The 71,662-nt window shown below is 46.8% G+C and overlaps 4 protein-coding genes and 2 non-coding genes across 6 annotated transcripts in view; 4 read left to right on the forward strand and 2 right to left on the reverse strand.

Moving 5' to 3' along the window:
• The first annotated feature begins 8,677 nt into the window (after positions 1-8,677).
• On the forward strand, positions 8,678-11,018 carry LOC123058790 (CASP-like protein 5B2). Its single transcript, XM_044481473.1, has 3 exons — positions 8,678-9,054; positions 9,747-9,879; positions 10,593-11,018. Exons 1-3 carry the CDS (start codon positions 8,924-8,926, stop codon positions 10,791-10,793), a joined length of 465 nt encoding a protein of 154 aa, XP_044337408.1. The 5' UTR covers positions 8,678-8,923; the 3' UTR covers positions 10,794-11,018.
• A 1,221-nt stretch (positions 11,019-12,239) lies between these two features.
• LOC123152313 (uncharacterized) lies at positions 12,240-13,634 on the reverse strand. The gene has a single exon (XM_044571920.1). The coding sequence runs from the start codon at positions 13,042-13,044 to the stop codon at positions 12,646-12,648; it is 399 nt and encodes a 132-aa protein (XP_044427855.1). The 5' UTR covers positions 13,045-13,634; the 3' UTR covers positions 12,240-12,645.
• A 798-nt stretch (positions 13,635-14,432) lies between these two features.
• On the forward strand, positions 14,433-14,593 carry LOC123072086 (U1 spliceosomal RNA). The gene has a single exon (XR_006434830.1). It is a non-coding gene; the product is annotated as a U1 spliceosomal RNA (small nuclear RNA).
• A 1,585-nt stretch (positions 14,594-16,178) lies between these two features.
• On the forward strand, positions 16,179-16,338 carry LOC123072072 (U1 spliceosomal RNA). The gene has a single exon (XR_006434828.1). It is a non-coding gene; the product is annotated as a U1 spliceosomal RNA (small nuclear RNA).
• A 997-nt stretch (positions 16,339-17,335) lies between these two features.
• Positions 17,336-21,583, reverse strand: LOC123058802 (uncharacterized). The gene is made up of 12 exons (XM_044481481.1): positions 21,278-21,583; positions 21,063-21,177; positions 20,365-20,435; positions 19,838-19,884; positions 19,614-19,761; positions 19,465-19,524; positions 19,190-19,388; positions 18,917-18,978; positions 18,719-18,819; positions 18,419-18,473; positions 18,293-18,340; positions 17,336-17,670 (listed from the first exon to the last, which is right to left on the reverse strand). The coding sequence occupies exons 1-12, from the start codon at positions 21,438-21,440 to the stop codon at positions 17,495-17,497; spliced, it is 1,245 nt and encodes a 414-aa protein (XP_044337416.1). The 5' UTR covers positions 21,441-21,583; the 3' UTR covers positions 17,336-17,494.
• Positions 21,584-70,813: 49,230 nt separating this feature from the next.
• The window catches only part of LOC123058813 (glycerol-3-phosphate acyltransferase 5), a 3,047-nt gene continuing 2,198 nt past the window's right edge, over positions 70,814-71,662 (forward strand). Inside the window, exon 1 of the mRNA XM_044481490.1 lies at positions 70,814-71,662. This exon is cut by the window's right edge and continues 66 nt beyond it. Within this exon, the coding sequence (XP_044337425.1) occupies positions 71,036-71,662 (627 nt within the window). The 5' untranslated portion in view covers positions 70,814-71,035.

The following is a 71,662-nucleotide window of genomic DNA, read 5'->3' on the forward strand; positions in this document are numbered from 1 at the left end:
AAGTCAGTCGAGTGAGTCCCTCGTAGGTCGACTGGAAGGTGATCTCTTCTAAGGGTGTCCTCGGGCAGGGTACTTAGATCAGGTCTGTGACCCTACCCTAGGTACGTGACTCCATCACCAGGTGCCCCCCTCCAGTAGTTATTTTCTCCAAAAATTATTAAATATTCCAAAATAATTCTCCGTGAAATTTTAGCTTATTTGGAGATGTGGAGAATAGGTATCTCTTATGTAGCTTTTTCTGGTCCAGAATTCTAGCTGCCGGTATTCTCCCTCTTGGTGTAAACCTTGCACATTATGAGAGAAAAGGCATTAGAATTACTCCATAAAGCATTATTATGCATAAAACACTATAAATAACAGTAGAAAAACATGATGTAAAATGGACGTATCAATCGTCGAGGCCAAGGATATGTGATTCCTCCAAATGAGACAAGAAAGTTGCAATATTATGTTCCTCCACACCCCGATCAACAAAAACAAGCACAGACAAGCATATCATTTGAATCTCATGGCCACAAATCATTACCAATATTTTGGCCAAAAAAGTGAAGCAATTTTTTATCTCTCGGGCATATCACAGAAACACTTGGTGGCGATAGTCCTCAACCGTGGCTGCAGCTGCCGAACATGACGGGGGAGGGAAATGGGTGGCTCGAGAAGTGCTACGAGCCACCAATAACGGGGGAGGCGTCGACATGGGAACCTAATTTGTGGCCATGAGATTCAAATGACCAGAGCAAGCGGTCGTCATCGCAGGCGCCTCGGTGATGGCCTTCCCTCTCTCTGTTGACTTCCTCGCCCTGTTGCCGCTGACCAGAGCAAGCGGTCGTCATCGCAGGCGCTCTGGCCTTACCCCGACCTTTGTTGACAGTGTAGCAGGGCACAACATGTTTTTAGTGCCGATCCGCTTCCTTCGTGCGGGTGGAGGCGCGTGGGTCGATTCTGGCGGAATCGGGACCTCCGGTGGCGGTGGCAGGAAGAAGCGGCGGCCATGGGCGGGAGTGGAAATGACAAAAAATTTAGTAAGAAGTGAGACCGTGCTCTTAGCTACTTTTTTGGCTTAACTCCTCAAGACCGAAAATTTGAGGAGTTTAACCGATTATAAGGGATCGGTTAGAGATACTCTTAACGAGGGAGTGGCCTTCCTGAACAACCTCAGTGCCCTTCCAGAAGAAAGCCCGTCTAATTTTATCAATTTCCTTAATAACCCAACTTGGAGGCTCAGGGGCCATGATGTGGTAAAGGAGAACGATGAGAGGACTAACATAACCAAAACTAACCAACAGATTCAGTATGACACGTACCCCTTAGGGTTTCTTTCTCCTAGGCGACAGCCGAGGAGACTACGGGAACACGACGAGACTAGATCGGATCCCGATCGGGCTTCTAGTCCGGCAGGGCTCTCTCGATCCAGAAGGGCAAAGCAAGAAGGGACAACAACCCTAGGTGGGAAGATCATGGCGCCTGCGGACTCATCCACATCTAGGGTTAATGGGCGGAAGTCGGTGGAGCGGGAGGGAGAGAAGAGGAGGGCGAAGGGAGATCTGGGATCGGGAGGCTCGATGGATGGAGCCAGGGTGTCTCAGGAAGATTCGTTGAATGAGAAGCTTAAGTACATGAATCTTAGAAAGGAGGAGGAGGAATACGTGGTATTAGAGGAAGACCTGGAAGAGCTAGAGAAGGATGCTGAATTCATGGCGTTGGCTAGGGTCCATACTAATAAAAAGTTCAGTCATGGTGCCTTCTATGGCAATATACGATCGGCTTGGAACCTGGAGCAAGAAGTGGAGTTTAGGGCTATTAAGGAGAATCTATTTTCGATACAGATGAGTTGCTTGGGAGACTGGGAGAGGGTGATGAACGAAGGGCCGTGGATTTTTAGAAACTGCCCAATATTGTTGGCCTCCTATGATGGGTGGTCGGAGGTGAATGAGATTGAACTCAATACCTATCAGGTTTGGATGAGGGTGATGGGGCTTAAGGAGAAGATGAGAACTGCGAGTATTGCTAGGCAATTAGCGAGAAGGGCAGTGGAAGTGGTGCGTGTGGATGAGCGGTCAGTCAAGGACCAAGGGGGAGGGATCCGAGTGAGAGTCACTTTGGACGTACGAAAACCATTGATGAGATGTGCAAGCCTTACTCTAAGGCAGAAGAAGGTGCATTTTGAGTTTGAATATGAGAACATGCCAGTTTTTTGTGGTGTTTGTGTCCTGGTTAGTCATGTCGCCAAGGAGCATGGTAACAGTGTCCATGATGAAAGTGCTATAATTTACCCTGTTTCCTTGATTGCTCCGGAGTTTAGAAGAGATGAACACTGGGCACAGACAGGCCAGGAGGAGAGAGGATCATGGAATACTCAGGGAGGAAGAGGAGGACGAGGCAGGGAAGCTTGGAGGAACCAAACTTCAGGATCATTTAAAAGAAGACTGGAGTTCAAAGAGAAGGATCAGGGGACAGGCACGCAACTTCTGTTAACTGATGGCAAAGGGGGAGAGCAGCTGGAATCGAAGGAAGCAAGCAAGAAAGGAGGAGAGGAGGGGGAGGATGACACAAGCTCGCAGGGAAGCAAGAGGCATAAGGTTGATGATACAATTTCTATGGACTTGGCAACATTGGCGGCCCCTGGTTCGGGGGACTGCCAGGCCCAATGATACTCTTAGGGTGGAACTTCGCGGGATGCGTTAGTCCCGGGCAGTTTGAGCACTTCGGGAGGTCCAGAGGTGCTATAAACCAAATGTGCCTTTTCTTTCAGAGGCACACCTATCTGACGCGGAGGCGGAGAAGTTGATGACAAAGTTAGGGTTCCAGGAGAGGCTGGTCGACCCGAGTGATGGTAGGGCGGGGGGTCTTGTGATGTTTTGGAGAAGCAAGATGAAAATCACAAAACCTGATGTTACGAGTAATTTCATTGATGTCATTATTGATGATGGGAAGGAGTGGAGATGTATAGGATTCTACGGAGAACCGGCAAGAGAGAATAAGCATAAATCATGGGACTATCTTAGATCGCTGCACCAAGTCATGGACGTTCCCTGGATGGTGTTTGGTGATTTTAATGAGATTCTTTTTGCTCATGAGAAGGAGGGGGAGCAGCGACATATGCAAGGGTTTAGAGATGCTCGGGCCAATTGTGATCTAGATGATATGGGAGCCTCAGGAGATAGCTTTACTTGGAGCAGAGGTCGGATCAAGGAGAGACTGGATAGAGCGGCTTGTAATTCAATGTGGAATAATATTTTCCCGCATGTAGGAGTGCTGAATGGGGAGATGACGAAGTCTGATCATCGACCTTTAGTGGTGAATACAGAATATTATGCGGAACATAGTAGACCGAGGGGAACTAAAAGAAGGTTTGAAGCAAGATGGCTCAAGGAGGAAACGGTGGAGGAGGTGGTACGTACGGCATGGCAACGGGCGGCGATGCTAGGCATTGGGCCCTTCAAGCCTAAAGTCGATGCCGTACACACTGAGTTGCACAAGTGGGACAAGGAAGTGTTGAAGAGACCGCAAAAGAGGATGGCGGCCCTTAAGGTGGAGTTGGAGGACTTGAGAAGGGGTCCGGCTACAGATGCAGCCATAGATAGGCAAAAGGAGATACTTCTTGTCATTGAGAACTTGCTGGAACAAGAGGGAATCGAGTGGGTGCAGAGAGGCCGAGCGAATTGGTTGAAACATGGTGATAGAAACACAAACTTTTTCCACATGTATGCCTTAGCTAGGAGGAAGAAGAATACTATCAAGAGTTTACAAGATGAGAATGGAGTGGTGCAGGAAGGGCAAGCAGAGATGGAGAAGATCGTACAAAATTATTTCACTAACTTGTTCACCTCGCAGGTGAATAATCCAAATGAGGATGTAATTCAAAAAGTGGTGCCTAAGGTATCGGTGCAAATGAACGAAGCGCTGATAGCTCTGTTCAATGAAGAAGATGTCCAACGAGCACTGTTTAGTATATGAGGTTTCAAGGCCCCTGGACTGGATGGATTACATGCTGCTTTTTACAAACGGTTTTGGAATATGATTAAGGAGGACCTGGTGAAAGAAGTGTAGGAAGCAATAAACACATGTACGATCCCAGAAGGATGGAACAGTACCACCATAGTGTTGATTCCGAAAGTGGCAGCTCCGACTAATATCACGCAGTTCAGACCGATTAGTCTCTGTAATGTGGCCTACAAGATCATCTCGAAGATGCTAGCTAATCGGTTGAAAGGAATCTTACCGGAGATCATCAGCCCGACGCAGAGTGCTTTTGTCCCCGGAAGATTGATCACGGACAACATACTTATTGCGTATGAATGCATGAATACTATAAAGAGAAAGCAAGGCAAGTCAGGGATATGTGTGGTGAAATTAGATATGCATAAGGCATATGATAGGGTGGAATGGTGCTTCCTGAAGAGAATGATGGAGCGGTTGGGTTTTGATAACAGATGGATCTCGTTGATTATGGCTTGTGTGTCATCAGTTTCATATAATGTTTGCTTCAATGGGACAAATACGGACGTGTTTTACCCATTGAGAGGGCTAAGGCAGGGAGACCCCTTGTCTCCTTACTTATTTCTATTGTGTGCTGAGGCCTTGTCAAGTTTGCTGCAAAGGGAAGAGAATAAGAGGAATCTAGTAGGCGTGAGAGTCTGTAGAGATGCACCATAAATTTCACATTTACTCTTCGCGGACGACTCACTAATTCTGATGAGAGCAGATGGGGCCAATGCTGACTGTCTACGGGATATTTTGGATGCTTATTGTGAGAGCTCGGGGCAGTTGGTAAGTGATGCAAAGTCCAACATCTACTTTAGCCCGAATTTGGCAGTGGAAGAAAAAGTAATAATATGTCAAAAATTGCGTATATTCACAGAAGCGATGAATGTTAGATACTTGGGTCTACTGGCAATGGTGGGGGCGGACAGGAGTGAAAGCTTTTGAGTACCTCATTGACCGGATCAATCAGTTGTTGAGCGGATGGAAGGAGAAGATGCTATCTACAGGAGGGAAAGATGTGCTCATTAAGGCTGTTTCTCAAGCCATGCCAGTTTTCGCGATGTTGGTGTTTAATATCCCGAAAAAAGTTTGCAAAGGGATGACGGATGCCATATCAAGATACTGGTGGGGTGACAACGATAACCATAAGAGTACACATTGGGCGGCATGGTGGAAACTTTGTATTCCGAAGAACAAAGGGGGAATGAGATTTAAGGATCTACATAGCTTCAATCTCGCTTTGTTTGCCAAGCAAGTATGGAGACTGTTGGAGAATCCAGATTCCTTGTGTGAGCAGGTCCTAAGATCAAAATATTACCCAGACGGGAAACTTCTGGAAGCAAAGATGAAGAGTGGATGTTCCTTCACATGGAAGAGTATATGTGATGGTATTCATACTTTCAAAAGAGGGGCTATTTGGAGGATTGGAGATGGTTCACAAGTTAATATTTGGTCTGACCCATGGATAGCAGCGAGTGCGGATGGACGTGTAGTCACCCCGAGAGGAGAAAACCTGTTGTCGAAGGTTTCTGACCTGATCGACCCGGCGACAGGAGTGCGGGATCACGAGCTGATCATGAATACATTCTAGCAGGTGGATGCGGAGAGAATTCTTGCTATTCCGCTGGCGCCGTCAGGAATGATGGATGATTTTGTGGCATGGAGGTTCAAAAAGAATAACATATTCACGGTTAGATCGGCATATCACGCTGAGTGGGATCATCAGTTCGGACGCTGGTTCGAGCGAACGGAAGGCCAACCGTCATAGCAATATCTAGTTTGGGGGAAATTATGGGAATCTTCACTGCCGAGTAAAGTCAAGATACATGCATGGAAGGTGTTGCATGGGTTTTTGCCATGCTTTGGAGTCCTCGCGAATCGTCATATAGTTATGCCCACGAACTGTCCAATGTGTGCAGGAGGATGCGAGGATATAAAGCATGTCCTGTTTACTTGTCCAAGAGCGGCCGAGATTTGGAGATGTTTAAAGTTGGATGGGTTTGTGGAGGAGGCATGCGAGGTGGATAGAGCTGGTTCATCGGTGTTGGACTACATTTTATGTGCACCGCGGAGAGGAAGTTTACTTCCGGATGTCAGTGCGCAGACCCTAGTCCTTGTGGGAGTGTGGTACGTGTGGTGGGAAAGAAGGCAAAAGGTCCATGAAGAGGAAGTTCAAACGCCAGCCCGATCGGCGCTGCCAATTTTTGCTCTACCTGCTAACTACACGAACGCCAGGAAGAAGGAGATGGGAGTACAGAAGGGCTGATGGACCAAGCCAAGGGAGGGATTCGTGAAGCTCAACGTTGATGCATCATTTTATGCACAGAATTTGAATGGAGCAGTCGGGGCAGTGCTTAGGGATGACAAAGGGGGTTTTTAGCAGCCTCCAACGACAAGCTGGAGCATGTCTCCCATGCAGCATCAACAGAAGCATATGCATTGAGGCATGGCCTCCTACTAGCGCAACAAATGGGAGTAAGCAAGCTGGTTGTGGAGGCGGATTGTGCGGAGGTGATCGATACAATGAACTCGGGTGGCTTCACTGCAACAGGAGCGGCGGCAATTTATGCAGATTGCAATGTCTTATCAGTAGGTTATACTTCGGTGTCTTTCATTCCCTGCCCTAGAAAGGCAAACCATGTCTCCCATGAACTAGCTAGGCTGGCGGCTTTTAATCCACCCGGTTTGTGGGTTGAGGAACCACCGGCATCTATCGTAAGGTGGCTGGTGTAACGGTTATTTGATCTAATAAAGAGGCCGAAGTTTCAAAAAAAAACATAACCAAAACTAACCAACAACCAATGAGTGAGCATGTGAGCCTTCCAACTGACGAGGATTGAATGAATTTTACGATCAGGATATAGAAGTCTTCTTTCCTAGGGTGTGTTGGCCTCCATCCCCTCTAGCTGTTAGTGAATTCCATCTTCCAGGACTGGTGGGTTGTTGCGGTTTCAACATTGTTGAGCAACAAAAGGAAGGGCCCGACTCTCTGGTCGTTGTGGTCGCATGGTTCCTTTAAAACAAATGCAACAATAGGTCTTTAAAAAATGTTCATCATTAAAACCGAGCAGTAATGGAGCCAGCAGAAACACACGTCCCAGGCCACCTTCGGTATGAACAGTAGCTACAAAGTAGCTACAGTATAAACGGTTAACAAAGGAATTGGTAGACACGCCCCAGGCCAAGGCCCAGTGGCGGAGCTAGCAAATTGTCGAAGCCTGGGCATGACGCAAGATAAAATTTACTTTGGTCTATCATCACTAGAAGTATCATGTATTTAGGTAAACATCATGTGTAATACACACACACTAATATTTCATGCATCATATAAATAAGTTAAAACATGAGATACAATTTACCAAATAAAATTCCAATCTCCGATGTTCATCCTTGTGACTAGATGAGAATCTACAAGATACAACACATTATCAAATAATTGAATTTCCATTGAATTGAAGTGCAAAAAAAGGAGAGAATCTAGAAGATACAACACATTACCAGATTATACAAATTTCATTGAATTGAAGTGCCAACGGTGACGAATACGAGCACCATCCGCCGGAGCCGAAGTGGAATTTACACAAGGGGCTGCCGCTTTGACTTTCGCGCTTCCGCTTCCGATCCCGGTTGTCGCTTGCTGGAGTCGTAGCCTGCTTAGGCCCAGGTGTGCATCATCTCTTGCGGTCTGGCCGACCGCCGGTGCTCCGTCAGTCCACCTCGCCGGTCGCCGCCTCCAACCGCAAGAGTTGCTAGGGCACGTCGTGCGGCGCGGCGCACAGACGAATAGGCGGGCAAGGGATGCAGCCACCGGCCTCCTGATCGATGGCACGATCTGATTAGCCCATGTAAGGAAATTAATGGATGGGCCTTTGACGTGAGTAAGCCCAAAAGGCAAAAATGACGCCCAAAGTAGCCCAATTTGTGAACCAGATGTATTTTGAGCGTATATTGTACGTATTTACAGATTGTGACTCCGGCGCTTGGAAAATTGGCAGCGCTTGAGCCCAGGCACGTGCCCGGGGTGACCGGACGGTAGAATCGCCCCTGCCAAAGCCCCTGTTGTAGGCCTGGGGCGTGTCTCCGCCACCGAAACTGAGTGTCTCTCATGGACGGGAAATGGCACATCCGCCATCTTTTCTCTCTCCTCCCTCGCTTGTTGCCGCTCTTGTACTTGCCTCTTTGTACCGTGATGTCTATCCTCTCTTAATTTATGACAAATGCAGCCCTCCTTTATGATTGAAAAAAATGAAAATCTTGATTTCCCAAACTTTACAGGTTTATTTACGCTTGAAACAACATCAGCTGCTCAACACAAATGTGCCATTTTCTTTGCCGAATAGTAACATTTTTTGCCGTGGCTGCACGCACGATTCCGCACACTGATTGCAGACACGGGACAGAAGTGGACATCACACCACGCGTGATTCCCAGCTCCACGCTATTACCACCGCACCAGTACAAAATTTACCCCAAACTGGTACGGACGCGACGTTAAAGCGCTGCACGGAAAGTGGATGAAGGAGGATCGCTCCCCCTCACCCCCGCCTCCGTCGGCTCACCCCGGCCATCCGATGAGATCAGATCGGATCCAGATCAGAAACCACCAACGCAAGCAACCCCGCGGCCCCGGGCGCTCTCCGCCCTTTTCTCCGCGCCGGGGCCCGCCGCCCGCCCGCCCGCCCGCGCGCGTCACCCCCGCACCAACTCCCCACCGCGCCGGCGCCCCACTCCCACCACCCCCCTTTCCCAATCCCCTTTTCCTCGTCGACAACAAGTCTCGCCCAAAGCCGCCGGCAGCAGCTGAGCCGCGATTCCTCTCCGCCCCCCGCACCATACACCGGCCGGCCCGGGACCTGATTCGGCAGCAGCAGTACAACTCCATCCGCACGCGCGCGCATGGCCGACCGGGGCGGGAGGTGATAGGTGGGGGGTCGCGGAGATGAGGGAGCTGGTGGGGAGGCCCGGGACGTGGGGCGGGCTCTGGCTGCGGCTCGGCCAGGCCGCGCTCGCCGCCGCCTCCATCGCCGTCATGGCCTCCGCCTACGGCTTCGCCGGCTACACCGCCTTCTGGTAAACGTCCCGCCCTGCTCGTCCCGTCTTGCTCTGGGAAGTTTGGTGCCGGGTGGGGCACCATCTACTAGGATCCAGCCCTAATCGCTTAACATGAATCAACTCATGGAATGTTGTGCATCGAGTGATGGACGATTCATTTACCAGTGGCCTTTCTTCTGGGGAAGGTGGGGTGGTAGATTGATGCTCCCAGTTTATTTATCACCAAGGCCTTTGTTAATTTTTGCATAGTCAACTAGAGATAGAATTGGATAGTTGGCTAGAGAATCTAACAAGATAGTATGAGGTTAACCATCACTGTCCTGTGATACATGTGCTTATGAAAATAGTACAGTAGTATGTAAGTTTACACTTGTAACGAATGTCCATTTTAGTGCAAGTTGGCTCTTGCACGGGTGAATTCTGTCCACATACAAGTAGCTGAGCTTCTCAAGGCCTGCTGTTGTGGCAACGACGCCCAACAGTCCCGCATAAATCATCCACATAAAAACGCTTAGAGCATGGCCCACCTTCCATTCTCACTTAGTACCTTAATAGTATAGCCAACTATTAACCATGCTCTTAATAGTATAGCCAACGGTTGGCTATAAGAGAGTGCCATATCATCTATAGCCAACCTTATAGACTTTCTACTGCAGGACGCATCTGAGTTTTGTAATGAGCTCCTTGTCCTTGTCTCTTTCAAATTTCAGCTATTTGATTGCGTCGATGGGATTGCAAGCGTTGTGGAGCTTGGGACTTGCATGTCTTGATGGATACGCCCTTAAAGTCAAAAGAGATCTCAACAATGCTGTTTTAGTGAGCTTATTTGTCGTTGGAGACTGGGTAATGATAACATTCCTTTTGGAACTCTTTTCATGCAGTGTGCTTCTTTGATTTATTGCTTTCTCCTGTTTTTTTTTCCTTTTTTGAAATGTGCTCTACTTCATTGTTTGTCATGGACTAACGTTCGATATATGATAAGCGTGCTCTTTGAGAAGCTCTGAAACGTACCATATGAGAAAAACAAAATCAAATGATCATTCAAGGCTTATTTTGTGTGCTGAAATGCTACAGAAATGTAGAGTTTTGTACTTATAGTTTTACTAGGTTAATCATCCTGTCTAGTGCAATTGTTCCCTCCCTCTGTCTCGCTCAAGATACATGCACGGCTGCAAGCACACATATTACATGGATGGCATTTAAGCTACAGCAGATGACACCCTTGTTGGTTAGTGCTCGTTTAGGGGATTTTATTGTTATGTTACACACTAAAAATTTAGGGTGTTGTACTTTTTGTTGAATTTTGGTTTCTGTACCTATTATTGAAGTTATTCATAGTCTCTCTGTTCTTTTTTTTCCATATAATAGTGCATCTACGTTAGCTGAATGATCATACTAATTTGACATTAAAGAAAATCTGATCTGTGCATGTCCTAGTCTTAGTCTATTGAGCTATCTACCAAATTGTATGATTATGCCCTTCATTTGGACAGCATTGTGTTACCCCTTGTTCAGTGTTTCCAGCAACACTAATGAAACCCAACTATACAATGCAGGTTACTGCGATTCTCTCGTTTGCTGCATCGTGCTCAGCTGCTGGTGTAACAGTTCTTTTTGAGAGGGACATTTCTTTCTGCAGAAGATATTACGAACTGCCTTGTGGGAGATTTCAACTCGCGACGGCATTCGCTTTTCTGTCCTGGGCACTAAGTGCTACATCAGCGGTCATCATGTTTTGGCTCCTGGCATCCTTCTGATTTTGTGTATAGTCCTCCTGTGTGTAAGTTCTGTTTATAGTGAGGTTTCCGCTCATCATAGGATTTATATAGGACGATTTTTCAGATATGTAAGCAACAGAAACCACACTGCCAAAACAGATGGAAATGTTGGGACACCTGTAAACTCTCGCAGTGTGGCATTTCCTAGGTATTATTACTCACTGGAAGCTTTCCTCCAGATAATGATGCTAAATCGGTTTCTCATTATAGTGTCTCCAGATACACTTCATATTCATTCTCTAAGGTGATAGTACCACAGTCTTAGCGTTGCAGCTGTACCAGTTATCCTTGTAGTTTTGGGATGATGCGATGCAATATTGGTGACCAATTAGAAAGTTTTAGCCGAGTCGGGGATGTGTGTCGCTTCTCTTTAGGCTTTGTTCGGTTACACCTCCTCATAGGGGGATTGGGGTGGATTGAAGGAGGTTTTGACTTGTAGAGGGTGTAATCCCTGCCAATCCCTCCCAAACCCCTCCATTTTCCCTGTCAACCGAACAGGCCCTTAGCGGTGTCGTGATTGAACACAAAGAATCTGTGGAGTTTCAGGCACGCCGAAAACCTATCAGCTCCGTTGTAAAGAATCAAAGTGTAAGGGTGTTGGTCTGGACAGAGGTGTCATTTCAATAGTCCGACTGCTCTGATTTTCTTGTATAACTCTACCTGAAACACCGTTAAAGAAGTCAGGCAATTTCAGATTAAACTGTGTACGAATTTAATCAACGCCATGTTGACTATACTCTGCACCTCTAAGATCATCTGAATGGAATGTCAGCATGACAAGTTCCGATTCTGGTACATTCATCCTACAAAAGGCTTTAATTGCCTGACACAAAAGAGAGGTCATGGATGAGAGGTTTTCTTGTGTGGGCTTGGCTCTCGATATCAAACCAATTTTTTTCCGGTTTTGCGGGGATATCGAACTGAATTTAACAAAGATGAAATTTGTTTGGTACTCCAAGCTTATTTCAAATGGATCTGTCCGGGCACAGGTGCCTAGAATTTTCTTAAATTCCAATTTACGTGCTCCTACCCCTGTTTTTCCCTTCGGCGTCCACCCGGCGCCCAAGTGTTAAGGCTTCGGCCATGTGGACGATGTCCGCGAGTCCGCATTGATCCGTGCGTACGAAAAACAAACTAATCCTAGTTGCTGTAATATTCGTGTGCGCTTTAATTATGGTTCTCGTGCGTACTCCTTTCCTGATGGGAGACCAGAGTAGCACAGAACCTTCCATGTGTTCTTGTGATTCCGCATACATCTTTTCAACCAAAGTTATTCTTGTTCTTGTGAGTTTCAAGAGAACAATGGTAGTTCTTGCTCTGGGTGTGAAACCAGAAGGTTGTTTTTATCCTTATTTCGAACTGAAAATTCTTCTTCTTCCTTGAAAAGGACGATTGAACTGAAGAACGCGGATGCAACTAGCAATCTTGATGCTTGACAGTCACTTCTTTTGCAGTCTTGCAGCAAGCAGTCATGTGTGCGTGTACACAACCTTTTTGTACATGGTGAAGCTTTTATTGCCATATTACACTCCATGTATTTGTATGGACTCTGACACTATACATCTTCTTCACAGTCCTCCTTCGGAGGTCCTGCGCTTGTGCATCCCATATTTACAGTTGACACTCACCGACTCGTTACAGGCTGAACTGAAATACAAATATATGCATGTATAGCACACATAAACTGCAGGTCTGAAGCTCGTGTTAGCTTAGCTAGGCTCAGCAATCGACATCGTATCTGCATGTACTCGACGACGTACCTAGGCAAGTCTTCACCTGCTTCGCTCTGTTTCCTTTATTATTGGCCTTTCTGCGCTTCAACCACAATCGGTCACCACGATCCGTGCTCCATGGTGCGCCGACGGTGCGCCGGAGACCGCCGTGCTGCACCGGAGTCGGCCGAGACGCGCTGGTGCCGGCCGGAGTCCCCGGGGAGGCGGAAGTAGGCCGAGGCCGCCGTGGGCGACGAGGACGGCTGCTCGTCGAAGAGGAGGTCGGCGAGGGAGACCTGCCCCTCCTTCCTGTACTGCGCCACGGCCCTGTAGATGAACGGGATGAGGCCCTCCATGAGACCTTTTCCTTCCGCTCGAGAGAGCTGAAGAAGACGGTGGAGAGAAGAGGTAGTGGGTATTGGGACAACACTTGAGGGAGAGGTTTGACACGCTTTGTTGGGATGAATGATGGCGAGGGAGGAGGACATGGGCTTAAAAAGGGAGGCAAAATAGACCATTCCTCTGAGCGGATAGAGATCAGAGACCAAATGGGCTACTCGCCTAGGAAGGAAGGATAATTGCTCGTTCCCTGACAGCTTCACCTTAGCTCCGAAACCAACCAATCAAAGTGTGTCGTGCCAGACACTCACCATGAGAATTTCCCAGGGTAACTAGCTAGGGCAGAATTCCAGGTTATTAATCATTGGGGCTATGGAATCCCAGCAGGGGAGGGGCCGAGGGGAGGAGGCTTGAACGCAAGGGATGGTCAGTCTTACAAGGCGAGTTTTCCAAGTGGAGTACGTAGTGCACAGCGACGTGGTTTCTCAGTCGCTGTAATTTCTCGGCTGAAAAACAAAAGCCTTTGATTGAAGCCTACAGCTTACCTGCCGCAAAAGATAAGCAAACACAAACCTCCGCCGGACCATGATTGGCCGGGTTCTTTTTATCCGACAGTGGCGTAATCCGTCGGAAACCGCTGCCATGGCGGGAAAGTTCAGCGTGACCTCGCCTCACCCCGGCCGACTATGCTGCCTGCCAGGGCGGGACAACCGGACAAGAAGATCGATCCGTCTGGCTGCTGACTTCTTCCCCGATACACCAGTCGAGCAGTTGCGTGGCGATCGTGGCTAAACAATGGGGTAGATGGCGGCCCGTGCGGCTGACGTGGAGGCATGATTGCTAGGGTTGACCTCGCCGGCGTAAACTGGTGCGGTGCTGGGGTTTGTTTATGGCGCTGGAGATGCTGATCGGGCAACAGTTCATACCAGATCGTTGTTTTTTTTCAAGAAGAGGAAGAGAATGAGCGGAGGTTCGTACCGGATTGTATCATCTGCTGCTATGAGCCGGCGGTCGGATTTATTTGTAGTACTTTGCTTCGATAGCTGGATCTCTAATTGGCTAAGGCTATTGTATTGGGTGCTGATGGGTCTGTCCCAACTAACCATGGGTACGGCTGGGTCAAGAAGAGCAGAGGTGCGCGGAAACCGCACAAGCTTGCGCTTCCTTCTTCACCTCAATATCCGATTGATTTTCTACAGCGGTCAAATGCGTCTCAGTTTTTTTTTTGTTTTTGTTTCCAAAAAGTCTATAACATATTTGAACGGAAAATATTTTTAAAATTTTATTTTCAAATCATATTTTTTCTAGCGTTTATTTTTTAACTCATATGATTCTGATTTTCTGCGTTTGCTTGGACTGGACGCTATCCTATCCCCTTAATTAAGCCCAAAAGCCCAAGTGCCGGACGGCCTTCAGCCCGTGGGCCTGCAGCTATGAAGGATATACTACTGTACGTGGCAACGCGTCTAATCGATCTCGCTGGACGTTTTAGTCCCATACTGCTCGTCAACAGAGCAAGACATACAAGGGGAGGCTATATATGAAGCACCTGGTGCTACCGAGAAAAGCACTTACCTGTACGGGGTCAATGGATGATCAAGAAGACCCATGGCCTGGATTAGTGGCCTCCATTGCACTTGGGAGGAGCATTGGTCCATCATCTCCTCTGATAGAAGAATGGACGTCATAATTTGTGATAGAGAGGGTACGCGTCCGCGTGGCCCCTGCCAATCTCAATTTAAAACCTTTCAAACATACTATTTCTGTTTCTATCTTTCTAAGGACTAGAGATTTCAACAAGTGACTACATATGAAGCAAAATGAGTGAATCTACACATTTTTTTAAATGGTGAATCTACATTTTAAAATATGTCTATATACATATGTATGCACCCATCTTGATATTTTCCGCCCAAACCTGCACCTCAGGTTTATATGTCAGCATGTTTAAAGTTGACTAAACACTTGTCAGGACATTCAAATAATCCATTCATACATCATACACATTCGTCAATAGACCAGTCATCAACACATTCGTGCATCATAGGAATTAAAAAAAAGTGTCAAGTGCGGAGCATCACCAAATTGTATGCTTGTCATGCTCCGCCCTTGTTATTGACAGAGCACATAGGGTTCCTCGTAGGAGTAGCCGGACGTTGCATCGGGCAGCTGCGACCACGACCATATCCCACTTTGTAGTCGCCACGACCCCTGGCATTTTCCCTTTTAAAGGTGGTTGGAGGTGCAAGGATGGAGACGATAACAAATCTACTTGACAAGTTGTACTTAGCGCCCGGTAACTTATGTCTTTTTTTAATCTAGTCAATGACACATAAGACCTACTTGACGTTTTTTTGCAAATAAAACACTTCCATTACTTAAGCAGGAACATTACAATCCTGCTCACACAGCAGGTTAAGCTCATCAGGTACGCATCTTAATCAAACAGCAGTTCTAGAAACAGAAGAACCCTTACGTGCGAGTAGTAGTATACGGGTTTGCGGGTATGTGGGTATGGGTATTTCCTTTCCGTACCCATACCCACCTTACCCGATGGGTATAATTTTTTTCTCATTTAGAAATCCATGGGTATTTTTATTTTTCATACCCTTACTCTAATAGGGCAACAGTTCATACTAGATAGTTGTTTTTTCCTTTTTTTTCAAGAAGAAGAGAATGAGCGGCGGTTCGTACCAAATTGTATCATCTGCTGATAGTACTCCTTCCGTCCATAAATACTTGTCATCAAAATAGATTAAAATGGATGTATCTAGAACTAAAATATATCTAGATACATCCCCTTTTATTTATCTCCTTTTATTTATTTTGATGACAAGTATTTCCGGACGGAGGGAATATTTTCTTTGAGCCGGCGGTCGGATTTATTTATGCTTTGCTTGGATAGCTGGATCTCTAGTTGGCTAGGGCTATTGTATTGGCACTGATGAGGCTGTCCAAACTAACCGCAAGTAGGCTGGGTCTCTCAAATTTTCTTTGGTTTCTATCTTAAAAAGTTTTTTTAAACACAAATTTTTTATAGCATTTTCCAATGAAATACTTTTTATTTTATTTTATCTTCAACCCATATGATTACAAATTTCAGCGGCTACTAGAATCTTGACGCATCGCATCCCCTCTGGCCCAAGAAGCCCAAGGCCCAGACGGTTTTGAGCCCGTAGGATGGCAGCCTGGAAAAGACGTTGGGCGACACCTCTGATCGATCTCGCTAGACTTTTAGTCCCATACTGCTCATCAACAGAGTGAGACATGTCAGGGGAGGCTATATATGAAGCGCCTGGTGCTACCGAGAAAAGCACTTACCTGGACAGGGTCAATGGGTGATCAAGAAGACCCATGGCCTGGATTAGTGGCCTCCATTGCACTTGGGAGGAGCATTGGTCCATCATCTCCTTTGATAGGAGAATGGACGTCATAATTTGTGATAGAGGGGTACGCGTCCGCGCGGCCCCTGCCAATCTAAATCTAAAATATTTCAAGCATACATTTGAATTTTGTTCATGTTTGAGAGTGTTTGATCATAATTTATGATAGAGGGGGTATGCGTCCGCGCGGCCCTTGCCAATCTAAATCTAAAATATTTCAAGCATAAGTTTGAATTTTGAGAGTGTTTGATCATGTTATTGGTGAAGAATCTGTTCAGGCTAAGCTGTGTGTGTCCTCTAAGAGTTTTCTTCTCAGAGGCTGCAGACGATATTTGTTAACCAGAACGTTCCGGGCGGATCGAATTGAACGGCCTGGAAAGTCGTGACAGGACTCATCAAAAGTCAGGGGCGGAAATGATCGGGAGCTCTGTTTTTGGGTGCATTCTGGGAGTTACCAGCTGACGCCTGACGGCTTTCAGCGCCTATAAAGGACGCTGACGCTCGGCGTACCCGCTGCTAACGGCAGCTGCTTGCAAGAGAGCATTTCGCCCTCGTTCGCAATCTTCCGCCTTGAGTAGCATGGCGCCGTCATACTCGCCGGAGCCGGAGGCGCCGTTCCGGCCGAGGGAGAAGGTGGTGGAGAAGCAGAGGTACTTCCAGAGCGTGCACAGGCCGACGTACCTCAAGGGGCGCTACGACGTGGTCACCTCCGTCGCCATCCCTCTCGCGCTGGCCGCCTCCAGCATCTTCCTCGTCGTAAGTTGAAGAGACCTTGACTGATGCTGCACTTTTCTTGTGTTTTTCGTTGGGCATTGGGCTGATGTTTGGTGTGTTGTGCGTGGATGCGCAGGGGCGCGGGATCTACAACATGTCCCACGGCATCGGGAGGAAGGAGTGACCATTTGGGGTACCGATTGAATTGAAGCCATCTCTTCTGTGTCGTCTCAACACCTAAGAGCCCTTGTACAGTTTGTGTGTACGTACCTTTGTGAAGTGAAAGCAATGTACTAGAAGTGTTGGATTCAGATGGGAGTTGTCGCCTATTTTGAACGAGCAAGCCAGCAATCGAGTGGTTTTCCAGGCAAGATGACAAAGATCATGTATTGGATTTGCAAGGGTACCTCTCCACCAAAGCTCAGAAACACATGCAAAGCGTAGGCAATCCATGGGGAACCTATATTACATTAGTGTAGCGTTCCCTGATTATTGCATAGTAAGTACCTTTGTCCTCAGACTGTCATGGAAGCTATATCACCCTGCCGATACGGGTATCAACCACTGTAGGCTTTGATACTTCTGAAAACTCCAACGCTTGGGCTAATGTTAACCTACGATTCTTCCAGGCATCCTCTGCCCACTCCTTCATTCGCTCACCTTCTGCCTTCCTATTCGACTGGATAAGCAACAGTTCAGCATACTCGCCTGCAAATTGGACAGGCAGCAACAAATTCAATATTAACCAAACGCAAGAACATGAGCACGGGGCACTGTAAGAGCCTCAATAATGCTGGCTACATTCACTGTTTGCGGTTACTAGGATTTGTCAGGACTCCAGGCTTACACTAACACTAGCCAACGGTTACTGGCACTCTGCAATTCCAGGAAAGTTTTCATGGGAAAGATTAGAAAATATGTTTTCCCATGCTCCAGTTACTGAAACAAGGGTTTACGATGCGTTGCAATCCTACTAACTACTGTACTAACACAGACAGGTAGGCAGGTTTGGATTCACATTGTTAGGTTATATTTACAAGATCCACAAAGAGGGGGGGGGGGGTTACATTACAAGATTTAGCACAAGGCACCCCATATCGTCTCATTCAAACAGGAGGCAAGGAAACAAGCAAAAAAAAAATTAAAACTGTAAACCAGAAGCTAGAATGACCCAATAGAGGAAAAACTTAAACTGATTATGATATCAATTGGCAATCAATTGACATATATGATGTTGCATGAAGTAACTTGCTTTTCTAATGATACACTAGAAGTGCCTTTTGGTATAATGTTCCAGAGAAGATTAGGTAATAAAGATTCAAAGTATAACCTCTAGCAAGGGAAATGATATCTCTCCAATCAACCTGCCTTCTTGTGTCTGCAAAATATTAATACGAAACTTAATACCGCCCAAGGGATTAACAAGAAACAACACCATAGGAGATCATTGTTTTACCCTCAGAGTTGATGGCAGGTGCTTTCAATACTTCTAGAGCCTTCCTGTATAGCCCCTGCAATCAGCCAGCTGGTTAATAAACATCAAGTACGGGTCATTTGCAAGGAGAAAAGATTACTCAAACTCCACCAAGCAGTAATAAATATATAAATCAAATAAATATTATGAGAGCTGACTTGAGAAGAATAAAAATTGCCTCATCCTTAACTCATCATCAAAATTTAAGACCAAGGGAACATGAAGATCAAAATTTCTAAATTATGACACATAAAGCTGAAATAAGAATTATGATTTACTGACCTCCTGAACCATTATTGAACTAGAACCTTCAGATTTTGCTTTCAGTTTATACATTCTTGCTACACAAGTCAATACCATACCAACCTTTGGGTGATTTGAACCTGCATGGATAACAAGGTTACATAATAGTTAACTCGGAGGTCAAATGCTTCGATGCATTATTTTCTCATATTCATTAACAAGCTTTGCGTGACAAACCGAATTGTTCTTCAGCCTTCTGCAGTGCTCTTGTGAGATAGTCCTCTGCCTCATCAAACTTCCTGTAAAAGCACCGAGTGAATGCCGTCAATAGGATCCCTAACAGGGACAAGTTGCCGTCCTAAAGATAATTGCTTTGTAGTTCATCGAACAATATTGATGTTGGTTTCAAAATGGATATTTTCATAATAAGACCAACAAAGAACATGTCTTAGAAATCGAAGAAAAGAAGACCAGCCACAGAATGACTGTAGAGAAGAATCTGAATATTACCCAGATTGAGATAAAAGCTGGCCGTATGAGCAAGTGGCACCCAGAGAAACCTCCTCAGGAGCCATATTTCCAGCTGCTAACAGATTTCCAAATATATCTTCTCTGCTTGCTGCCTCAAGAACCTTTTCATACATTTGTGTTGCCAAAGGAAAATCCCCAGTACAGTGCAGATATTCACCATATGTAAAGACAGCATTTTCTGTAATGAACATCAATAAGGTCCATGTCTGCACTAGCCATACGGAAAGGAGCAAATGCTTTATATACAGTAATACCTGTTTGGTTATTGCCTACTGCAGCATAGCAGCTGTTGGGCCCACCAAAGAGCGTCTGGGCTGATAAAGAGCAACTGTAAATCACTCTGGATAATATCCGCTCCTTATTTTCCAGCAGAGATATGCAGGAAGTCAAAATGAAAAATAACCTGAGTCTATCTCTCCATTTAGAAGAGCAGCAAGTCCTCTGATTGCATCAACCCGAAATTTCAGATGGTCCTGATCAGACCATTTGATTTCTTCTTCTTTGATTGACAAATCAACTGAATCATTCGGGGACATCGATGAGGAGACATCCTGTGTTAGGAAATACCATGATGCTAGCTTTATTTACGGCCACGAAAAGGATAAATATTTGCTCGCAGTGCCAAACCTGGCTTGCTTCCATGCGAATTCCCATTAGTGCTTCCCATGCAGCAACTACACATTTAAATAAAAATATTGCATCAGAAATGACATTCAAGAGCATGAACTGAATTAGTATCTCTCCCTCCCTCCCCCCTCTCTCGAACTGTTCTTTCACATTAGCTTCCTTAGTTTTGTAACAGTTCTGCTCCTTTTTGTCAAGTCAGTTGATGCCTTCTTTTTGACAAAAAGTAAATAAAGCACCATCAGATAATAAATGATAGTATTTCTGAGTATGTATAGTTATTTCTTTCCCACTATAGACCCAAAGTGGTCGGACCCTTCCCTGGACCCTGCGCAAGCGGGAGCTACATGCACCAGGTTGCCCTTTTTTTTTTTTTATAGTTATTTCTTTCCCTGTTTCTATCTGCTAAAATCACAAAATAAATGTGAGCCTTGAGAGCTCTTTGCTTTAAAAGTTTGTCATTCCACATTCTGCCCCAATACACAATACTACCATTAATAAAAAAACAAGGACCTATAAAAGTAAAGCACCTCTGAAAGCTGCAGAAGGAGCGACTTGCTGGGTTGCTTTGAGCTTTTCCATTGCATCTTCGCGTCTTCCACTGTACAGAGAAAACAAGCATAATTTTACTCAAATCTACACAAGTGAGAAGGGCAGTTAAGCGAAGGGAGTAAAAACTCGCTATGCTAAATGGGATAGTAGTATTGCCGTGAATAATAATGCCATTAGTCAGTTCTCATGTGCAAGCCAAATATGTTAAAACGTTTGTATGACATGCCCAGTTCATAACTTCATACACACTTTATCTGTGTATCATAATAATCCACACTATGTTCATGCACCAGCACAGCACAAGATGCCTAAACCAAACTAGAATGTACTCCCTCCGTTCCTAAATATAAGTCTTTTTAGACATTTCAAATGGACAACAACATACGGATGTATGTAGACATATTTTAGAATGTAGATTCGCTCATTTTGCTTTGTATGTAGTCACTTGTTGGAATCTCTAGAAAGACTTATATTTAGGAACGGAGGGAGTAGCAAGTAGGCAAACCATAAGGGAGGAGGCAATTTCACCCTCACAGAGTGTGCTATAGCTAGAACATTCCTAAATGCCGCGACAATACCAGACTGTAAAATTACCCAAACAGGAGGAGCATCCAAAATCTACTCAAAATGAAAGCACCAGACTCCAAAATCTAGACGTAATTGCAATGTTTCATACCTCCTGTATAGCAGCGTGGACATGGCGAGCATGAGCAAGCTCACGGCCTCGGCGGCGCCCTCGCCGCCGCCCTGCAGGTTCGACGCCCCCTGCTCCAGTATCCGCATCGCGTCCTCTGGCACACCAGCAGCAAAACAGCGGTTGAGTCCTCAAACCCTAAGCCCCAGTGGTACTACGGGGAGGCGAAGGGAGGGATGGAGGGAAGGATGGGGGACCTGACGAGCTCTGATGCCCGGCGCCGCCGAGGGCGTAGCGGACCATCTCCGCCGCCACCCGCTCCGGCTGCGTTTCGCCGACGGCGGCGTAGTGGCGCGCCAGCGGCGGCCGGGGCTTCGGGGCGGAGAGCGCCCTCGCGAGGGCCGACCGAATCGCGTTCATGGCTGCCACCTGCGCTGCTCCGGTGGTGGAAGCGGCGGGGGAGAAGGGTCTAGACTCTAGAGCAGTCGAAAGGGAGAGCAGAGGCGACGTGTCCGGCTCGATGCAAGCATAAACCCGGCGGAAGTCGTTAGCGATGGAGGGAGGCGACACGAGTCGGGCCTTCGTGGCATGTGTACGCGTAATAGTTGCCAACGGGCTGGCCCGGGCACGCACCTAAACGGACCTGGCCCAGCATGGTGTCAAACCCAAGTGTTCTGACGAACTAAATTCAGAAGTTGCTAAAAAAACTAAATTCAGAAATTCTCAACTAAAAAAAACTAAATTCAGGATTTCAGACTTAACTCAGAATATCTTAGCACTTTTCATAGGAATGATTTGAGAGTACAAGCTTGTTACAAGGAGAACTAGCCAATCAGGAACACTGGCGACGGAGGGGGGAAACCCTAGAAATTGAGAGATGGCTCTCCCAGCCCGAGAGGGTTGGCTTTATAGCCTTACAATTCGAGAGAAAAAACACAAGAAAAGAAATGGAGTGGTTGAACTACTGTAGACTTTGTCGGAAAGGTGAACAACGATAAGAGCGCTAGCGTGAGCCGTTCAATACTCGATCAGCGGATGCTTCTTTATCTTAGCTTACGAGCGGTACGAGGGAAGGAGACGCGTCCGATGGCAGATGGACGGCGATGGAGTCTTCCCACGCTCATCTCTTCATTCAAACTTAACTGAATATAAACTACAACAGCAACATCTTCAGATAGAGTGTCGTTGGGTCGTGACAACTCCCCCGATCAAGAACAAACATGTCCTCAAGGTTTTGAATTGAGGAAAAACTTTCTGAATAAATATTGCAGCTTACCAAGTGGCTTCCTCGGGTGGTACGTGTTGGGGATCGTTGCAGAAATAAAAAAAATTCTACGCATCACCAAGATCAATCTATGGAGAGACTAGCAACGAGAGAGAGGGGAGTGTACCTTGAAGATCGCGAAACGGAAGCGTTATAAGAACGCGGATGAAGAAGTCATACACGAAGCGATTCAGATCGCGGCCAAATCCGATCTAAGCACCGAACAACGGTGCCTCCGCGTTCAACCCACGTGCAGCCCGGTGACGTCTCTCGTGCCTTCATCCACCAAGGGGAGAGGGAGAGGTTGGGGAAGACTCCGTCCAGCAGCAGCACGACGGCGTGGTGGTGGTGGTGGAGGAGCGTGGCACTCCAGCAGGGCTTCGCCAAGCACTGCGAGAGACGAGGAGGGAGAGGGGTAGGGTTGCGCCAAGAGAGAGGGAGACTCGTGTCTCTGGCAGCCCCAAAAACCCCAATATATATAGGGGGAGGGGAGGGGCTGCGCCCCCATCTAGGGTTCCCCCCTAGGGGTGGCGGCCAGCCCTAGATGCATCTAGGGGGCGGCCAGAGGGGGAGAGAAGGGGGGCGCACCCTAGGTGGGCCTTAGGCCCATCTGAGCCTACAGTTTCCCCCTTCTCCCCTTCCCTGCACACCAGCCCACCTAGGGGATGGTCCCTTCCCATACTTGGCCCACGCAGGCCTCCGGGGCTGGTGGCCCCTCACGGTGGACCCCCGAACCCTTCCGGTGGTCCCAGTACGTTACCGATAACGCCCCGAACACTTGCGGTGTCCAAAACGGGACTTCCCATATATAAATCTTTACCTCCGGGCCATTCCGGAACTCCTCGTGACGTCCGGGATCTCATCCGGAACTCCAAACAACATTCAGTAACCACGTACTTCTATTTCCTATAACCCTAGCGTCACCGAACCTTAAGTGTGTAGACCCTACGGGTTCGGGAACCATGCAGACATGACCGAGACATCTCTCCGGTCAATAACCAACAGCGAGATCTAGATACCCATGTTGGCTCCCACATGTTCCACGATGATCTCATCGGATGAACCACGATGACAAGGATTCAATGAATCCCTTATACGAGTCCCTTTGTCTACCGGTATAGCACTTGCCCGAGATTCGATCGTCGGTATACCGATACCTTGTTCAATCTCGTTACGGCAAGTCTCTTTACTCGTTCCGTAACACATCATCCCGTGACCAACCCCTTAGTCACATTGAGCTCATTATGATGATGTCTTACCGAGTGGGCCCAGAGATACCTTTTCGTCATACGGAGTGACAAATCCCAGTCTCGATTTGTGCCAACCCAACAGATACTTTCAGAGATACCCGTAGTGCACCTTTATAGCCACCCAGTTACGTTGTGATGTTTGGCACACCCAAAGCATTCCTACGGTATCCGGGAGTTGCACAATCTCATGGTCTAAGGAAAAGATACTTGACATTAGAAAAGCTTTAGCAGACGAACTACACGATCTTGTGCTATGCTTAGGATTGGGTCTTGTCCATCACATCATTCTCCTAATGATGTGATCCCGTTATCACTGACATCCAATGCCCATGGCCAGGAAACCGTAACCATCTATTGATCAACGAGCTAGTCAACTAGAGGCTCACTAGGGACATTTTGTGGTCTATGTATTCACACATGTATTACGATTTCCGGATAACACAATTATAGCATGAACAATAGACAATTATCATGAACAAGGAAATATAATAATAACCATTTTATTATTGCCTCTAGGGCATATTTCCAACAGTCTCCCACTTGCACTAGAGTCAATAATCTAGTTACATTGTGATGAATCGAACACCCATAGAGTTCTGGTGTTGATCATGTTTTGCTCGTGGAAGAGGTTTAGTCAACGGATCTGCGACATTTAGGTTCATATGCACTTTACAAATATCTATGTCTCCATTTTGAACATTTTCACGAATGGAGTTGAAGCGACGCTTGATATGCCTGGTCTTCTTGTGAAATCTGGGCTCCTTGGCAAGGGCAATGGCTCCAGTGTTGTCACAGAAGAGAGTCATCGGGCCCGAGGCATTGGGAATAACTCCTAGGTCGGTAATGAACTCCTTCATCCAGATTGCTTCATGTGTTGCCTCCGAGGCTGCCATGTACTCCACTTCACATGTAGATCCCGCCATGACGCTTTGCTTGCAACTGCACCAGCTGACTGCCCCACCATTCAAAATATACATGTATCCGGTTTGTGACTTGGAGTCATCCAGATCTGTGTCGAAGCTAGCATCGACATAACCCTTTACGACGAGCTCTTCGTCACCTCCATAAACGAGAAACATGTCCTTAGTCCTTTTCATGTACTGATACGTCCATTTTGCATCATGCTTTTATATCGATATTTATTGCATTATGGATTGTTATTTCACTTTATCTCACAATACTTATGGCTATTATCTCTTATTTTACAAGGTTTACATAAGGAGGGAGAATGCCGGCAGCTGGAATTCTGGTCTAGAAAAGGAGAAAATATTAGAGACCTATTCTGCGCAACTCCAAAAGTCCTGAAACTCCACGGAACGTCTTAAAATAAATAAAGAAAAATCCTCGCCAAAGATGAAGGCCAGGGGGGGCACACCCTTCTCACGAGGGTGGGGGCGCCCCCTAGGGCGCGCCCCTACCTCGTGGGCCCCCTGATGGCTCTCCGACGTCCATCTTCTCCTATATGAGGTCTTTCGATGAAAAAAATAAGAGGGAACTTTTCGGGACGAGACTCCGCCGCCACGAGGCGGAACCTTGGCGGATCCAATCTAGAGCTCCGGCAGAGCTGTTATGCTGGGGATACTTCCCCCCGGGAGGGGGAAATCATCACCATCGTCATCACCAACGCTCCTCTCATCGGGAGAGGGCAATATCCATCAACATCTTCACCAGCACCATCTCATCTCCAAACCCTAGTTCATTTCTTGTATCCAATTCTTGTCTCAAAGTCCGGGATTGGTGCTAGTAGGTTGCTAGTAGCGTTGATTACTCCTTGTAGTTAATGCTAGTTGGTTTAATTGGTGGAAGATCATATGTTCAGATCCTATATGCATATTATTACCCCTCTGATTATGAACATGAATATGCTTTGTGAGTAATTACGTTCGTTCCTGAGGACAAGGGAGAAGTCTTGCTATGAGTAGTCATGTGAATTTGGTATTCGTTTGATATTTTGATAAGATGTATGTTGTCTAGCCTCTAGTGGTGTTATGTGAACATCGACTACATAACACTTCACCATTATTTGGGCCTAGAGGAAGGCATTGGGAAGTAATAAGTAGATGATGGGTTGCTAGAGTGACAGAAGCTTAAACCCTAGTTTATGCGTTGCTTCGTAAGGGGCTGATTTGGATCCATATGTTTCATGTTATGGTTAGGTTTACCTTAATACTTTTGTTGTAGTTGCGGATGCTTGCAATAGAGGTTAATCATAAGTGGGATGCTTGTTCAAGTAAGAATAGCATCCAAGCACCGGTCCACCCACATATCAAATTATCAAAGTATCAAACGCGAATCATATGAATGTGATGAAAACTAGCTTGACGATAATCCCATGTGTCCTCGGGAGCGCTTTTCCTATTATAAGAGTTTGTTTTGGCTTGTCCTTTGCTACAAAAGGATTGGGCCACCTTGCTGCACTTTATTTACTTTTGTTACTTGTTGCTCGTTACAATCTATCTTATCACAAAACTATATGTTACCACTTATTTCAGTACTTGTAGAGAATACCTTGCTGAAAACCGCTTATCATTTCCTTCTGCTCCTCGTTGGGTTCGACACTCTTACTTATCGAAAGGACTACGATAGATCCCCTATACTTGTGGGTCATCAGGTACTTCAGGATATTCTTGACCGCTGTCCAGTGTTCGATGTCGGGATTACTTTGGTACCATCCTACCAAACTTACGGCAAGGTTAACATCAGGTCTGGTACACAACATGGCATACATGATAGACCCTATGGCCGAGGCATAGGGGGTGACACTCATCTTTTCTATATCTTCTGCTATGGTCGGGCATTGAACCGTGCTCAATCTCACACCTTGCAATACAGGCAAGAACCCCTTCTTGGACTGATCCACATTGAACTTTTTCAATATCTTATCAAGTTACGTGCTTTGTGAAAGACCAATGAGGTGTCTCGATCTATCTCTATAGATCTTGATGCCTAATATATAAGCAGCTTCTCCAAGGTCCTTCATTGAAAAACACTTATTCAAGTAGGCCTTTATGCTTTCCAAGAGTTCTATATCATTTCCCATCTATAGTATGTCATCCACATATAATATGAGAAATGCCACAGAGCTCCCACTCACTTTCTTGTAAACACAAGCTTCTCCATAAATGTGTGTAAACCCAAACGCTTTGATCATCTCATCAAAGCGAATGTTCCAACTCCGAGATGCTTGCACCAGCCCATAGATTGAGCGTTGGAGCTTGCATACCTTGTCAGCATTCTTAGGATCGACAAAACCTTCCGGCTGCATCATATATAATTCTTCCTTAAGGAAACCATTAAGGAATGCCGTTTTTACGTCCATTTGCCATATTTCATAATCATAGAATGCGGCAATTGCTAACATGATTCAGACGGACTTTAGCTTCGCTACGGGTGAGAAGGTCTCATCATAGTCAACCCCTTGAACTTGTCGATAACCCTTAGCGACAAGCCGAGCTTTATAGATGGTCACATTGCCATCCGCCTCTCTCTTCTTCTTAAAGATCCATTTATTTTCTATGGCTCGCCGATCATCGGGCAAGTCAGTCAAAGTCCATACTTCATTTTCATACATGTATCCTATCTCGGATTTCATGGCTTCAAGCCATTTGTTGGAATCTGGGCCCGCCATCGCTTCTTCATAGTGGAAGGTTCGCCGTTGTCTAACAACATGATTTCTAGGAGAGGGTTGCCGTACCACTCTGATGCGGAATGTGCCCTTGTGGACCTACGAAGTTCAGTAGCAACTTGATCCAAAGTTTCACGATCATTATCATTAACTTCCTCTCTAGTCGGTGCAGGCACCATAGAAACATTTTCTTGAGTTGCGCCACTTTCCGGTTCAAGAGGCAGTACCTCATCAAGTTCTACTTTCCCCCCACTTATTTATTTCGAGAGAAACTCTTTCTCTAGAAAGGATCCATTCTTGGCAACAAAGATCTTGCCTTCGGATCTAAGGTAGAAGGTATACACAATAGTTTCCTTAGGGTATCCTATGAAGACGCATTTTTCCGACTTGGGTTCGAGCTTTTCAGGTTGAAGTTTCTTGACATAAGCATCGCATCCCCAAACTTTCAGAAACGACAGCTTAGGTTTCTTCCCAAACCATAATTCATACGGTGTCGTCTCAATGGATTTCGACGGAGCCTATTTAAAGTGAATGCGGCGGTCTCTAAAGCATAACCCCAAAATGGTAGCGGCAGATCGGTAAGAGACATCATAGATCGCACCATATCCAATAGAGTGCAATTATAATGTTCGGACACACCATTACGCTGAGGTGTTCCAGGCGGCGTGGGTTGTGAAACAATTCCACATTTCCTTAAGTGCATGCCAAATTCGTGACTCAAATATTCTCCCCCATGATCTGATCGCAAGAACTTTATTTTCCTGTCACGTTGATTCTCTATCTCATTCTGAAATTCCTTGAACTTTTCAAAGGTCTCAGACTTGTGTTTTATTAAGTAGACATATCCATATCTACTCAAGTCATGAATGAGGGTGAGAACATAACGATAGCCACCGCGAGCCTCAACGCTCATTGGACCGCACACATCAGTATGTATGATTTCCAATAAGTTGGTTGCTCGCTCCATTGTTCCGGAGACGGAGTCTTGGTCATTTTGCCCATGAGGCATCGTTCGCACATGTCAAATGATTCATAATCAAGAGACTCCAAAAGTCCATCTGCATGGAGTTTCTTCATGCGTTTGACACCAATGTGACCAAGGCGGCAGTGCCACAAGTATATGGGACTATCATTATCAACCTTACACTTCTTAGTATTTACACTATGAATATGTGTAACATCACGTTCGAGATTAAACAAGAATAAACCATTGACCGGCGGGGCATGACCATAAAACATATCTCTCATATAAATGGAACAACCATTATTCTCAGATTTAAATGAGTAGCCATCTCGCATTAAACGAGATCCAGATACAATGTTCATGCTCAAAGCTGGTACTAAATAATAATTATTGAGGTTTAAAACTAATCCCGTAGGTAAATGTAGAGGCAGCGTGCCGACGGCGATCACATCGACCTTGGAACCATTCTCGACGCGCATCGTCACCTCGTCCTTCGCCAGTCTCCGCTTATTCCGCAGCTCCTGTTTTGAATTACAAATATGAGCAACCGCACCGGTATCAAATACCCAGGAGCTACTACGAGCGATGGTTAGGTACACATCAATAACATGTATATCACATATACCTTTGGTATTGCCGGCCTTCTTATCCGCTAAGTACTTGGGGCAATTTCGCTTCCAGTGACTGTTTCCCTTGCAATAAAAGCACCCAGTCTCAGGCTTGGGTCCATTCTTTGGCTTCTTCCCGACAGCTTGCTTACCAGGCGTGGCAACTCCCTTGCCGTCCTTCTTGAAGTTCTTTTTACCCTTGCCCTTCTTGAACTTAGTGGTTTTATTCACCATCAACACTTGATGTTCCTTTTTGATCTCCACCTCCGCTGATTTCAGCATTGAATATACATCAGGAATGGTCTTTTCCATCCCCTGCATATTGAAGTTCATCACAAAGCTCTTGTAGCTAGGTGGAAGCGACTGGAGGATTCTGTCAACGACCGCGCCATCCGGGATATTGACTCCCAGCTGAGACAAGCGGTTGTGCAACCCAGACATTTTGAGTATGTGCTCGCTGACAGAACTGTTCTCCTTCATCTTACAACTGTAGAACTTGTCGGAGACTTCATATCTCTCGACTCGGGCATGAGCTTGGAAAACCATTTTCAGCTCATGGAACATCGCATATGCTCCGTGCTGCTCAAAACGCTTTTGGAGCCCCGATTCTAAGCTGTAAAGCATGCCGCACTAAAACAGGGAGTAATCATCACTACGCGACTGCCAGGCATTCATAACGTCTTGAGTTGCTGGGAAAATGGTGAAGGAAATATGCCCTAGAGGCAATAATAAAGTTATTATTTATTTCCTTATATCATGATAAATGTTTATTATTCATGCTAGAATTGTATTAACCGGAAACATAATACATGTGTGAATACATAGACAAACTTAGTGTCACTAGTATGCCTCTACTTGACTAGCTCGTTAATCAAAGATGGTTATGTTTCCTGACCATGAACAAAGTGTTGTTATTTGATTAACGAGGTCACATCATTAGTTGAATGATCTGATTGACATGACCCATTCCATTAGCTTAGCACCCGATCGTTTAGTATGTTGCTATTGCTTTCTTCATGACTTATACATGTTCCTATAACTATGAGATTATGCAACTCCCGTTTACCGGAAGGAACACTTTGGGTACTACCAAACGTCACAACGTAACTGGGTGATTATAAAGGAGTACTACAGGTGTCTCCAAAGGTACATGTTGGGTTGGCGTATTTCGAGATTAGGATTTGTCACTCCGATTGTCGGAGAGGTATCTCTGGGCCCTCTCGGTAATGCACATCACATAAGCCTTGCAAGCATTACAACTAATATGTTAGTTGTGAGATGATGTATTACAGAACGAGTAAAGAGACTTGCCGGTAACGAGATTGAACTAGGTATTGGATACCGACGATCGAATCTCGGGCAAGTAACATACCGATGACAAAGGGAACAACGTATGTTGTTATGCGGTCTGACCGATAAAGATCTTCGTAGAATATGTAGGAGCCAATATGGGCATCCAGGTCCCGCTATTGGTTATTGACCGGAGACGTGTCTCGGTCATGTCTACATTGTTCTCGAACCCGTAGGGTCCGCACGCTTAAGGTTACGATGACAGTTATATTATGAGTTTATGCATTTTGATGTACCGAAGGTTGTTCGGAGTCCCGGATGTGATCACGGACATGACGAGGAGTCTCGAAATGGTCGAGACGTAAAGATTGATATATTGGAAGCCTATGTTTGGATATCGGAAGTGTTCCGGGTGAAATCGGGATTTTACCGGAGTACCGGGAGGTTATCGGAACCCCCCGGGAGCCATATGGGCCTTAATGGGCTTTAGTGGAAAGGAGAAAGGGGCAGCCCAAGGTGGCTACGCACCTCCCCCCTCCCCTAGTCCTATTAGGACTAGGAGAGGTGGCCGGCCCCCCTCTCCTCTTTCCCCCTCGGGGAATCCTAGTCCAACTAGGATTGGGGGGGGGGAGTCCTACTCCCGGAAGGAGTAGGACTCCTCCTGCGCCCTCCTCCTGGCCGGCGCCCCCCTCCCCCTTGGCTCCTTTATATACTGAGGCAGAGGCACCCCAGAGACACACAAGTTGATCCACGTGATCTATTCCTTAGCCGTGTGCGGTGCCCCCAGCCACCATATTCCTCGATAATACTGTAGCAGAGTTTAGGCGAAGCCCTGCTGCTGTAGTGCATCAAGATCGTCACCACGCCGTCGTGCTGACGGAACTCTTCCCCGACACTTTGCTGGATCGGAGTCCGGGGATCGTCATCGAGCTGAACGTGTGCTCGAACTCGGAGGTGCCGTAGTTTCGGTACTTGATCGGTTGGATCATGAAGACATACGACTACTTCCTCTACGTTGCGTCAACGCTTCCGCAGTCGGTCTGCGTGGGTACGTAGACAACACTCTCCCCTCTCGTTGCTATGCATCACATGATCTTGTGTGTGCGTAGGAAATTTTTTGAAATTACTACGAAACCCAACAGTGGCATCCGAGCCTAGGTTATTTATGTTGATGTTATATGCACGAGTAGAACACAAGTGAGTTGTGGGCGATATAAGTCATACTGCCTACCAGCATGTCATACTTTGGTTCGGCGGCATTGTTGGACGAGACGACCCGGACCAACATTACGCGTACGCTTACGCGAGACCGGTTTCCCCGACGTGCTTTGCACATAGGTGGCTTGCGGGCGACTGTCTCTCCAACTTTAGTTGAACCAAGTGTGGCTACGCCCGGTCCTTGCGAAGGTTAAAACGGAGTCTATTTGACAAACTATCGTTGTGGTTTTGATGCGTAGGTGAGATTGGTTCTTGCTTAAGCCCGTAGCAGCCACGTAAAACTTGCAACAACAAAGTAGAGGACGTCTAACTTGTTTTTGCAGGGCATGTTGTGATGTGATATGGTCAAGGCATGATGCTGAATTTTATTGTATGAGATGATCATGTTTTGTAACCGAGTTATCGGCAACTGGCAGGAGCCATATGGTTGTCGCTTTATTGTATGCAATGCAATCGCGATGTAATGCTTTACTTTATTACTAAACGGTAGTGATAGTCGTGGAAGCATAAGATTGGCGAGACGACAACGATGCTACGATGGAGATCAAGGTGTCGCGCCGGTGACGATGGTGATCATGACGGTGCTTCGGAGATGGAGATCACAAGCACAAGATGATGATGGCCATATCATATCACTTATATTGATTGCATGTGATGTTTATCTTTTTATGCATCTTATCTTGCTTTGATTGACGGTAGCATTATAAGATGATCTCTCACTAAATTATCAAGAAGTGTTCTCCCTGAGTATGCACCGTTGCCAAAGTTCGTCGTGCCCAGACACCACGTGATGATCGGGTGTGATAAGCTCTACGTCCATCTACAACGGGTGCAAGCCAGTTTTGCACACGCAGAATACTCAGGTTAAACTTGACGAGCCTAGCATATGCAGATATGGCCTCGGAACACGGAGACCGAAAGGTCGAGCGTGAATCATATAGTAGATATGATCAACATAACGATGTTCACCATTGAAAACTACTCCATCTCACGTGATGATCGGTTATGGTTTAGTTGATTTGGATCACGTGATCACTTAGAGGATTAGAGGGATGTCTATCTAAGTGGGAGTTCTTAAGTAATTTGATTAATTGAACTTAAACTTATCATGAACTTAGTACCTGATAGTATCTTGCTTGTTTATGTTGATTGTAGATAGATGGCTCGTGCTGTTGTTCCGTTGAATTTTAATGCGTTCCTTGAGAAAGCAAAGTTGAAAGATGATGGTAGCAATTACACGGACTGGGTCCGTAACTTGAGGATTATCCTCATTGCTGCACAGAAGAATTACGTCCTGGAAGCACCGCTGGGTGCCAGGCCTGCTGCTGGAGCAACACCAGATGTTATGAACGTCTGGCAGAGCAAAGCTGATGACTACTCGATAGTTCAGTGTGCCATGCTTTACGGCTTAGAATCGGGACTTCAACGACGTTTTGAACGTCATGGAGCATATGAGATGTTCCAGGAGTTGAAGTTAATATTTCAAGCAAATGCCCGGATTGAGAGATATGAAGTCTCCAATAAGTTCTATAGCTGCAAGATGGAGGAGAACAGTTCTGTCAGTGAGCATATACTCAAAATGTCTGGGTATAATAATCACTTGATTCAATTGGGAGTTAATCTTCCGGATGATTGCGTCATTGACAGAATTCTCCAATCACTGCCACCAAGCTACAAGAGCTTCGTGATGAACTATAATATGCAAGGGATGAACAAGACTATTCCCGAGCTCTTCGCAATGCTGAAAGCTGCGGAGGTAGAAATCAAGAAGGAGCATCAAGTGTTGATGGTCAACAAGACCACTAGTTTCAAGAAAAAGGGCAAAGGGAAGAAGAAGGGGAACTTCAAGAAGAACAGCAAGCAAGTTGCTGCTCAGGAGAAGAAACCCAAGTCTGGACCTAAGCCTGAAACTGAGTGCTTCTACTGCAAGCAGACTGGTCACTGGAAGCGGAACTGCCCCAAGTATTTGGCGGATAAGAAGGATGGCAAGGTGAACAAAGGTATATGTGATATACATGTTATTGATGTGTACCTTACTAGAGCTCGCAGTAGCACCTGGATATTTGATACTGGTCCTGTTGCTAATATTTGCAACTCGAAACAGGGACTACGGATTAAGCGAACACTGGCAAAGGACAAGGTGACGATGCGCGTGGGAAACGGTTCCAAAGTCGATGTGATCGCGGTCGTCACGCTACCTCTACATCTACCTTCGGGATTAATATTAGACCTAAATAATTGTTATTTGGTGCCAGCGTTGAGCATGAACATTATATCTGGATCTTGTTTAATGCGAGATGGTTATTCATTTAAATCAGAGAATAATTGTTGTTCTATTTATATGAGTAATATCTTTTATGGTCATGCACCCTTGAAGAGTGGTCTATTCTTACTGAATCTCGATAGTAGTAATACACATATTCATAATGTTGAAGCCAAAAGATGCAGAGTTGATAATGAAAGTGCAACTTATTTGTGGCACTGTCGTTTAGGTCATATCAGTGTAAAGCGCATGAAGAAACTCCATACTGATGGACTTTTGGAACCACTTGATTATGAATCACTTGGTACTTGCGAACCGTGCCTCATGGGCAAGATGACTAAAACACCGTTCTCCGGTACTATGGAGAGAGCAACAGATTTGTTGGAAATCATACATACCGATGTATGTGGTCCGATGAATATTGAGGCTCGTGGCGGATATCGTTATTTTCTCACCTTCACAGATGATTTAAGCAGATATGGGTATATCTACTTAATGAAACATAAGTCTGAAACATTTGAAAAGTTCAAAGAATTTCAGAGTGAAGTTGAAAATCATCGTAACAAGAAAATAAAGTTTCTACGATCTGATCGTGGAGGAGAATATTTGAGTTACGAGTTTGGTGTACATTTGAAAAACTGTGGAATAGTTTCGCAACTCACGCCACCCGGAACACCACAGCGTAATGGTGTGTCCGAACGTCGTAATCGTACTTTACTAGATATGGTGCGATCTATGATGTCTCTTACAGATTTACCGCTATCGTTTTGGGGTTATGCTTTAGAGACGGCCGCATTCACGTTAAATAGGGCACCATCAAAATCCGTTGAGACGACACCTTATGAACTATGGTTTGGCAAGAAACCAAAGTTGTCGTTTCTTAAAGTTTGGGGCTGCGATGCTTATGTGAAAAAGCTTCAACCTGATAAGCTCGAACCCAAATCGGAGAAATGTGTCTTCATAGGATACCCAAAGGAGACTGTTGGGTACACCTTCTATCACAGATCCGAAGGCAAGACATTCGTTGCTAAGAATGGATCCTTTCTAGAGAAGGAGTTTCTCTCGAAAGAAGTGAGTGGGAGGAAAGTAGAACTTGACGAGGTAACTGTACCTGCTCCCTTACTGGAAAGTAGTACATCACAGAAAACTGTTTCAGTGACACCTACACCAGTTAGTGAGGAAGCTAATGATAATGATCATGAAACTTCAGATCAAGATACTACTGAACCTCGTAGATCAACCAGAGTAAGATCCGCACCAGAGTGGTACGGTAATCCTGTTCTGGAAGTCATGCTACTAGATCATGATGAACCTACGAACTATGAAGAAGCGATGGTGAGCCCAGATTCCGCAAAGTGGCTTGAAGCCATGAAATCTGAGATGGGATCCATGTATGAGAACAAAGTATGGACTTTGGTTGACTTGCCCGATGATCGGCAAGCAATTGAGAATAAATGGATCTTCAAGAAGAAGACTGACGCTGATGGTAATGTTACTGTCTACAAAGCTCGACTTGTCGCGAAAGGTTTTCGACAAGTTCAAGGGATTGACTACGATGAGACTTTCTCACCTGTAGCGATGCTTAAGTCTGTCCGAATCATGTTAGCAATTGCCGCATTTTATGATTATGAAATTTGGCAGATGGATGTCAAAACTGCATTCCTGAATGGATTTCTGGAAGAAGAGTTGTATATGATGCAACCAGAAGGTTTTGTCGATCCAAAGGAGCTAACAAAGTGTGCAAGCTCCAGCGATCCATTTATGGACTGGTGCAAGCCTCTCGGAGTTGGAATAAACGCTTTGATAGTGTGATCAAAGCATTTGGTTTTATACAGACTTTCGGAGAAGCCTGTATTTACAAGAAAGTGAGTGGGAGCTCTGTAGCATTTCTGATATTATATGTGGATGACATATTACTAATTGGAAATGATATAGAATTTCTGGATAGCATAAAGGGATACTTGAATAAGAGTTTTTCAATGAAAGACCTCGGTGAAGCTGCTTACATATTAGGCATTAAGATCTATAGAGATAGATCAAGACGCTTAATTGGACTTTCACAAAGCACATACCTTGACAAAGTTTTGAAGAAGTTCAAAATGGATCAAGCAAAGAAAGGGTTCTTGCCTGTGTTACAAGGTGTGAAGTTGAGTAAGACTCAATGCCCGACCACTGCAGAAGATAGAGAGAAAATGAAAGATGTTCCCTATGCTTCAGCCATAGGCTCTATCATGTATGCAATGCTGTGTACCAGACCTGATGTGTGCCTTGCTATAAGTTTAGCAGGGAGGTACCAAAGTAATCCAGGAGTGGATCACTGGACAGCGGTCAAGAACATCCTGAAATACCTGAAAAGGACTAAGGATATGTTTCTCGTATATGGAGGTGACAAAGAGCTCACCGTAAAAGGTTACGTTGATGCAAGCTTTGACACTGATCCGGACGATTCTAAATCGCAAACCGGATACGTGTTTACATTAAACGGTGGAGCTGTCAGTTGGTGCAGTTCTAAACAAAGCGTCGTAGCGGGATCTACATGTGAAGCGGAGTACATAGCTGCTTCGGAAGCAGCGAACGAAGGAGTCTGGATGAAGGAGTTCATATCCGATCTAGGTGTCATACCTAGTGCATCGGGTCCAATGAAAATCTTTTGTGACAATACTGGTGCAATTGCCTTGGCAAAGGAATCCAGATTTCACAAAAGGACCAAGCACATCAAGAGACGCTTCAACTCCATCCGGGATCTAGTCCAGGTGGGAGACATAGAGATTTGCAAGATACATACGGATCTGAATGTTGCAGACCCGTTGACTAAGCCTCTTCCACGAGCAAAACATGATCAGCACCAAGGCTCCATGGGTGTTAGAATCATTACAGTGTAATCTAGATTATTGACTCTAGTGCAAGTGGGAGACTGAAGGAAATATGCCCTAGAGGCAATAATAAAGTTATTATTTATTTCCTTATATCATGATAAATGTTTATTATTCATGCTAGAATTGTATTAACCGGAAACATAATACATGTGTGAATACATAGACAAACTTAGTGTCACTAGTATGCCTCTACTTGACTAGCTCGTTAATCAAAGATGGTTATGTTTCCTGACCATGAACAAAGTGTTGTTATTTGATTAACGAGGTCACATCATTAGTTGAATGATCTGATTGACATGACCCATTCCATTAGCTTAGCACCCGATCGTTTAGTATGTTGCTATTGCTTTCTTCATGACTTATACATGTTCCTATAACTATGAGATTATGCAACTCCCGTTTACCGGAGGAACACTTTGGGTACTACCAAACGTCACAACGTAACTGGGTGATTATAAAGGAGTACTACAGGTGTCTCCAAAGGTACATGTTGGGTTGGCGTATTTCGAGATTAGGATTTGTCACTCCGATTGTCGGAGAGGTATCTCTGGGCCCTCTCGGTAATGCACATCACATAAGCCTTGCAAGCATTACAACTAATATGTTAGTTGTGAGATGATGTATTACGGAACGAGTAAAGAGACTTGCCGGTAACGAGATTGAACTAGGTATTGGATACCGACGATCGAATCTCGGGCAAGTAACATACCGATGACAAAGGGAACAACGTATGTTGTTATGCGGTCTGACCGATAAAGATCTTCGTAGAATATGTAGGAGCCAATATGGGCATCCAGGTCCCGCTATTGGTTATTGACCGGAGACGTGTCTCGGTCATGTCTACATTGTTCTCGAACCCGTAGGGTCCGCACGCTTAAGGTTACGATGACAGTTATATTATGAGTTTATGCATTTTGATGTACCGAAGGTTGTTCGGAGTCCCGGATGTGATCACGGACATGACGAGGAGTCTCGAAATGGTCGAGACGTAAAGATTGATATATTGGAAGCCTATGTTTGGATATCGGAAGTGTTCCGGGTGAAATCGGGATTTTACCGGAGTACCGGGAGGTTACCGGAACCCCCCGGGAGCCATATGGGCCTTAATGGGCGTTAGTGGAAAGGAGAAAGGGGCAGCCCAAGGTGGCTGCGCACCTCCCCCCCCCTCCCCTAGTCCTATTAGGACTAGGAGAGGTGGCCGGCCCCCCTCTCCCTCTTTCCCCCTCGGGGAATCCTAGTCCAACTAGGATTGGGCGGGGGAGTCCTACTCCCGGAAGGAGTAGGACTCCTCCTGCGCCCTCCTCCTGGCCGGCGCCCCCTCCCCCTTGGCTCCTTTATATACTGAGGCAGAGGCACCCCAGAACACACAAGTTGATCCACGTGATCTATTCCTTAGCCGTGTGCGGTGCCCCCAGCCACCATATTCCTCGATAATACTGTAGCGGAGTTTAGGCGAAGCCCTGCTGCTGTAGTGCATCAAGATCGTCACCACGTCATCGTGCTGACGGAACTCTTCCCCGACACTTTGCTGGATCGGAGTCCGGGGATCGTCATCGAGCTGAACGTGTGCTCGAACTCGGAGGTGCCGTAGTTTCGGTACTTGATCGGTTGGATCGTGAAGACGTACGACTACTTCCTCTATGTTGCGTCAACGCTTCCGCAGTCGGTCTGCGTGGGTACGTAGACAACACTCTCCCCTCTTGTTGCTATGCATCACATGATCTTGCGTGTGCGTAGGAAATTTTTTGAAATTACTACGAAACCCAACAAATGGGCGCTTCACCTAGTGGTGCTTCAAGGACATATGCTTTCTGCTACCTCTTGAGCACTGCGTTAGTTTTCACCGAAGAGGAAGGGATGATGCAGCAAAGTAGCGTAAGTATCTCCCTCAGTTTTTGAGAACCAAGGTATCAATCCAGTAGGAGGCTACACGCGTGTCCCTCATACCTGCACAAAACAAATAAATCCTCGCAACCAACGCAAATAGGGGTTGTCAATCCCTATAAGGCCACTTACTAGAGTGAGATCTGATAGATATGATAAGATAATATTTTTGGTATTTTTATGATAAAGATGCAAAGTAAAATAAAGGCAAAGTAAATAGCAAAGGAAATAACTAAGTAGTAGGAGATTAATATGATAAAGATAGACCCGGGGGCCATAGGTTTCACTAGTGGCTTCTCTCGAGAGCATAAGTATTCTACGGTGGGTGAACAAATTACTATTGAGCAATTGACAGAATTGAGCATAATTATGAGAATATCTAGGTATGATCATGTATATAGGCATCACGTCCGAGACAAGTAGACCGACTCCTGCCCGCATCTACTACTATTACTCCACTCATCGACCGCTATCCAGCATGCATCTAGAGTATTAAGTTAAAAATAGAGTAACGCCTTAAGCAAGATGACATGATGTAGAGGGATAGACTCATGCAATATGAAGAAAACCCCATCTTGTTATCCTCGATGGCAACAATACAATATGTGCCTTGCTGCCCCTACTGTCACTGGGAAAGGACACCGCAAGATTGAACCCAAAGCTCAATCTAGTAGGCCAAACCAAACTGATAATTCGAAGAGACTTGCAAAGATAACCAATCATACATAAAATAATTCAGAGAAGTTTCAAATATTATTCATAGATAGACTTGATCATAAACCCACAATTCATCGGTCTCAACAAACACACCGCAAAAAGAAGATTACATCGAATAGATCTCCACAAGAGAGGGGGAGAACATTGTATTGAGATCCAAAAAGAGAGAAGAAGCCATATAGCTACTAACTATGGACCCGTAGGTCTGAGGTAAACTACTCACACTTCATCGGAGGGGCTATGGTGTTGTTGTAGAAGCCCTCCGTGATCGATGCCCCCTCCGGCGGAGCTCCGGAACAGGCCCCAAGATGGGATCTCGTGGATACATAAAGTTGCGGCAGTGGAATTAGGTTTTTGGCTCCATATCTGATCGTTTGGGGGTACGTAGGTATATATAGGAGGAAGGAGTACGTCGGTGGAGCAACAAGGGGCCCACGAGGGTGGAGGGCGCGCCTAGGGGGGTAGGCGCGTCCCCCTACCTCGTGGCCTCCTCTTTTCTTTCTTGACGTAGGGTCCAAGTCTCCCTGGTCTTGTTCGTTGAGAAAATCACGTTCTCGAAGGTTTCATTCCGTTTGGACTCCGTTTGATATTCCTTTTCTTCGAAACCCTAAAACAGGCAAAAACAATAATTCTGGGCTGGGCCTCCGGTTAATAGGTTAGTCCCAAAAATAATAGAAAAGTGGATAGTAAATCCCAATAATGTACAAAACAGTAGATAATATAGCATGGAGCAATAAAAAAAATTATAGATACGTTGGAGACGTATCAAGCATCCCCAAGCTTAATTCATGCTCGTCCTCGAGTAGGTAAATGATAAAAACAGAATTTTTGATGCGGAGTGCTACTTGTCATAATTTTAATGTAATTCTTATTAATTGTGTATGAATATTCAGATCCGAAAGATTCAAGACAAAAGTTCATATTGACATAAAAATAATAATACTTCAAGCATACTAACAAAGCAATTATGTCTTCTCAAAATAACATGGCTAAAGAAAGTTATCCCTACAAAATCATATAGTCTGGCTATGCTCTATCTTCACCACACAAAATATTTAAATCATGCACAACCCCGATTAAAAGCCAAGCAATTGTTTCATACTTTTGACATTCTCAAAACTTTTTCAATCTTCACGCAATACATGAGCGTGAGCCATGGATATAGCACTATAGGTGGAATAGAGTGGTGGTTGTGGAGAAGACAAAAAAGGGAAGATAGTCTCACATCAACTAGGCGTATCAACGGGCTATGGAGATGCCCAGCAATAGATATCAATGTGAGTGAGTAAGGATTGCCATGCAACGGATGCACTAGAGCTATAAGTATATGAAAGCTCAAAAAGAAACGATGTGGGTGTGCATCCAACTTGCTTGCTCATGAAGACCTAGGGCAATTTGAGGAAGCCCATCATTGGAATATACAAGCCAAGTTCTATAATGAAAGATTCCCACTAGTATATGAAAGTGATAACATGAGAGACTCTCTACTATGAAGATCATGGTGCTACTTTGAAGCACAAGTGTGGTAAAAGGATAGTAACATTGTCCCTTATCTCTTTTTCTCTCATTTTTTTATTTGGGCATTTTCTCTTTTTTATGGCCTCTTTTTTTATTTGGGCTTCTTTGGCCTCTTTTATTTTTCGTCTGGAGTCTCATCCCGACTTGTGGGGGAATCATAGTCTCCATCATCCTTTCCTCACTGGAACAATGCTCTAATAAGGATGATCATCACACTTTTATTTTTCTTACAACTCAACAATTACAACTCGATAACGGAACGGTGGAAAGTTGCATGGCAATATATCTTGGAATGGCTATGGAAATGCCATAATAGGTAGGTATGGTGGCTGTTTTGAGGAAGGTATATGTGGGTGGGTGATACCGGCGAAAGGTGCGTGGTATTAGAGAGGTTAGCAAAGGTGGAAGGGTGAGAGTGTGTATAATCCATGGACTCAACATTAGTCATAAAGAACTCATATACTTATTGCAAAAATCTACAAGTTATCAAAGCAAAGTATTACGCACATGCTCCTAGGGGGATAGATTTGTAGGAAAAGACCATCGCTCGTCCCCGACCGCCACTCATAAGGAAGACAATCAAAAAATAAATCATGCTCCGACTTCATCACATAACGGTTCACCATACGTGCATGCTACGGGAATCACAAACTTTAACACAAGTATTTTTCAAATTCACAACTACTCAACTAGCATAACTTTAATATCACCATCTTCATATCTCAAAACAATTATCAAGTATCAAACTTCTCATAACATTCAACACACTCATAAGGAAGTTCTTTTATTATTCTTGAATACCAAGCATATTGGGATTATTTAAGTAAATTACCATGCTATTTAAGACTCTCAAAATAATCTAAGTGAAGCATGAGAGATCAATAGTTTTTATAAAACAAATCCACCACCGTGCTCTAAAAGATATAAGTGAAGTACTAGAGCAAAATTATATAACTCAAAAGATATAAGCGAAGCACATAGAGTATTCTAAAAAATTCCAAATCATGTATGGTTCTGTCAAAAGGTGTGTACAGAAAGGATGATTGTGGTAAACTAACAAGAAAAGACTCAAATAATACAAGACGCTTCAAGCAAAACACATATCATGTGGCGAATAAAAATATAGCTCCAAGTAAAGTTACCGATAGAAGTAGACGAAAAAGGGCATGCCTCCGGGGCATCCCCAAGCTTTGGCTTTTAGGTGTCCTTAGATTATCTTGGGGGTGCCATGGGCATCCCCAAGCTTAGGCTCTTGCCACTCCTTGTTCCATAATCCATCAAATCTTTACCCAAAACTTGAAAACTTCACAACACAAACTTAAAGTAGAAAATCTCGTGAGCTCCGTTAGCGAAAGAAAATAAAAGACCACTTCAAGGTACTGTAATGAACTCATTATTTATTTATATTTGTGTTATACCTACTGTATTCCAACTTCTATATGGTTTATAAACTATTTTACTAGTCATAAATTCATCAAAATAAGCAAACAACACACGAAAAACAGAATCTGTCAAAAACATAACAGTCTGTAGTAATCCGTAGCTAGCGCAAGATCTGGAACCCCAAAAATTCTAAAATAAATTTCTGGACGTGAGTAATTTATCTATTAATCATATGAAAAAAGAATTAACTAAATATCACTTTCCAAATAAAAATGTCAGCAGTTCTCGTGAGCGCTAAAGTTTCTGTTTTTTACAGCAAGTTCAACAAGACTTTCCCCAAGTCTTCCCAACGGTTCTACTTGGCACAAACACTAATTAAACACAAAAAACACAACCAAAATAGAGGTTAGATAAATTATTTATGACTAAACAGGAGCAAAAAGCAAGTAATAAGAATAAAAATTGGGTTGCCTCCCAACAAGCGCTATCATTTAACGTCCCTAGCTAGGCATAACAAGCAAGAATAGATCTAGGTATTGCCATCTTTGGTAGGCAATCCATAAGTGGGTCTCATAATAGATTCATAAGGTAATTTAATTTTTTTCTAGGAAAGTGTTCCATGCCTTTCCTTAATGGAAATTGGAATCTAATATTTCCTTCCTTCATATCAATAATTGCACCAATCGTTCTAAGGAAAGGTCTACCAAGAATAATAGGACATGAAGGATTGCAATCTATGTCAAGAACAATAAAATCTACGGGCACATAATTCCTATTTGCAACAATAAGAACATCATTAATTCTTCCCATAGGTTTCTTAATAGTGGAATCCGCAAGGTGCAAGTTTAGAGAGCAATCATCAAAATCACGGAAACCTAACAAATCACACAAAGTCTTTGGAATCGTGGAAACACTAGCACCCAAATCATATAAAGCATAGCATTAATGATCTTTAATTTTAATTTTAATAGTTGGTTCCCACTCATCATAATGTTTTCTAGGGATATAAACTTCCAATTCAAGTTTTTCTTCATAAGATTGCATCAAGGTATCAACCATATGTTTAGTAAACACTTTATTTTGACTATAAGCGTGAGGAGAATTTAGCACAGATTGCAACAAGGAAATACAATCAATCAAAGAGCAATTTTCATAGTTAAATTCCTTGAAATCCATAATAGTGGGTTTAGCAACATCTAGGGTTTTAATTTCTTCAATCCCACTTTTATCAAATTTAGCATCAAGATCAACAAATTCCGAATTCTTGGAACGTCTTCTAGGTAAAGGTGGATCATATTCAGTCCCATCATTATCAAGATTCATATTGCAAAACAAAGATTTAATAGGGGACACATCAATAACTTTTAGATCTTCATCTTTACTTTCATAGGAACTAGAAGAACACACTCTTATAAAGGCATCTTTCTTAGCATGCATCCTAGTGGTTCTTTCTTTGCACTCATCAATGGAAATTCTCATGGCTTTGAGAGACTCATTGATATCATGCTTAGGCGGGATAGATCTAACTTTCAAAGAATCAACATCAAGAGCAATTCTATCAACGTTCCTAGCCAAATCATCAATCTTAAGCAATTTTTCTTCAATCATAGCATCAAAATTCTTTGTGAAGTAATAAATTCTTTAATATTAGATTCAAAATCAGAGGGCATCTTATTATAATTTCCATAAGAATTGTTGTAGGAATTACCATAATTATTAGAGGGATACTAGGATAAGGCCTAGGATTAAAATTTCCTCTATACGCGTTGTTACCAAAATTGTTCCTACCAACAAAATTCACATCCATAGATTCATTATTATTCTCAATCAAAGTAGACAATGGCATATCATTAGGATCAGAAGAAACACTCTTATTAGCAAATAATTTCATAAGTTCATCCATCTTTCCACTCAAAACATTATTTTTTTCTATCGCATACACCTTTTTATTAGTAGATCTTTCAGTACGCCACTGAGAATAGTTAACCATAATATTATCTAGGAGTTTAGTAGCTTCTCCTAAAGTGATTTCCATAAAAGTGCCTCCCGCGACCGAATCTAAAAGATTTCTATAAGCAAAATTCAATCCGGCATAAAAATTCTGAACAATCATCCACAAATTTAAACCATGAGTAGGGAAATTACGTATCATTAATTTCATTTTCTCCCAAGCTTGTGCAACATGTTCATGATCAAGTTTCTTAAAATTCATAATATCGTTTCTAAGAGAGATGATCTTAGCGGGAGGAAAATACTTAGAGATAAAAGCATCTTTGCACTTATTCCATGAATCAGTACTATTTTTAGGCAAAGACAAAAACCAAGCTTTAGCACGATCTCTAAGCGAAAAAGGAAATAGCTTCAATTTAACAATATAATTATCCACATCTTTCTTATTTTGCATATCACACAAATCAACAAAGTTATTTAGATGGGTAGCGGCATATTCACTAGGAAGGTCGGAAAACGGATCTTTCATGACAAGATTCAGCAAAGAAGTATTAATTTCACAAGATTCAGCATCAGTAAGAGGAGCAATCAGAGTGCTAATAAAATCATTGTTGTTGGTATTGGTGAAGTCACACAATTTAGTATTATCCTGAGCCATCGTGACAAGCAAGCAAACTAACACACAAGCAAACAAAAAGCAAGCGGGCAAAAGGAGGCAAATAGAGAAAGAGAGGGAGGATAGAGAGAGAGGGCAAATAAAACGGCAAGGGTGAAGTGGGGGGAGAGGAAAATGAGAGGCAAATGGCAAATAATGTAATGCGGGAGATAAGGGTATGTGATGGGTACTTGGTATGTTGACTTTTGCGTAGACCTCCCCGGCAACGGCGCCAGAAATCCTTCTTGCTACCTCTTGAGCACTGCGTTGGTTTTCCCCGAAGAGGAAGGGATGATGCAGCAAAGTAGCATAAGTATTTCCCTCAGTTTTTGAGAACCAAGGTATCAATCCAGTAGGAGGCTACGCGCGAGTCCCTCGTACCTGCACAAAATAAATAAATCCTCGCAACCAACGCAAATAGGGGTTGTCAATCCCTATAAGGCCACTTACGAGAGTGAGATATGATAGATATGATAAGATAATATTTTTGGTATTTTTATGATAAAGATGCAAAGTAAAATAAAGGCAAAGTAAATAGCAAAGGAAATAACTAAGTAGTAGGATATTAATACGATAAGGATAGACCCGGGGGCCATAGGTTTCACTAGTGGCTTCTCTCAAGAGCATAAGTATTCTACGGTGGGTGAACAAATTACTATTGAGCAATTGACAGAATTGAGCATAGTTATGAGAATATCTAGGTATGATCATGTATATAGGCATCACGTCCGAGACAAGTAGACCGACTCCTGCCTGCATCTACTACTATTACTCCACTCATCGACCGCTATCCAACATGCATCTAGAGTATTAAGTTAAAAACAGAGTAACGCCTTAAGCAAGATGACATGATGTAGAGGGATAGACTCATGCAATATGAAGAAAACCCCATCTTGTTATCCTCGATGGCAACAATACAATACGTGCCTTGATGCCCCTACTATCACTGGGAAAGGACACCGCAAGATTGAACCCAAAGCTAAGCACTTCTCCCATTGCAAGAAAGATCAATCTAGTAGGCCAAACCAAACTGATAATTCAAAGAGACTTGCAAAGATAACCAATCATACATAAAATAATTCAGAGAAGTTTCAAATACTATTCATAGACAGACTTGATCATAAACCCACAATTCATCGGTCTCAACAAACACACCGCAAAAAGAAGATTACATCGAATAGATCTCCACAAGAGAGGGGGAGAACATTGTATTGAGATCCAAAAAGAGAGAAGAAGCCATCTAGCTACTAACTATGGACCCGTAGGTCTGAGGTAAACTACTCACACTTCATCGGAGGGGCTATGGTGTTGATGTAGAAGCCCTCCGTGATTGATGCCCCCTCTGGCGAAGCTCCGGAACAGGCCCCAAGATGGGATCTCGTGGATACAGAAAGTTGCAGCGGTGGAATTAGGTTTTTGGCTCCGTATCTGATCATTTGGGGTATGTAGGTATATATAGGAGGAAGGAGTACGTCGGTGGAGCAATAGGGGGCCCATGAGGGTGGAGGGCGCACCCCCTACCTTGTGGCCTCCTCTTTTCTTTCTTGACGTAGGGACCAAGTCTCCCTGGTCTTGTTCATTGAGAAAATCATGTTCCCGAAGGTTTCATTCCGTTTGGACTCCGTTTGATTTTCCTTTTCTTCGAAACCCTAAAACAAGCAAAAAACAGCAATTCTGGGCTAGGCCTCCGGTTAATAGGTTAGTCCCAAAAATAGTATAAAAGTGGATAATAAAGCCCAATAATGTCCAAAACAGTAGATAATATAGCATGGATCAATCAAAAATTATAGATACGTTGGAGACGTATGTAACATCCCAAATTTTCAATTTGAAATGTTATACATTAGATCATCATGCATATCATATTTTATTTTGCATTTTGGTTGATCCTAGAAATTCTACGCAACTCAATGACCCACGGAGAGAGTTGGGGATTTTGTTGTTTTCATATTTGAGTTTTCTCAAATTTTGAGAATATGATCATTTGATTTTATTTATTTTATCATCAATTATTTCTATTACAAAAATATGAGAGAGGGAATAAAATGACTTTCCCAAAATAAAGAAATATTGAGGATTTAATAAAAAAATCAAATAAGATTTTATTTCGGAGTTTTTCGGTGTTTTATTTGAATTTAGGAAAAATGTGCATTTTTCAAAATTGCATTTAGGTCCCAAATAAATGTTCACCTTGTGCGGCTTGATTTTATAAGCCCATGAAAATTTATTTCGGAATTTTTGGAGTCCGTTTCGTATTTCTTTTTTTTCTTCCGAGCAGAATAATTTAAATAGCGCCGCCCCGAGCCGCCCCAGCTCATCAGCCCCGCTTCGATCCGTGCACGCCACCGGAGCCGCCGCCGCCGCCGCCGACGATCCCGCCGCCCGAGGTTCGTCGCGCCTCGTTTTCTGTGCCAAAAAAAATCGGCGTTCGTCGTTTTTCTTTTTTCGGATTAAATCCGCGATTTTTCTGATCACGATTCCTGATCCGATTTTCGTTTTAGTATAACTTTTCACTCGTTTATCGGAATCAGGCGATTCAAGCGCCTAGGGATTCGTCTCGAAACCCTTTATCCATTTAACCAACCTAAACAAGATTTTGCTACTGTAAAATTTGCCCTAGATCCAGATTAGTAGAACGAAGTTGTTTTCTTTCGCCGTTTGACTTTCGTTGCTTCGTTCGATTTGATTCTTTTTGCCAACCGGAGTTCTTAAGTTGAACCTTCTGGTTAGATCTCTTATTTGAGTTTTACCCGTGCATTAGATGAGTACTTATTGTATGCTTGTTTGTTTGTCTGCGATAGAATACCCAGAGTGCGCCGCCTGTTACTTCGAATCGTTAGGTTTCGCGGATCATCAGCAAGGCAAGTAACACTTTGATCATACCTTTTCTACTACCCAGTTTTATTGCATTAGATCATTCCTCACGCATTGCATGATTAGGATCTAATTAAATTATGGGATGGGAAGTAGATGAGGTAGTACCTATTACCTGTTATTATCAAACCTTTGGGAGTTACTTCTACGTTTGCTTATTATGCCATGCTATGCTAGTAGACGTGGATTGGATGAGTGATATCCATGATAGATGTGAGATTGTTAATTAATGGTTTATTTAAGGTGGCAACTTAAACACACATCTGGGTGGATTGAGGCACCTGGGTATTCCAGGACTTGCCTGTTTTCTTTTGGACCGCCACCCAGGCTCAAAGGGATCATGAGACTATTCATACTAGAAACTTCCGTGTGCAGCCACAAGCTATTATGGGCTCTAGCATAGTTGACTAAGTTGTGCAAACTCTTACAGTGGTAGACTAGCAGATGTAGGGGATGTAGGTGGTACGGTCTACCCGATCGTAAGGTGGTAGCACTTCTGAAAGACTATGTCTCGGTCATCCATCTTCTCAAACACCGTGTAGTGCGAGAAACCAAACGGAGGCGATCGAGTCTTGTGGGGAAAAGTGCGCAAACCTCTGCAGAGTGTATAAACTAATCATGGTTAGTCGTGTCCCCGGTTATGGACATCTTGAGTATCTAGTACTTGGATTATCATGTGAATCTCAACATGTTACTCTAAATTAATTTTGTTGGGTTATGTTTAATGATGAAGTTTAATTGGGATTGAGAATGCTGTCAACCATTCTCAATGTTTAACAACCACCATGATAGTAATTAAATTTATTCCTTTGAAGTAGGGAAAAATTGCCTTACGCAAAACTGTAACCATAGAGCTTTCCACCAGTCAAATATGCATGTAGTATAGCTGTTTCATTCCATTACTCTCTATGTGTTACCTTGCTAGCATATTCCATGTGCTGACCCGTTTCGGGCTGCAACGTTAATGTTGCAGACTTTTCAGACAATGATTAAGGAGTCTTTAGGTCGTGGTTCTATACTCAGTGATGCCGTTGGAGTTGATGGACTCACTTATATTCCAAGCCTTCCGCTGTTATCGTTATTAGATGGCCTTAAGCCATATTTATTGTAATAAGTTCTCTTATGAGACACTCGATGTAATAAGTGTGTGATTGCTACTCTGCTATAAATCCTCCGAGTATTGTGTGATGTCAGCATTACTGATCCAGGGATGACACCGGAGCACAGAGATCAGACTGTTCGAGGTCTGGTCGCTACAACGTATCACTTTCCTGGCAGCTATGAGGATAATCCTCAGGTTACGGACCCAGTCCGTGTAGTTGCTACCATTGTCTTTCAGCTTGCTTTTCTCTAGGAACGCGCTGAAGTTGAGGGCAACATTAGTGTGGTCCATTTGATCTACAAGACATATTGCAAAGTTTTAGACCATGTTCATGATAATTAAGTTCATCTAATCAAATTATTTAATGAACTCACACTCAGATAGACATCCCTCTAGTCATCTAAGTGATACATGATCCGAGTCAACTAGGCCGTGTCCGATCATCACGTGATACGGACTAGTCATCATCGGTGAACATCTTCATGTTGATCGTATCTTCTATACGACTCATGTTCGACCTTTCGGTCTTCCATGTTCCGAGGCCATGTCTGTACATACTAGGCTCGTCAAGTCAACCTAAGTGTATTACATGTGTAAATCTTGCTTACACCCGTTATATGCGAGCGTTAGAACCTATCACACCCGATCATCACGTGGTGCTTCGGAACAACAGACCTTAGCAACGGTGCATAGTTAGGGGTAACACTTTCCTGAAATTATTGCAAGGGATCATCTTATTTAAGCTACCGTCGTTCTAAGAAAATAAGATGTAAAAACATGATGAACATCTCATGCAATCAAATAGTGACATGATATGGCCAATATCATTTTGCTCATGTTGATCTCCATCTTCGGGGCGCCATGATCATCATCGTCACCGGCATGACACCATGACCTCCATCACCATGATCTCCATCATCGTGTCTTCATGAAATTGTCTCGCCAACTATTACTTCTACTACTATGGCTAACGGTTAGCGATAAAGTAAAGTAATTACATGGCGTTTATGTTGACACACATGTCATAAATAAATTAAGACAACTCCTATGGCTCCTGCCGGTTGTCATACTCATCGACATGCAAGTCGTGATTCCTATTACAAGAACATAATCAATCTCATACATCACATATATCATTCATCACATCCTTTTGGCCATATCACATCACACGGCATATGCTGCAAGAACAAGTTAGATGTCCTCTAATTGTTGTTGCAAGTTTTTACGTGGCTGCTATAGGTTTCTAGCAAGAACGTTTCTTACCTACGCCAAAACCACAACGTGATATGCCAATTTCTATTTACCCTTCATAAGGACCCTTTCTATCAAATCCGATCCGACTAAAGTGGGAGAGACAGACACCCGCTAGCCACCTTATGCAACTAGTGCATGTCGGTCGGTGGAACCAGTCTCACATAAGAGTACGTGTAAGGTCGGTCCAGGCCGCTTCATCCCACGATGCCGCCAAATCAAGATAAGACTAGTAACGGCAAGTAAATTGACAAAATCGACGCTCACAACAACTTTTGTTCTACTCGTGCATAGAAACTACACATAGACCTAGCTCATGATGCCACTGTTGGGGATCATTGCAGAAATTAAAAAAATTCTATGCATCAGCAAGATCAATCTATGGAGAGACTAGCAACGAGAGAGAGGGGAGTGTATCTTCATACCCTTGAAGATCGTGAAATGGAAGCGTTACAAGAACGCGGATGAAGGAGTCGTACACGAAGCGATTCAGATCACGGCCGAATCCGATCTAAGCACTAAACAACGGTGCCTACGCATTCAACACACGTGCAACCCTGTGACGTCTCCCGCGCCTTGATCCAGCAAGGGGAGAGGGAGAGGTTGGGGAAGACTCCGTCCAGCAACAGCACGACGGCGTGGTGGTGGTGGAGGAGCGTGCCACTCCAGCAGGGCTTCGCCAAGCACTTCGAGAGACGAGGAGGGAGAGGGGTAGGGCTACGCCAAGAGAGAGGGAGACTCGTGTCTCTGGCAGCCCCAAAAACCCCACTATATATAGGGGGAGGGGAGGGGCTGCGCCCCCATCTAGGGTTCCCCTAAGGGGTGGCGGCCAGCCCTACATGCATCTAGGGGGGCGGCCAGAGGGGGAGAGAGGGGGGGCGCACCTTAGGTGGGCCTTAGGCCCATCTGAGCCTACGGTTTCCCCCTTCTCCCCTTCCTTGCGCCTTGGGCCTCTTGTGGGAGGCACACCAGCCCACCTAGGGGCTGGTCCCTTCCCACACTTGGCCCACGCTGGCCTCCGGGGCTGGTGGCCCCTCCCGGTGGACCCCCAAACCCTTCCAGTGGTCCCGATACGTTACCGATAACACCCAAAACACTTCCGGTGTCCAAAACGAGACTTCCCATATATAAATCTTTACCTTCGGACCATTCCAGAACTCCTCGTGATGTCTAGGATCTCATCCGGGACTCCGAACAACATTCGGTAACCACGTACTTCTATTCCCTATAACCCTAGCGTCATCGAACCTTAAGTGTGTAGACCCTACGAGTTCGGGAACCATGCAGACATGACTGAGACATCTCTCTGGTCAATAACCAACAACAGGATCTGGATACCCATGTTGTCTCCCACATGTTCCACGATGATCTCATCAGATGAACCACGATGCCAAGAATTCAATCAATCCCGTACATGATTCCCTTTGTCTACCGGTATAGCACTTGCCCAAGATTCGATCGTCGGTATACCGATAACTTGTTCAATCTCGTTACGGCAAGTCTCTTTACTCATTCCGTAAAACATCATCCCGTGACCAACCCCTTAGTCACATTGAGCTCGTTATGATGACGTCTTACCGAGTGGGCCCAGATATACCTCTCCGTCATACGGAGTGACAAATCCCAGTCCCGATTCGTGCTAACCCAACAGATACTTTTGGAGATACCCGTAGTGCACCTTTATAGCCACCCAGTTATGTTGTGACGTTTGGCACACCGAAAGCATTCCTACGGTATCCGGGAGTTGCACAATCTCATGGTCTAAGGAAAAGATACTTGACATTGGAAAAGATTTAGCAGACGAACTACACGATCTTGTGCTATGCTTAGGATTGGGTCTTGTCCATCACATCATTCTCCTAATGATGTGATCCCGTTATCAATGACATCCAATGCCCATGGCCAGGAAACCGTAACCATCTATTGATCAACGAGCTAGTTAACTAGAGGCTCACTAGGGACATTTTGTGGTCTATGTATTCACACATGTATTACGATTTCCAGATAACACAATTATAGCATGAACAATAGACAATTATCATGAATAAGGAAATATGATAATAACCATTTTATTATTGCCTTTAGTGCATATTTCCAACAGTAAGTTACTCCATTTGATCAGCGAGCGAACGATAGGGATCTTGATGTGTCCTTGTGTTCCTTGGGATGAGCTTTTTATTTCCAGTAGTTGTTCTAGCTTCAGCAAGATTGTACCATCCGGATTCAGTAAGGGCAGTTAGGGATTTGGAATGCCCAAAGGACCCATGTGCTTTTTCAATGGACACTAGAAAGGAGTAAGACCAGGAAAAGCTACCGATCCCGGCAATCTACTTTTGGTTTGGTCCAAGTTGATGTTTGTTTCTCCCCTGGATTCTCCTCTTCAGTGTCCATATTATTTGAGTACGTGTCTGCTCGCGACATAGATTTCGGTAGCTCTTGTAGCTGCTTCACTTGATGTGGTGACAGATCTCGAGGACTCGTCCAGGGCCAACATAGATATCTCTAGGTTTTGCCATTTTCATTTTTTTCCTCCTAATATTTGTGTGGCATTGGTAATTCGTCCCATGAAGGATAAATTTGAGAAGTGGGGCATCTTTGATGTGGCTGTATACAAAAGAACACCACGCATTGCATCACTTTCCTTCATTTCTACTCCTATAGCTGCCATTGCACCGTAGCATGGGAAGGTCGGCAGTACCTGATATGCTCTCGTAATACTGGGTTTTGGAAGCAGAGCAATGTGGACCCTGTTCAGACATCTAGGCCGTAATTAGGCCCTGTTTGGTTCATAAGTCCTAGAAACTTTGTTAGTCTCAGCTAAAAAATCGCTAGTCCCTAAAAAATCCCTACATGTTTGGTTCCTGATACTGAAAGACCATGTTATATAACTAAGAGTCTCAAAAAGACTCTCCGGTTTTCTTTCATAAGTCCCAAATGCTCACTTGAAGTCTTTATAAGTCCCTCATGTTTGGTTTAGATGGGACTAAAAAAGACTTTTTTAAATCCCTACACCAATAAGTCCGTGTAAACAAACACCCCCTTAATCTTTACTCTGTCCATCACATCAGATGAAGCACCATCAGTCTCCTGGATAAACCAATGGATTTACTATGGTCAAACCTGGAAACAGTAGGTGTGATTGATGCCTGGCTCCTGCCCCCTGCAGTCTACCTGATTCATTTCATCTCTGGAACGACAAGGAAGTTACAAAAAGTATGGCTTTGACCATATTACTGGTTACTATGTGACCACTGATGAAGACATGTACCTAGGGTGGGGACACGGACCTGACCAAAGAGTCCTACCCTAGGACATCCCTAGGAGAAGTCACCTTTCAATCGACTTAAAGGTATCCCACTCGACGGACTCAAGACACTCGACCAGAAAGCTATCACTCGACCATGAAGCCAACCACTCGACCGCCAGGAGACCTACAGTCACTCCGCAGGCAAACGGTCAGCTATTAAGTAGTCTTTATGGTCATCATAGCACTTTATTAGGGGCGTTACCAGTAACGCCCAGCCTTAAATGTACCTTAAACCCTGCATTACTAAGGGCGGGAGGGGGCCGGCGGACTCTATATAAGCCACCCCCCTCCTCAGTATGAAGGGTTCGCACCCCTGTTATACACACGCCAGTAATCCAATCGACCGCCTCCGGGCACCGAGACGTAGGGCTGTTACTTCCTCCGCGAAGGGCTTGAACTCGTACATCTTGGTGTGTTTACAACTTCCCAATAGCTGAGATCTAGCCTCTCCATACTTACCCCCCTACATCACTGTCAGAGTTAGAACCACGACAGTTGGCGCCCACCGTGGGGCAGCAATCTTAGCGCCTGATTGGAGAAGTTGCAATTTTTCCGATCCCTTTGATCATGGTTTCGTGCGGAGTTTTGGTGGAGGGACGCGAGATCCGTCTCGGCGCGCTCACGTTCATCGCCGACGACTCCGCCTGGCTTCAGGAGGCGCCACTCGACATCGACGCGCTCCCCGTCCGCGGTGCGACGCATTTCCGCGCATGCGTTCGTGGCGTCCTCCTGCGGCAGCCGTCGACCCAATATCGGTCGGCCCCCGTATCGTCTCCCCGCTCTGTCTCCCACCGGCGCAAGCGCTCCGGTCGGTCGAGACTTTAGAGGTGGGTGAGACATGCCGTGGCTCGCCAGTCGGTCGCCCCGCAAGTCGCGGCAATAGAGCCCGACGAATCCCTCTGCGGCCTGATCGACCTATCGACTGGCTCCGCGGAGACCGCATCCAAATGCGACAGCAGCGACCAAGCGGCTGAGGTTCTGGCGGTCGATGGAGCGCACGGTCCTCCCAGTTTCCCTCGCGTTGATGGAGGCGCGGGTGGGGGCGACCCGTCGCATCCCCACGATGAGTATCTCCCCGAACCTCTCATGTCATCGCAGCGAGAGGAGCTTCACCGCCGGAACATGGACGCGCTCCACACTCCTATTGTCGGAGAAACCCCCGAGGCCCGGGCCTTGGAGGACGCGCGCTTGGCTAACCTGGCCGAGCGTACTCGACTGGAGAATCTCTAGCGAATACTCGACGAGCAAGCGCGTCAGAGGGCTCCCGAGTCCAGTCGATGTCAGCAAGCTGCCGAGTCCAGTCGGCGTCAGCTCTTCCCGCCGCCGCAGGTATACCGAACCCCAATTCAGAATTTGGCCGCTGCGGCCCGTATAGCAGAATCAATTCAGCCCTCCCAGTCGGAGGCTGACAGAGGCTTGTTGCAGATCAGAGTGTTACTCCGGGCGGCGGGAAACCAGAATTCCGCCGTCTCTCAGTCGCGGAACAGGATCCACAGTCGACCCGTCGCAACCGATACAGTCGAGTCGGCTCACAGCCCGAGATCGCCCCCGAGGCGTAAGGGACGTGGTGACCGACACGACCAGTACAGGAGGAATGAGTAGTATGATCGCCGGTTCGATCGTGATGATCGACGTCGAGTGCCAACCCCTCCCCCGAGGAGTGGGTCATATGCGCCTCGACGGCAAGATGACAGACGCCCCCATAGTGTTGGACAGAGGATTCCAGTTGACCCTAGGGACCCAGGCTTTGACGCGAGATCTGTCCTCGTTCAAGGCTTGGTTGATAGGAACAAGGCTCATCGGGAAGGCTAGAACAGAGATGCGCCCGCCAGCAGCAGAGCACGTGTTTCAGGGCCAGAGTGTTTCAGTCGAGCCATCAGGGCCGCAGTGATTCCTCCCAACTTCAGGCTGGCGACTGGGGTCAGCAAGTTCACCGGTGAATCTAAGCCTGACACTTGGCTCGAAGATTACCGAGTGGCTGTACAGATTGGCGGTGGCAATGATGAGGTGGCCATGAAGCATTTGCCTCTCATGTTAGAGGGCTCAGCCAGAGCGTGGCTGAATCAGTTGGCACCCAGCAGCATCTACACTTGGGAGGACCTCTCCCGAGTGTTTGTCACAACCTTTGAAGGAACCTGCAAGCGACCTGCAGGCCTTATAGAGTTGAGGTCCTGCATACAGAAGCCGAATGAAACACTGAGGGATTACATCCAGAGGTGGATCACACTGCATCACACGGTCGAGAATGTGCCAGACCATCAAGCAGTTTGTGCCTTCAAGGAAGGCGTTAAATATAGAGAGTTGAATCTGAAGTTCGGTCGAACTGGAGAGATGTCTCTGAATCGGATGATGGAGATTGCCACCAAGTACGCTAATGGTGAAGACGAAGATCGACTCCGAAGCAGCAAGCTCAAGGCAGTCGCCCAAGAAACCGGAGGAAACTCCAGTCGGAAACAGAAGCGGAAGGCCGAGCCAGCCGCTCGTGGGGAGGCCCTGGCCGTAGCCCAGGGAAACTTCAAGGGAAAACCCAAAGGCCCCTGGAAGCCCAAGAAAGTCAAGGATCAAGATGGAAATGATGTTTTGGATCTGCCATGCCACATCCACACCAAGAAATATGAAGAGGGTAATTTCATTTACCCAAAGCATACCACTCGATAGTGTCGACTCCTGATCCAGCAGTTTCAGGGCAAATAGCCCAAAGACAAGGAAAAAGAGTCAGACAGAGTTGAGGACAAGGAAGACAGTGACGATGGATACCCCCAAGTCAATTCCACCCTGATGATTTTTGCCGATATTGAGAGCAAAAGTCGACTGAAAGTCATTAACCGCGAGGTGAACATGGTTGCCCCAGCAACACCCAGTTACCTGAAGTGGTCTCAGACTGCCATCACATTCGACCAGTCCGATCACCCGACGCACATTGCCACCCCTGGGAGGCAAGCTTTGGTGGTCGACCCAATCGTTGAAGGCACTCGACTGACCAAAGTCCTGATGGATGGCGGCAGTGGCTTGAACATACTATATGCTGAAACATTGAAAGGGATGGGCATTCCGATGTCCAGACTCAGTACTAGTAACATGAGCTTCCACCGAGTCATTCCCGGGAAGAAAGCTGTGTCACTTGGCCAGATTGCCCTTGATGTGGTTTTTGGAGATTCAAAGAATTACCGCAAGGAAAAGTTGACATTCGAGGTTGTGGACTTCCAAAGTGCCTATCATGCCATTCTGGGCAGGCCAGCTTACACACGCTTCATGGCTCGACCATGTTACGTGTATCTCAAATTGAAGATGCCTGGTCCCAAAGGTGTGATCACCGTTACAGGCAATCGGAAGAAGGCAGAAGAGTGCTTTCAGAAAGGCTCAAAGATTGTAGATGCTCAGATGGCAGTGGTCGAGCTGCAAGAGTACCAAAAGACTGCCGATCCAAGTGAATTGCTACGAGCCAAGAAGCCTGCTTCAGAGTTAGCTTTTTAGTCGTCCGGTGAAACAAAGACAGCTCACATTCACCCGACCGACCCTGACGCTGCTCCAACTCACATCTCGACGACGCTCGACTCCAAATAGGGAGAAGCACTCATCCAGTTCCTCCGTGAGAACTGGGACGTCTTCGCATGGAAGCCTTCTGACATGCCTGGAGTTCCCAGGGGGCTGGCTGAGCACCGTCTGCGAGTCGACCCGAAGTTCAAGCCTGTGAAAGAACATCTTCGACGGTCCGCCGTCCATAAGAGGAAAGCCATTGGCGAGGAGGTGGCTCGGCTCTTAGCAGCGGAGTTCATCCGAGAGATTTACCACTCCGAGTGGCTCGCCAATGTCGTCATGGTCCCCAAGAAGGACAAGTCACTTCGCATGTGCATTGATTTCAAACATATCAATCGGGCCTGCCCGAAAGATCATTTCCCTCTCCCCCGCATCGACCAAATAGTGGACTCGACCGCAGGATGTGAGCATTTGTCTTTTCTAGATGCTTATTCAGGGTACCATCAGATCCGTCTGTATGGACCCGACGAGATCAAAACGGCTTTCATCACCCCATTTGGGTGCTTCTGTTATGTCACCATGCCCTTCGGCCTCAAGAATGCTGGAGCCACATTCATGAGGATGATTCAGAAGTGTCTGCTCACTCAGATCAGTCGGAACATAGAAGCATACATGGATGATATTGTGGTTAAGTCACGAAAAGGTTCCGACCTACTGACTGACCTTGCTGAATCCTTTGCTAACCTCAGGAGATATGATATCAAGCTCAATCCATCAAAGTGCACGTTCGGAGTTCCAGGTGGAAAGTTACTCGGTTTTCTCGTTTCCGAACGAGGAATCGACGCTAACCCCGAGAAAGTTGGCACCATACGCCGGATGAAGCGCCCCGTGCGTATACACGATGTCCAGAAGCTTACAGGTTGCTTGGCCGCTCTAAGTCGATTCATTTCTCGACTCGGTAAAAAAGCGTTGCCTCTTTACCGACTGATGAAGAAGTCTAACAAGTTCGAGTGGACTCCAGAAGCTGACGCAGCATTTGCAGAGCTCAAAGCTCTGCTCTCCACCCAGCCGGTGCTTGCTGCCCCAATCAGCAAAGAGCCTCTGCTGCTGTACATTGCGGCCACGGGACAAGTTGTCAATACAGTACTCACGGTCGAGTGGGAAGAAGAAGGAAAGGCCTTCAGAGTTCAGCGCCCAGTCTATTATCTGTCTGAAGTTTTGACCCCTTCAAAACAAAGATACCCTCACTACCAGAAGCTTGTATATGGGATTTACATGACCACGAAGAAGGTTGCACATTACTTCTCTGACCACTCCATTACAGTCGTCAGCGACGCCCCACTGTCAGATATTCTGCATAACAGAGATGCAACTGGTCGAGTGGCCAAGTGGGCGATTGAACTCCTTCCCTTAGATATCAAGTTTGAAGCAAAGAAGGCTATCAAGTCCCAAGCAATCGCAGATTTCATCGCCGAGTGGATTGAACAGCAGCTTCCGACTCAAGTTCACTCGGAGCACTGGACCATGTTCTTCGATGGATCTAAGATGCTGAATGGTTCTGGTGCTGGGGTAGTTCTAGTCTCCCCCCGAGGAGATAAGCTCAGATACTTTCTCTAGATTCACTTCGATTCCTCCAATAATGAAGCAAAGTATGAAGCACTTTTGTATGGGTTGCGCATGGCCATTTCACTCGGCGTCCGTCGCCTCATGGTCTATGGTGACTCAGATTTGGTGGTTAATCAGGTGATGAAGGAGTGGGACGTCAGAAGTCCGGCTATGACTGGTTATTGCAATGCAGTGAGAAAGCTAGAAAAGAAATTCGAGGGGTTAGAGCTTCATCACATCCCCCGACTGAAAAATCAAGCAGCTGATGATCTGGCAAAGATAGGCTCCAAGAGAGAAGCCATTCCCAGCAATGTGTTTTTGGAGCACATCCGCTCGCCGTCAGTCCAGGAGGATCCTTTCACAGAAGAAGCCCCACAACCGAAAAGTGCCACAGATCCGACTGAAGTCGAAGTTCCTACTGTGGTCGACCTAATCATGGAAGTCTTGGCAATCACTCCCGACTGGACGATACCGTACATCGCGTATATCCTAAGGAAAGAGCTCCCAGAGGACGAGGAAGAGGCTCGACAGATCGTCCACCGATCCAAGGCCTTCACAGTCATAAAGGGGCAGTTGTATAGAGAAAGCGCGACTGGAATCGGTCAGAAGTGCATAACACCAGAAGAAGGTCGGATAATCCTTGATGATATCCACTCAGGGACCTGTGGCCACCATGCGTCCTCTCGAACCATTGTGGCTAAAGCATACCGAGCGGGATTTTACTGGCCTAGAGCAAATGAGATGGCAAAAGAGATAGTCGACAAGTGTGGAGGCTGCCAGTTCTACTCCAACATGTCACACAAGCCTGCATCAGCCCTGAAGACCATTCCACTTGTCTGGCCCTTTGCTGTCTGGGGACTGGACATGGTTGGTCCACTGAGAACAGGCAGGAGCGGATTCACGCATGTGCTTGTGGCAGTCGACAAGTTCACCAAATGGATTGAAGCCAAGCCTATCAAAAATCTTGATGCTAGCACTGCTATCGGTTTCATCAGAGAGTTGATATTCAGGTATGGGGTCCCGCATAGCATCATCACTGACAATGGGTCAAACTTTGATTCAGACAAGTTCAGAGCTTTTTGCGCCTCTCAAGGCACACGAGTCGACTACGCGTCGGTCGCACGTCCTCAGTCGAATGGACAAGCTGAAAGAGCAAATGGTCTGATTCTCAAAGGACTGAAGCCTCGGCTGATGCGTGATCTCAAGCACGCGGCAGGTGCTTGGGTCGATGAGCTTCCGTCAGTTCTGTGGGGATTGAGGACCACCCCTAACCGGTCGACTGGAAGAACTCCATTCTTTCTGGTTTATGGAGCCGAAGCGGTTCTGCCAAGTGATCTTCTTCACAACGCGCCCCGAGTCGAGCTTTACACCGAAGATGAAGCAGAACAGGCCCGGCAAGACGCAGTCGACCTCCTAGAAGAAGAGAGGGAGATGGCCATGATCAGATCGACCATCTATCAGCAAGACTTGCGTCGATTCCACGCCCGGAATGTGAAGAGTCGAGCCTTCCAAGAAGGAGATTTGGTCCTCCGAGTGGATCAACAGAAACCACACAAGCTTGCTCCTACTTGGGAAGGCCCCTTCATCGTTACCAGAGTCCTTCACAATGGAGCATATCACCTCTACAATGTTGATCACCAGATCGACGAGCCACAAGCTTGGAGTGCGGAACTACTCCGCCCCTTTTACACTTGAGTTCTCCCTTGGCAGAGATGTAATAAGAAAAAAAATTGCAGTTCATTTTTATCAAAGGCAAGAGTGTTCCAATAATTGTTGTCACTTTTTACATACGAAATCCCCCAGTGGGTGACTTAGCTGCAAATCCGTTTCGCCTAAGTTTGAAAAAAAATCCTACCGAGTGGAGAGCAAACCCCACACTCAGGGGCTTAGCTGCAGTCCAGGACTCGCCTAAGTTCTCCCACTAAGAGACTTAGCTGCAGTCAGTGCTCGCCTAAGTGCTTAAAAAATCCTACCGAGTGGAGAGCAAACCTCCCACTCGGGGGCTTAGCTGCAGTCCAGGACTCGCCTAAGTTCTCCCACTAAGAGACTTAGCTGCAGTCAGTGCTCGCCTAAGTGTTTAAAAATCCCACCGAGTGGAGAGCAAACCTCCCACTCGGGGGCTTAGCTGCAGTCCAGGACTCGCCTAAGTTCTCCCACTAAGAGACTTAGCTGCAGTCAGTGCTCGCCTAAGTGTTTAAAAATCCCACCGAGTGGAGAGCAAACCTCCCACTCGGGGGCTTAGCTGCAGTCCAGGACTCGCCTAAGTTCTCCCACTAAGAGACTTAGCTGCAGTCAGTGCTCGCCTAAGTGTTTAAAAATCCTACCGAGTGGGGAGCAAACCTCCCACTCGGGGGCTTAGCTGCAGTCCAGGACTCGCCTACGTTCTCCCACTAAGAGACTTAGCTGCAGTCAGTGCTCGCCTAAGTGTTTAAAAATCCTACTGAGTGGAGAGCAAACCTCCCACTCGGGGGCTTAGCTGCAGCACGACGCTCGCCTAAGTACAGGACACAGCCCAATTCGCGAGTCGACCGCTACCTTCTCCCTCAGAGCTGCGTCGCAAATACAAGATTATTCCGAGTGAAGATCCAGTTCCACTCGACGAATCAAACTATGAAGATATCCAACGAGAAATCTAGTTCAGAAAAAGCCTAAAAGGTCCCAGACCTCAAAGTACTCGAGCCCTTGGCTCGGCAGAGTTTAAAACGATTACAAATCCACTCGGCATTCCGAGGTAAATTCAAAGTTTTTTACTCCTCAGGAGGAGGACTGGAAGGGACGACGAACTCATCCAAGTCGATCCCGTCGGCAATACGGGTGGCAGCAGTGATGAAAGTCTCCATGAAGTCTTGAAAGTTGTGCTTCCTAGTATTGGCAACTTGGATGGCCGCCAGCTTTTCTTCTCGCGCCTCCTTGCAATGGACGCGGACCAGAGACAGAGCGACGTCAGCACCACATCTAGCAGAAGATTTCTTCCATTCCGCCACTCGACCTGGGACTTCATTAAGTCGAGCCATCAGAGACTCGAGGTCGTTCTGAAGCATCCTCCCAGGCCAAAGTGATGTGTCGATCCGCGACATCGCCACTTTCAGCCGAGCCAGATAGTCAACAACGCTGGCAGTACGAGACTCCAGCCGGAGCACGTTCATTGCAGCCTCGTCCTTCACAAGAGAGTTAACAGGGTCCAAGCTTGGCTCCACTCGACTGGTCTCCTCTTCAAAATTTTGGCAAAGTTCTGCATACACGATCCAAGGATAAGTCAATTTTCATAGACTGAGTCGACACAAAAACCAGTCGGAACTGAATGTGCACCTTCAAGCTTAAGGTACAACTTCTTGGCGAGGCTCCCCAAGTAGCTCTCCAGGTCATCCCTCCTGCGAGCGATGCCTTCCAGCTTCTCACTCAGGGTGAGGTTCTCCTTCTTCCAACGTGAACACTCCCTGTTGTCGAGCTTCTTCCTCGTCCTCTGGGAGCTCTTTCCTTAGGATATACGTGATGTACGGTATCATCCAGTCGGGAGTTATTGCCAAGACTTCCATGATTAGGTCGACCACAGCAGGAACTTCGACTTCAGTCGGATCTGTGGCACTCTTCAGCTTGGTATTCTCTTCTTCTAAATGGTCGACCGAAGCCAGCTTCTGTGCGGCCAGAGCGGTCTTGTCATCAGCCTCCTTACGGGCAACAACCAAGTCTTGATCCTTCTTTGCCAGAGCTTCGTTCAGTTTTTCTGCGAAGAAATGATGATTGAATCAGAAATAACAAAAGGGTACTCAAGCCCAAAGACTAACCAATCGACAAAGTCGTCTTACCTACGGCGCCGTCTCTGACCTTCTGCAGCTCTGTTCTGGCCAGCTCCAGATCAAGGTTCAGTTGAATCTTCTGCTTCTCCAACTCAGTATAGCGAGCTACGAGTTCGCAGGATTTCTGTAAAAGCAAAATCAGTCGACAGACGTCCAAGATAAGTTGCTTCCGAGTAACTAAGGGACAATGACGACGTTTCTAAGACCACAGCCGAATCAAAAACATTCGACAGTAGTCTTGGGGACTACACCCAGTGGGTGCACTCAGCGTGCCCCCACTGGTTTGACCGAAAAAAAGGGGGAATCGAGAAAAAGTTCCACTTGACCTGGCCCGACCAAACCGAGTGAAGAAATACAACTACAGCAACACAATGTAAAGACTACACTCGACTGCCAGCAGTCCACCGTAGTCTCGGGGACTACACCCAGTGGGTGCACTTAGCGTGCCCCCACTTGTCCAAGGATTGGCAGACACACCCACTGGGTGTACAGATACAAAGATCTTCGGAAAAGAGACTCTCCAAACAGCATATCATAACAGACCAAGTGTTGAGTCGACTGACCTGGATGTTGCTCTGAAGAGCCGAACTCGCGTCATAGGCTGCTTGGCTGGCCTCCCGAGCCATCTTCACTTGCTCCATCATGATCCCCGCCTGGCGTATAGCCTCCTTTGCAGCAGCCGCTTGGTCCTCAGGAACGGGGTATGTGGCAAAAAGCGAAGACGGATCCGCAGTCGACGACGAGGGCCGCGCACTCGCCAGAGGAACGGCGAAGGTCACTGAAGCCCGAGTGGTGTCACCACCATCCCGAGCCTCGGCCTCGGACGCCGGAGCGGATTGGGGGGTCTTGTCAGCCGACTCCCTCTTGTGCCTCCTCACTCTCAACGGACCGTTGTCATCGTCATCCGGGAGGTCGATAACATGAGGAGGGGCTACAAAGGAAAGGTTCAATCGACCAGGGTTGCAATAAATGATCAGTCGACTCAAAGCAGAACGTCAGTGACCGTACCAGGGTTGGAGGTAACAGCATCCTCCATCTCTTGGTCACCGTCCTTGGCAGAGACCTCAGAAGTAGCAGCGCTGCAAATCTCGAAAGTCAGTCAGTTGGCTCAATGAATCGACCAAGGATCTGTCCATGGTCGACGAAGGAAAGCAAGTTTTATTATTACCCGGAAATGGTAGGGACAGCTATCTTCATCTTGGGCAGAGCCTTGGGCGGCTTGGATAGCGTTGTGCGTGGGTGCTTGGGAAACTTCCCAATCGGCGTAGGAGAAGAGGTCCGAGGGCGTTTCGACGACTGCCCAACAGAAGCAGTCGCCTTGCCACGTTCCCGCGCTGGGTCGTGTGCGTGCTTGGACCGCCCCTCTGGGCGAGGGGGTTCGGCCTCCTCCTCCTCCTCCTCCTCTTCGCTGGAGTCGACGTCGTCGTCTCCCTCTCCTTCACCGTTGGACTCCCACTCGCCTTGGTCGTCCCCACTCTCACCTTCGCTCGCCTCCCCTTCCTCAGTTGGCCCCTGAGCCCCGTTGGGTGTCGAGTACATCTCGGTGGTCGCTGGAAGACAATAGACAAGACGAATGTCAATCGACCAACTCAAAGAAGACCAATGCAGAAAACAAGATTCCAGTCGGGAACATAAAGACATACCTGGTCCACCTCATACGAATTGTCGAGTGGAACCACCCTCCTGGCTCCTCGGGGGTTGTCTTTGTTCCCCGTAATGCTCGACAGCCACCCCTCCAGCATCTCGTCGGTGACCTCCTCCGGGTGGACCCGAGTGGTGTCGTCAAGGCCCGCGTACAGCCACATCGGGTGGTCACGGGCCTGGAGCGGTTGGATACGCCTCCGGAGGAAGACCTCCAGCAGGTCCATGCCAGTCACACCCTCACGGACGAGCTCAACCACTCGACCCGCCAACACTTTGACCTGGGCCCTTTCCTCCGGCGACACTTTCAGAGAAGCAGGCTTTTCAGCTCGGTCGAGAGAGAATGGAGGAAGTCCAGTCGACTGTCCTGGGGTCGCCTGGTCTTGACAGTAGAACCAGGTTGCCTGCCAACCGCGGACCGACTCCGGGAAAGTGATGGAAGGAAAACAACTCTTCCCCCTCGCTTGGATCGCCAGACCCCCGCATAGCTGGATCACCTGCGTCCTCTCGTCGCTCGACTTGGCCTTCTTGACCGATTGAGAGCGACAGGTAAAGATGTGCTTGAAGAGTCCCTAGTGGGGGTGGCAGCCCAAGAAGGCCTCGCACATAGAAATGTAAGCGGCGAGGTATACCATGGAGTTGGGAGTGAAGTGATGGAGCTGCGCTCCGAAGAAGTTCAGAAAACTCCGGAAAAAGGGATGGGGCGGCAGAGAAAACCCTCGGTCGATGTGGGTGGCTAGGAGCACGCACTCACCGTCACGGGGTTGAGGTTCGATCTCTCCCCCCGGAAGACTTTTTTAAATCCCTACACCAATAAGTCCGTGTAAACAAACACCCCCTTAATCTTTACTCTGTCCATCACATCAGATGAAGCACCATCAGTCTCCTGGATAAACCAATGGATTTACTATGGTCAAACCTGGAAACAGTAGGTGTGATTGATGCCTGGCTCCTGCCCCCTGCAGTCTACCTGATTCATTTCATCTCTGGAACGACAAGGAAGTTACAAAAAGTATGGCTTTGACCATATTACTGGTTACTATGTGACCACTGATGAAGACATGTACCTAGGGTGGGGACACGGACCTGACCAAAGAGTCCTACCCTAGGACATCCCTAGGAGAAGTCACCTTTCAATCGACTTAAAGGTATCCCACTCGACGGACTCAAGACACTCGACCAGAAAGCTATCACTCGACCATGAAGCCAACCACTCGACCGCCAAGAGACCTACAGTCACTCTGCAGGCAAACGGTCAGCTGTTAAGTAGTCTTTATGGTCATCATAGCACTTTATTAGGGGCATCACCAGTAACGCCCAGCCTTAAATGTACCTTAAACCCTGCATTACTAAGGGCAGGAGGGGGCCGGCGGACTCTATATAAGCCACCCCCCTCCTCAGTATGAAGGGTTCGCACCCCTGTTATACACACGCCAGTAATCCAATCGACCGCCTCCGGGCACCGAGACGTAGGGTTGTTACTTCCTCCGCGAAGGGCCTGAACTCGTACATCTTGGTGTGTTTACAACTTCCCAATAGCTGAGATCTAGCCTCTCCATACTTACCCCCCTACATCACTGTCAGAGTTAGAACCACGACAACCACCGGTCAGCTTATAAGAGTGTAAAACCATTATTTGTCTTCCGATCCATATTATTTGTCTTCGATTTGTACGAATATATCTAGACACATATTGGAAGGAGCAGTATTTTGCAGGGACGTTACAGAAGTTATGTCGAGTAGCGGAGACTGGAACGAAGAGGAAGGGGCCAAACAAGTGCAAGAAAAAATGTCAACTCAGTGCCGGACTCTTAACTGCTTTTTTTTAGAAAAGAGGGATGACCCCCGGCCTCTGCATCCGGGAGATGCATACGGCCATTTTATTGATTATTCTCGAGGACCTTACAAAGTATTACAACAATAAGTCTGAATCCACCATCTTGGCAACACATGCCACTACTCCTACCCAAAATGATGAAGGGGTGCTAGCTGGGCCACTATCCAAACCACTCACCTAAGCCTAACATCAAAAGCCGGAAACCGAAACATATTCGGAATCCCCAGCCGAGCCACATACCGGGTCTGGGGCACAATCCGGTCAGACGCACTCGTGTGTCGTCGCCACCATCTTCCGCAGGTCCGTCTTCAGATCATATTGAGGCTTCTACCTTGTCTGGCCACTCAGCCATCGGCATCACTATGACGCCAGACAGCAACCTCCTCCTGCACGAGTCCATCTCTGCGCATCGGGCGGCGAACCTCCACAGCGCCATGCCGCCGATCCTCGCCGCCATCAATGAGTGAGATGAAGTACCGCTCCACCACGGCATGTACATTAGTGCTAAGCGGAACGGCTCACAACCGCAAGTCATCAGACGAAGGCGAAGATCCATGAAGAAGGCCAAAAGGGGCATAGCCAAAGCGGTGGTCAGGGATTGGACCGAGACCACGGCAGCCGCCACTAAGAAGAACAGGCTACCTCACACCGTCACCAAGCCACCAGCAGCTCCACCCCACACGAGCAATCCCCGGAAGACGCCTTCAAGAAGGAGCACGGCACCGGATGCCGCCATCGACCATGCAAGGGGAGGGCAGGTCTTCACCTGTGCTCGAGGGAAAGGTGGGAGGGGAGAACCACACCAAAGCCTCCAGGAAGGACCACGGCGCCGAAGACGTCGCCTTTGGTGAGGCCGCCGCGCCGGCCAGGGGTTTCCCCCGGAATCACGCCCAACCACCAGATCCGTCCGTCCAGACCCCCAAGACGGCGACCTAAGCCACCAGGGGCTGGAGCAGGGCGCAGATCGGAGCAGATCACGGGCGGGAACGGATCTTCTCCAGGAGCGCAGGATGACCCACGCGGGGGCGCCGCCTCGCCAACGCCCGCCACCCCCCCGCCGACCGCACGGCCAGGGAGGCAGCCCGCCAGCACCCGCCGGCGCAGCCCGCCGCATCGGCCACGCCGGACACCTCCCATCGGAGCCGCCGCCCCGGACGCCGTGGCCCTCCGCGAAGGCGAAGCCACCAGATCCCCGCCGCCACCTTCATAAGTGTCGCGCGGCCGGGCCGGCGAGCACCTCAGGCGGCGGCGGAGGGAGGGGAGAGGGAGGGGGGCGTGGAGGGGATTAGGGTTCGCCCCCGGGTCGCCTCAGGCGAGGCGACGCGAGGGGATCGAGGACTCTTAACTGCTAAACACAGCAGAGAGCGACCCTTAGTTGTGGCATCCCAATACTTCTTCCAAAAGCCTAGTACACCGACCGAATCGACAACATTGTCTAACAGAGAGCACGTACTGTCAAATGGTGTGCTATGTCGACCAGAGACCAACCCTGACCCGGAAAACGGCGTGCGGAAACGCCACCAGTCCACCACCGCCATTACTGCATGCCCCGGGGAAAACCGCGAGATGATCATCGCCGCCGACGGCGTCCTGCCGTATACAAAAGAACACCACGCATTGCATCACTTTCCTTCATTTCTACTCCCATAGCTGCCATTGCACCGTAGCATGGGAAGGTCGGCAGCACCTAATATGCTCTCGTAATACTGGGTTTTGGAAGCAGAGCAATGTGGACCCTGTTCAGACATCTAGGCCGTAATTAGGCCCTGTTTGGTTCATAAGTCCTAAGACTTTTGTTAGTCTCAACTAAAAAATCGCTAGTCTCTAAAAAATCCCTACATGTTTGGTTCCTGATACTGAAAGACCATGTTATATAACTAAGAGTCTCAAAAAGACTTTTTGGTTTTTTTTCATAAGTCCCAAATGCTCACTTAAAGTCTTTATAAGTCCCTCATGTTTGGTTTAGATGGGACTAAAAAAGACTTTTTTAAATCCCTACACCAATAAATCCGTGTAAACAAACACCCCCTTAATCTTTACTTTGTCCATCACATCAGATGAAGCACCATCAGTCTCCTGGATAAACCAATGGATTTACTATGGTCAAACCTGGAAACAGTAGGTGTGATTGATGCCTGGCTCCTGCCCCCTGCAGTCTACCTGATTCATTTCATCTCTGGAACGACAAGGAAGTTACAAACAGTATGGCTTTGACCATATTACTGGTTACTATGTGACCACCGGTCAGCTTATAAGAGTGTAAAACCATTATTTGTCTTCCGATCCATATTATTTGTCTTCGATTTGTACACACATATTGGAAGGAGCAGTATTTTGCAGGGACGTTACAGAAGTTATGTCGAGTAGCGGAGACTGGAACGAAGAGGAAGGGGCCAAACAAGTGCAAGAAAAAATGTCAACTCGGTGCCGGACTCTTAACTGCTAAACACAGCAGAGAGCGACCCTTAGTTGTGGCATCCCAATACTTCTTCCAAAAGCCTAGTACACCGACCGAATCGACAACACTGTCTAACAGAGAGCACGTACTGTCAAATGGTGTGCTATGTCGACCAGAGACCAACCCTGACCCGGAAAACGGCGTGCGGAAACGCCACCAGTCCACCACCGCCATTACTGCATGCCCCGGGGAAAACCGCGAGATGATCATCGCCGCCGACGGCGTCCTGCATTGCTTCGCTTCGACGGCTTAACAACGTGCGCGCGCATATCATGCACCCAGCCAGCGCGTACGTACTGCCGCTGACACGTACGTACAAGTCGATGGAAACCGCCAGCGCGCCTCGTCTCGTAGTACCACTCAACATGTCTGTTCTGGAAACAGCTCGATCGATGCCTGTCGTGTCAACGCGCCTGTGCGTGCTAGCAGGCGAGTATCACGTCCTTGTTTCGACAGCAGCCCGAAGTTATACCTTAGCTACCGTACACAAACATACATACTCCCTTCATTTCATAATATAGTGCGCCCGCGCTTTCCGAGGTTCAACTTTGACCATAAATTTAACCAACGAGACCAACTGCGACGAGAGAAAAAATTATATAATTGAAAACTTCTTTCAAATACGAATTCACTGGTATAATTTTTGCTCCGTCGCAATCGGTCTTGGTAGTTAAATTTACGGTCAAAGTTGAAGCACGTGGATAGAGAAAGCACTACAGTGTAGAATGGAGGGAGTATATAGGAGTACTATTGAAACATACGAATACTATCGGTACTACGGCCCTTCCTCGTCCGCGCGTTGATGCTGTCCTGCTGGTCACTGTTCCCAGGTCCCTGGTGATCGCATGCTGATTGCATCTGCCTATGGCTATGGCTAGATCAGCTGCATGTGCCGCGTGAGCACCAGCATCCACACGGGGTCGACTGTGTCGCTGGTACTAGTCGCTCTGGGGTCTAGACCATGCATGCACGGTTTTGTCGGTCGAGGTCAAGTGGTCAGCAACAAGAACACTGTAAATAGGTGTTTTTAAGGACTTTTAGTAAAAAGTCTGAAAAAAGTCTCGCCCTATTTGATTTGCTAGGAATTTTTTCTAGTTCCAACACAAAAAAGTCCCTGAAATCAAACATCCCCTAAGACAGCGTGACGAGTGCGGGTGCGGCACGTAAAACACGCAGAGAGATCTCAAGTGCTAACAGTACGCTCTCTCCTCATTTCTCTCTCTAGCCGATGAACTTTACTGTTTAATACGTGACCGCCGGTCAGCTTAAGAGTGTAAAACCATTTATGACGCAGTAGTGCTTGTTTCGCACGAAAGTCACATGAGTATAGCGGAGGAGATTAAAACGGGATCGGAAAGGAACAAAAGACTACAAAGTCTGGGAAAATTTGTCAACTCAGCGTTGGACTCTTAACTGCTAAACATAGCAGAGGGCGACCCCTAATTCTGGCACGCCCAGACTTTTTCCAACAGCTTACACCGAGTCGACAACGCACTAGAGCATGCATGCACCGTCTCGGCGCTGTCCTCTCTCCTGTCTCCGTCGGCCCAACTCGCCGTATCCATATGTTAGCTCGATCGGAGATCAATCCTGACCCGGAAAACGGCGTGTGGAAACACCGCCGCCGCCATTACTGTCCCGGGAAAAACCCAAGTAGTACCTTGCCTTCGACGGTTTAAAAACGTGCCGCCTGCACCCAGCGCGCCGTGCTGCCGTTGACACGTAGGTACAGGTCGATTGAAACTGCGACGTAGGGTTTAATTTCGAGTCTCTGTCAAAATAAGGACGTGCAGCTCGCTTGCTAACACACACACACACACACACACACACACACTGACATGATAGGCATCGAGCCTTTTCCAGAAACAGCACATTGAATATGATGAGACAACTACTATACTAGTACAGGCGACCCTCCCTCGTGCACCCGTAACCCGTTGATAATAGTGTTTTGTTGCTGGTCACTGTTCCCAGGTCATTGGTGACAGACAGACGAGCGCATGCTGATTGCATCTACCTACGGCTAGATCAGCCGCATGTGTCGCGTGAGCAACAGCGTATACACGGGCCCGACTGTGTCGCCGGTACTACTTGCTCCGAGCCTGGACCATGCATGCATGCATGGTTTTGCTACTAGTTAAGGTCAAGTGGTGAGCAACGAGGACACTGTAAACCAGTTATGTTTGTGGTACAAGTCCGAAGAGAACCGCTGTTAGCAGGTCAATCGACGACCGCATGGCCACGTGCCTGATTAAGACAGCGTCACGAGACGAGTGCGGTGCGTAAAACACACAGAGAGAAAGTGCCAGCACGCTCTCTCCTCTACCCCTCTCTGTCTGAAATGATACTCCTATCTTCTAATCTACCCAGGGGAGTCGGCATCAGCATTCAAGAGCTAACAACGCCCCGCGCAAACCGCGCACGGCACAAAGGTGGCCGGCCGGAGATCCAAGCCGCTCCGCACGCGACAGGTGTGTGTTAGTGTGTACGTCGTCTCGTACCACGTCGGCCAGATTTCCCACGCCACGGCACGCCACCAGGCAACTTAGAGCATCTTCAACAGGCGTCCAAAAAGAGTTTCGCGCATTAAAAATTCGTTTTTTTACACCCAGCAGCTCCAACAGATGGTGTAGCGCTAAAAAGTATTGGGCGCGCTGAAAAACGCTATCGCGCGTAGCATATTTTGAGTTCCGGATCGGGCGTGCTCCACAATTTGCACTGTCTGCTTTTTGAACGCGCGTCTTTAGACGTCTGCTAAAGCAATGTTGGTCCCGGCGCACTAAAAATGCTACAGTGACACGCTATAATTTTTATTGGGCACGAGATTTTTATGCGGCCGTTGGAGATGCTCTTACTACTATACCAGTGCAACAACGTAGCTATCTCCTCTTCGCGGTTCACACGTCCGGATTTCCCTGACAGTGGTTAGTAGTTAAGCCCCCGACCGGGCACTGGCTAAGCAGACTGAAGCAAGCGAGATAGATCCGGTTTGTTGAGACTTCCGAGAGGTGGGTTAGGTCGGGCGGTCGTCGTCCCGCGCAATCCACACCTCCACGCAACTCTGCATGCACGCGCGCCAACGCGGTGGGTGCAGTCCGCTTACCTGAATCGGCGACGGCGCCCGCGGTCAAGCCAGACGCTGCCCACCGCCCCCGGCGACCCGGTCGCCCGGCGCCGGACACCCCCCTATATCCCCCGCGCATGCGCCCGCTCCCTTCCATTCCTCGTCCGACTCCCACCTCGCACACTCCCACGCTCACAACTACGTCCGAGGTGCAGCAGACCAGCTCGGTGGCAAGATCGTCGGTCGGTCGACGACGCATGGCGGCCATGCCGTCGTCGGTGGTGGCGGAGCTGGAGGGCACGCTGCTGCGCGACGCCTGCACCTTCCCCTACTTCATGCTCGTGGCGTTCGAGGCGTCCGGCCTGCCGCGCTTCGCCGCGCTGCTGGCGCTCTGGCCGGCGCTGCGCCTGCTGGAGCTGCTGCTGGGCCGGGGCGGCCTGGCGCTGCGCTGCGCGGCGTTCGTGGCCACGGCCGGGGTGCCGCGGGCGGAGCTGGAGGCCGTGGCGCGCGCCGTGCTGCCCAAGTTCATGGCCGACGACGTCGACCCCACCGCGTGGGCGGCCTTCGGGGCCTGCGAGGGGAGGCGCGTCGTCGTCACCCGCATGCCCCGGGTCATGGTCGAGTGGTTCGCCAGGGAGCACCTCGGCGCGCACGACGTCGTCGGCTGCGACGTCGAGTACAGCCGGCTCAGGCGGTGCACCGGGCTCCTCAAGGGCGGCCGCGACGAGGCCGTCGCCGAACGCGTGCGCGCGCTTTTCCGGGAC

The sequence above is a fragment of the Triticum aestivum genome, chromosome 1A (assembly GCF_018294505.1).
Source record: "Triticum aestivum cultivar Chinese Spring chromosome 1A, IWGSC CS RefSeq v2.1, whole genome shotgun sequence".
Lineage (NCBI taxonomy): Eukaryota > Viridiplantae > Streptophyta > Magnoliopsida > Poales > Poaceae > Triticum > Triticum aestivum.

Excerpts from the sequence above, each read along its gene's own strand:
- LOC123058790 (XM_044481473.1), top strand. The coding sequence starts at position 8,924 with ATGAGGGAGCTGGTGGGGAGGCCCGGGACGTGGGGCGGGCTCTGGCTG. Across the intron at positions 9,055-9,746 it reads GCCGGCTACACCGCCTTCTG|CTATTTGATTGCGTCGATGG; the intron begins GTAAACGTCCCG and ends TTCAAATTTCAG. Across the intron at positions 9,880-10,592 it reads TATTTGTCGTTGGAGACTGG|GTTACTGCGATTCTCTCGTT; the intron begins GTAATGATAACA and ends TATACAATGCAG.
- LOC123152313 (XM_044571920.1), bottom strand. The coding sequence starts at position 13,044 with ATGGTCTATTTTGCCTCCCTTTTTAAGCCCATGTCCTCCTCCCTCGCC.
- LOC123058802 (XM_044481481.1), bottom strand. The coding sequence starts at position 21,440 with ATGAACGCGATTCGGTCGGCCCTCGCGAGGGCGCTCTCCGCCCCGAAG. Across the intron at positions 19,885-20,364 it reads TCCTTCTGCAGCTTTCAGAG|TTGCTGCATGGGAAGCACTA; the intron begins GTGCTTTACTTT and ends TTAAATGTGTAG. Across the intron at positions 18,474-18,718 it reads GTTCAATAATGGTTCAGGAG|GGGCTATACAGGAAGGCTCT; the intron begins GTCAGTAAATCA and ends GGCTGATTGCAG.